Here is a 60,948-nt window from a genome sequence, read left to right as displayed (position 1 = left end):
GCCGCCGGGCACCGCTCTCCGCTGCCGGGCACCGCTCCCCGCCGCCGGGCACCGCTCCCCGCCTTGAGGGCCCTCGGCCCGGCCTTCCCGCCCGTCCGCACAACCTCAGCTCAGGGCTGGGCCCGTGGTGCCCTCCACACCTGCCTGTGGACATGGCTGAGCTGCCCCACATCCTTGGTCTTCAGGGCTGGGTGCTGCGCCTGTGTCGGAGCAGCAGGAGGCGGGAGTGACGGTCTCCTGGGGGAGAGCACAGGATTTCCTCACCCGTGTCCAGGAGGAAGGACCTGCACCGGCATGGCTTCCTTTGCACCCCTGAAGGCTGTTTCGGGACCTGCCATGTCACTCGATGGCGGGGGGCCGAGTGGAGGAGTCTGGTCACCCCCTGAAGAGCCAGCTTACGGACCCGGCTCCCCGGAGGCCACGGTGTCCGGAGCTCCGGGCAGGCCCCCATGGCGCAGACCCGGCGGGGCGGCCCCCAGCGGGAGCCGCGGCTCAGAAGAGGCCGCCCGGGAGCGCCGACAGGAAGCGGGGCGCGGGCGGCGGCGGGATGATGGGGGTGGTGTCGGAGCTGGCCTCCTCCGGCTCCGGCTCGCTGTCCTCGCTGTCCGGGCCGTCGCGGGCGGGGATGATCCTGACCACACGGTCCTCAAAGTGCACCTGCTTCTTCGCGGCCGGCGAGGCGGCCGGCTCCAGGGTCAGCTCGGTGGGGGCCTCGGGGCGTCGGGGGGCGCCGGGCTTCCTGGGCCCCTTCAGCAGGCGCCGCATGTGGGCGAGGAGGGAGCGGGGCCCCCGCCGGAGGGCCCCGGGGAAGGTGTAGGTCTGCTCGGTGTCCCCGGAGCCCGTGGTGCTGCGGGCGCTGCGGCAGGGGTCCGTGTACTGCTCCGGGGCCGGCCCCGCGGGCCCGGCTCTGCTCTTCTTCCTCTTGCTGAGCAGGAAGTAGGCCAGGCCCGTGAGGACCATCATGGAGCCTGGGGAGAGCGGGGTCAGGCTGCGGGAGTGTCCTGGGGAAGCCAGAGGCTGCCCAGCCCACCGTCCCCACAGGCCAGGGCGCACACTGGGTCCACACTCAGTACTGCTCCGGCCCTCACTCCTCACTGCCCACTGCCCGCTGCCCGCTGTCCACTGCCCGCCCCCCGCTGCCCACTGCCCACTGCCCACTGTCAACTGCCCACTGCCCACTCCCCAATCCTCACTCCCCACCCCCACTGCCCGCTGCCCGCTGCCCACTGCGCACTCCCCACCCCCATTGCCCACTGCCCGCTGCCCACTGCCCACTGCCCACTCCCCACTCCTCACTCCCCACCCCCACTGCCCGCTGCCCGCTGCCCACTGCGCACTCCCCACCCCCATTGCCCACTGCCCGCTGCCCACTGCCCACTGCCCACTCCCCACTCCTCACTCCCCACTGCCCATTGCCCACTGCCCACTCCTGACTCCCCACTCCCCACTCCCCACTCCCCACACAGCACAGCAGACCCGGGGCAGCCTGACCCCGTACTAGCACCCGCCCCTGGCCGGGAGCGAGGGGACCCTGTGCCTGAGGCTCGCTTCCTGGTGATAGCCCCCCTGGTGCTGCCTGCACAGCCTCCCTCACCGCACTCAGCCTCTCTCACTGGCTGTTGGAGCTGGACTGTGACCCACCAATGGCCTGGGGTCTATGGCGGATACCGGCCCCACCTGCTGGGACGTCCATCACTCCCTGTCGCCTCCTCAGGGAACAGGGGAGAGTGCAGACCTCCTGGGGGAGGGGGGCCAGCATGCATCGCCCCTCCTGGCCCCTCCGAGGCCTCCAGGCAGAGGACCCTCCGCCCCGGCGGGACCTGCTCTGGCTTCCCTGCGGGGGCTCCTGCCCACCCTGTGCAGAGGGAGAGGGGACCTGCTCTGGCTTCCCTGCCGGGGCTCCTGCCCGCCCTGTGCAGAGGAAGAGGGGCCGGTCCTGTCGCCGGGCCAGAGCCCCCTGGCTCCCTGGCTTTCCCAGGGCGGGCGGAGGCGGGGCGGGAGGCCGGGGCTGGCTCTAGCGCTGTGTGCTGTGTGCTGCTCAGTGGTCTGTGGGGCGGGGGGAGAGGGGGGACAGGGAGGGGTGGTCCTGGGGGCTGAGACAGGGACTGCAGGGAGGAGAGGAGGCTCTCCCAGGGCGGGGCGGTGCTTTCCGCCTTTAGGTGGGTCACAAGGAGGGTGTCGGAGGGAAAGCCAGGACAGGCCCCGGGAGCTGGGAGCGCAGGGTCCTGCCTCTGCGGCCAGGAGCCGCTCGCTCAGGGCTGGGAGCAGGAGGTGCTGTGGCTGCTGAGGGTCCTCGGTCCCTTCCTGCCGGGCTCCCCTTAGGCCCAGGGTGTGGCGCTGAGTAGGGCACGGGAGACGGTGGGTCTGGGCAGGGAAATGACCGGCACCCTCTGAAAGCTCAGGCCACGACAGACTTCGACAGAAAGGGGTTTTTGGGGGTGCAGCCTCTGGTCACCTACACGGAGGATGCACCTCAGGCACATGCCTGCCGGGAAGCAGCGTGGGGGTCTGACAGGCCGCATCCCCACGGCCTGGGCCAAGGGCAATGAGCCCGGGCCCTGCCAGCACATCACCGCGGCTGAGTGAGGGGGACCCAGCCTCGGGCTCAGAGCCGCCCCGTGTGCCCCCCTCCACGCCCCTCCCCCCCCCCCCCCGGAGTCCTACCTGGGATGGTCACGTGCCAGACCAGCACGGGGTGGAGGAAGCAGGCCACGGACAGCAGCAGGTAGGCCAGGAACTTCTGGAAGCAGCCCAGCCAGCATGCCTTCTCCCTCGCTCTGGCGGCCAGGGACCCGGGCGGACACCTGGGAGGAGGGAGTCCGGGTGAGCAGGGAGCAGGCAGCAGCTCACAGGCTGTGGGCACGCTCTCTGCAGGCACCCGGGTGGGAGTCCTCCCTTAGGGGTCTTGCTGTGCTCCTTGCCCCCAGAGGCCCTGAAAGGCAGGAGAAGGGAGCAGGTGCCTCAGGGGGCACTGGGGCCCACAGCAGGGCGGAGCAGGCGTGCAGTGTGAGACGTGGGCGGGCGGTTGTGCGGTTCACGCCTTGCACAAGGGGCCTGGCTGCGTAGGGTCTCGCCTGGGTGTGCGATGACAGGGCTCAGAGGGGCTTACGCAGAGCCCACACCCGCCTGACTCCGTCAGGGCTGCTGCCCCAGGTTCAAAGGGAGAAAGCCTTGTCCTTAGGCCCAGTTCCTTCCCCTCTAGAGCAGGGATCTGCAGGTCTCATCCTGCCAGGCGGGCTCGGAGCAGCAGCGGGCCTGAAGGATGGTGCGTTGGCCCAGACACAGCCTCTTCCACACCCACTGCCACAGCTCTTTGGTTCCCCCTGGTGGTCATTCTTTGTGCCCAGGTCCTAGCTGGGGTGGAGCCGTCCAGAACTGGTAAAATGGGCCTTCAAGCCTAGGGCTCCTCTCACCGGCTCCCTCCCCTCCCCCCTCAGAAGTTGCAAGGATCCCTGGGCAGCGGGAGCTACTCACTGGAAGCAGAGGGCCAGCAGCTGAGCCACGAAGTAGGCCCCTTCGCACACGGCGACGGCGGCTCCCGTGAACCTGCGTGGAGACAGGTGAGTGAGGCGGGGCCTCCTCCGGCGCTCCCTTCCCCTTCCTGCCGGTGGTCTGCTCCCTGCACCCTGGCCTCCCGGCCAGAGCTTCTCAACCTGATCTGTCACCCAGCCAGCGTCCCCCGCGGGTCTTGATGCCAGGGCCTGCAGGAGGTTGGGCTGTGGTGGTGGAGGCGGTGCCGCCTGGACAGACAGGTGAGGAGGGGGCTGCAGGCCCGCAGGAGGGGCCACCTTGACCACAGCATTCCTGTGCGGACACTGGCAGATATCCTTCCTGCTGTCACTGGGACGGATACCCACTGCCCCACTGAGCGGCTTAAAGCTGGACCCCTTCCCAAGCCCCTTCCTTCTCCCGCTTTTCTCATCACGCAAAGGTCACGGGTATGGGCTGACTGTGTCCTGAAATCAGCTCAGAGTCCGTCCCGTTCTCTCTGGCCTCACCCGAGAGCCTGAGTGTGGGCCTGGCTCCCAGACACCGCACCACTCCCCCCTCTTGGTCTCCCTGACTGCCTGGCCCCACCGCCTGTCCCTGCTCCTCTCTCCAGGCGGTCCTTCTGACTCCTGAGACTGACCACACTCTTCCCAGGCTAGGATTCTTTTTTTCTTTCTTTCTTTTATTAAATATATTTTTATTGATATTTTACAGAGAGGAAGAGAGTTAGAAACATGGATGAGAAACATCGATAAACTGCCTCTTGCACACCCCCCTACTGGGGATATGCCCGCAACCAAGGTACATGTCCTTGACTGGAATCGACCCTGGGACCTTTCAGTCCGCAGGCTGATGCTCTATCCACTGAGCCAAACGGTTTCGGCCCAGTCTAGAATTCTTTAAATCCTCCTCCTGCTCCAGGGGTGGTCCGGAGACCCCCCGTCATAATTTCCTGGGAATGTGTAAAATCATCGTCCCTGGGCCCAGCATCACGGTCTTTGGGAATGGGACTCACATTTCCTATTGGAGAGTCTCCTGGCCAATAGGACCGAACTTCCTTAGCACAGCTCAGGTGCCACGGGGCCTCTGCACAGGCCAGCGCCTCTTGCCAGGACCCCTCCTTGGCCCGGCTTGTCTGAGGATACGGAGATGGCAGTGATGCACGGGCAAGTGTGCCCTGCACTCGATGAATGCGCTGAGTGTGAGGGACCACAGCAGCTTGAGCTCAAGATCTGTGTGGGGGAGATTGTGTGTGTGTGTGTGTGTGTGTGTGTGTGTGTATGAGGGGGGGGAGGAAGGAAGGGTGCAAAGAGGGAGGCGGGACATTTGGGTGGCCCCTGAAGAACCAGTGGGCACAGTGCAGGAAGGATGCGCAGGGTGGGCTGGGTGCTAATCCCTTGGGGAGGAGAGCAGGGCATGGGTGGGGAACATCAATTGGTTCGCGATGAGGGGCGGGGGACCAGAGACTCAAAAGAACTCCTTCTAGGACTGGGCCACAGGGGGACCAGGTGAGCACTGCATCCCCTTAAGACAGGCAGAGAGCCAGGAAGAGGCAGGGCTGGGCAGCCACAGGCAGTGTGAACTGGCCACGGACGGGACTGTCAGAGGGTAGTGACCCCCAGTTCCTCCCCAAAGTCATGTCTGTGGATGAACTAGGCGGCTACAGAGAGGAGGAAGCCAGGCTGCTCTGGATTCCAGGGAGACTGTGCAGGGTGGCTGGGACACTCAGTAAGACCTGGGGGACCTTCGGAGCAGGAGGCCACTCCCAGCCGGTGGGGTCTGGCATGGGCAGGGGTCCCAGGGCCCGATGGCAGGGAGGGGCCTGGGAGTCAGGTGAAGTGGGTGGAAAGGCACCCTGGGTACCTGCTTGGACGAGCCAAGGCCCAGAGGGAAGGTGGGCGAGTGTGGGAAGAGCCGCTTGAGGGGGGAGGGGGCGGACGGAGTGACTAGAAATAAGGTGGAGGTCAGGGATGGCAAGGGCATGGCCTGGAGGCTGTGGCGGCCGTGAAAGTCGCCAGAGGGAACCGCGTATCCAGGCGGCTGGCTGTGGCAGTGTGGACGCGCCTGTGGGGTAAGGGTCTGGCTGGGAGATGATGGACGGACCCACCTCTCACACCGGAGAGCTTGTCTGAGGCGGGGAGGCCAGGTGCTGTGTGTGGACGTGGAGGGGAGAGGGGACAGAGGAGGCATCCTGCGGGGCTCCCTCTGGAGGTGGTCAGAGCTGCACAGTGCTCTCCCCTGCCAGGGGCACTTGCAGAGACAGCGGGCAGAGAAGAAAGGACAGGGCTGCTCAGTGGCTTGGTGATGTGGCTGAGCTGCTCACTCCCACTGAATTTCTCCTCTGCAAAACCAGGACACTGGCTACTTCGCCAGGGCTGTCTGAGCTAGAGGACACCGGATAAGGGAAACCTGTAACCCTTGGCAGGAGGATGGCACAAAGTTATGGTCCTCTGAGGTCCCTCTCTAACACAGGAGCTTGGTGAATGTGTGCTCCCTAAGGAGCTCTGGGAGAGGTGGGTGGGCGGATAGGCAGCCATGTTAATAGATGAATGGATGGATGTGGATGGTGGGTGGGTGGGTGGGTGGATGGATGGGTGGGTGGGAAGGTGGATGAATGGCTGGGGGGGGTGGATGGCTGGGTGGGTGGGTGGATAGATGGATGGATGACTGGATGGATGGGTAGGTGGATGAATGGCTGGGGGGTGGGTGGATGGGTGGGTGGATGAATGGCAGGGGGTGGATGGGTGGGTGGATGAATGGCTGGGGGTGGGTGGATGGGTGGGTGGGTGGGTGGATGGATGGATGACTGGATGGATGAATGGCTGGGGGGTGGGAGGGTGGGTGGATGGGTGGGTGGATGAATGGGTGGGTGGGTAGGTGGATGAATGGCTGGGGGGTGGGTGGATGGGTGGGTGGGTGGATGAATGGCAGGGGGGTTGATGGGTGGGTGGATGAATGGGTGGTGGGTGGGGGAGTGGATAGGAGGATGATTGGTTGGGTTATGGGATGGTTTGATTACAGCCCTTTCCAAAGCAGAGGATGCTCTAAGTCGCCCGCTAGCCCTTCCTCCTCTGGGACAGGACGGCGTAGCAGGGGAGGTCTGGCTGCTCCGTGTTAATGGAGGAGAAAGCAGAACACGCCCGGGAGAGCAGTGCGTACTCACAGCAGGTAGAACGCCAGGCTCCTGAAGTGCCCCTGGAGGAAGGTCTCGGTGCCCACGCCGATCAGCACTGGGAGGGAGAGGAGGGGACAGTGGCCCAGAGGCTCCCGCCACCGCCCTGCCCTGAGCGGGCGCCGTGGCCGGGAGCCAGCCTGTCCCGGGGCGGAGAGCCGGGAGGCTCTTCCCAGGCGGCTCAGAGCGGGCGGCTGGGAGGACGGAGAGAGCAGGAGCCTCCTGACTGTCTCGGAAACCAGGGTGGCTCCAGGCAGAGCCCCAGGTGTGCTCAGTGCCGTCTCCCTGAGCACAGACTCCCCCCCACCCCCCTCGAGTGCCCCAGGAACGCCCACACAGGACCCTCCGAGGGTGGCACTGCCTGCTCTGGCACCCATGGCCCGTTTCCCTCGCTGGTTTGGCAGCGGCCTCACACCACGGCTCTGGCCCCAGGGCCCATTAGGCCCTGATAGATGCTGCTCAGCCCGCCGTCCTCTCGCCCTTTCTTGGCAGTTGGGACTCGAACACGTGACCTCCCTTTCCCAGGGTGCCCTCTGCCTTGGAGCCACCTTTGCAGACCTGCTGGCTCACCGCTGTCTCCTCCCGGGCTCCCTGCTCTAACAGCTTCACTGCCCAGCGGCGCCCTGACCCGTCCACTCGCGGATGGAGCCGGGTCACAGGCGGTGCGATGTCCCAGGCCTGCAGGGCCGCGGTGGCCCCGGCCGGACCTCTTTCTGGGCCTAATCGATCATACTCCTCGCTCCTGCATGTCTTTCTGGGCCCAGGTGACATGCCCCGCCGGTGTTTCCACTGTGGTGCTTGCCACCTCGTCCTCCGCCCTCTTCTGAAACTCAGAGACTTGGGCTGTCAACATGGGCTGTAGGACTCACGTCTGCTGCGCACGCGGCTGCTTCTCTGGGCCTGAGGCCGCCCCTCGTCCCTCGTCCCGGGCGGGCAAAGAGATGCTTGTAGGCTCCCGCCCCTGGGGGGTCCCAGCCCTTTGTCTGGGCAGAAGGGCTGCCTCCCGAAATGTAAAATGCGGTGTGGAGCCCCTCGCTTAGGCTGCCAGCACCTCCACCCTCACTTCTGGGGAAGGAGGGAGTGCTGCAGGGAGACAGGAGGGGGTGCCTTGGCCTAGGAAGGGAGGGGGGTACCCAGCCACCCAGGTTGTCTCGCAGATGGAGCCCCGTGCTCAGAGCGGCAGGGCCAGCGTCTCTGCCTCCGCAGAATCAGTCCCGGTGAGGAGCTGGGGATGAGTGTCAGCACCACCTGCAGAGCACTCACTGGCTTACACACGATGGTCACACATGTCCCGACTCCTCCTAGCATCCCTGTGACGCGGTGAGCTCTGCACACCCCGTTTTGCAGGGAGGAAAACGAGGCTGGTGATGTGCTCACAGGACACATGTGCCAGAACGTGAAGGAGCAATCGTGAGGTTTCTGGCTGCAGGTGGTGAGCAGTTTCCTGGTTTCCACTGCCTACTAGTGTACGTGGAGTGTGTGTGTATGTGCACATGTGTGTGTGAGGTATGCAGATGTGTTGGCATGTGTGTTGTGTGTGGTATGTATCATTTATTTAATTTTCACTGTGTATCTTGCCTTGTTCTCAGCACTTAGCATTTATTAACTTATTTAATGATCACAACGTTCCATGTGAAAGTAGCATTCCAACCTCATTTTCCAAGAGAGGAAACTGAGGTACAGGGAGTGAAGGCAGCACAAATAAACCAACTGGCCACGGCTGCCTAGGTTTGATCCTGCATTTCAGCCTCACACTTGCTAGTTGATAGCTGAGTCACTCATCTCTCTAGCCTCAGTTTCCTCATGGTTCCTCTGGAACATATTGATTATGAGGATTTAGTAGGCTAATTGATCCCAAGCACATCACAGTTGCTGAATGAAACAGCTTGTTATTTTATGGTGTGGTTTCATTCTGATCAGTCTTTGTCGATTTCCATGCGCTTGTGGCAAATGGCCAGCAGATGGCAGGAGAGGGCCTTGGGAACAGCTCCGTTCCCTCCCTTGCACCATTAGGCCCGAGGAGAGCTATTTTAATACTTATTGACCGAAACAAAGGGTCAGTGGTCAAAGGGGCGTTGGAGAAGTACCAGAGGCAGAATGGGGTTTGCAATCTAAAAATCAAAGTGGCAACAGAAATAAGCAATTTGGCTTACACTCTCAGTTCTAGATGATGTGACCTTGGTGAAGTGGGTACCTGAGGCCTGGGTGGAGTGGGTACAGGAGGCCTGGGTGGAGTGGGCACAGGAGGCCTGGGTGGAGTGGGTACACGAGGCCTGGGTGAGTGGGTACACGAGGCCTGGGTGGAGTGGGCACAGGAGGCCTGGGTGGAGTGGGTACATGAGGCCTGGGTGAGTGGGTACATGAGGCCTGGGTGGAGTGGGTACAGGAGGCCTGGGTGGAGTGGGTACATGAGGCCTAGGTGGAGTGGGTACACGAGGCCTGGGTGGAGTGGGTACACGAGGCCTGGGTGGAATGGGCACAGAAGGCCTGGGTGGAGTGGGTACACGAGGCCTGGGTGGAATGGGCACATATGACCTGGGTGGAGTGGGTGTGTACTAACTGTGTGCGCTGAGTTCCCTCTGAAAGGGGAGAATGAGTTACACCTCAGAGTTGTTGCTGGGCATGGGGAGACTGACAAAGCTGAGAGGCAGGCTCTGTGTGTGGTGTGGTCAGGGGACCGTGAACACGAGCTCCTTCCTCCCCTATTTGACCTGGGCAGCTTTCCCAGCTCCATCTAGCCATGCAAGGCCGAGACAACATAGCGTCCTTCCTGTGTCCCCTGCATCTGCCTCTGCCTGTGGCCCTCACCCGGGATCCTGTTTCTGCCCTGGAGCTACTTGGCTGCCTCCCTGGGCTCCTGGCAGCTCCTCCCAGACTGCGCTTCACCTGCTCTTCTGGGTGTTCCTGCTGGGTGAGTTGGGGTGAAGCAGTGGGCTGGAGTCAGGCATGTGCTCCTCTCCAGGGCATGCTTGGTCCAGGGGAGACACGTGGTTTGTACGGACTGACAAGGTACTGTGACGCAGCCTGTGAGAGAGGCTCACCTAAGTGCTCAGAGGGCCAGGGAGAGAAGGGCCGTTCCTGAGGGTGTTGAACCAAGAAGGCCTGGCAGGCGGGCAGGAGTCAGAACTGAGAAAGTGGAGGGGCAGGCCCTGCAGTGTAACAGCAAGTCGTTTCCTCTGGGGCCGGGGCACGGGAGGGGCCTGGGCAGTGCCTATGGGCTGGGGCCGGACTGTGGCTCTTTAAATAGTAGGCTCCATGGGCTGGGCAGAGGCTGGGGGCACTCAGGTGCAGGGAGCAGCTGAGTGATGCGTTCAGACTGGCATCTCAGAGAGCTCCCTGCCCTCAGGCAGAGGGTAGAGGCTCTGGTGATACTGGCTAAGACTGCCTGGCGGAGAGAGGTGGTGACGGAGATCCAGGACCTGCTCCGGGTGCTCCTGGCCTCCCCTCCCCAGCACCCCGCCAGCCTCCAGCTCCTCTGTGGGTCTGGCTTGGAGCAAGTTCTGGGCATGGCTCCTGACGGTGTGCTTGGGTGACTCCGTTCACCTGTCTGCAGGCAGGGCACCTGGGCGAGGCGGGCAGGGGAGAAGGGCACGCCCTGCTATGGCATGATGGCCTTTTGCTGGGTGGAGGTGGTCACAGGTGACCACAGACATTGGGGTTGGAGCTCTCTGGGCGCGCCAGCCCAGCTGCCCCACAGGGAAGTCCTGCCACGTGCTGTACACTGAAGCAGTCCCTGCACACATTCTGCTACTGTGCACACCATCCCTCAAAGTGGGATTGCCAGCCCCACGTTATTATGAAAAATCCCAACCAGCGCCTGGGGGTGAACACCTTGGCCCAGCACGCCGGCCAAAATGGGCAGAGGGCGCCAGGATCAGACCGCCTCGCAGGGCTCTGAGGTCGCTGCTGGCAGAGGTCGGGGAAGGGGAGCATGGTTCTTGGGGCCCTTCACAAGCATGGGGGTGTCAAGTGAATGAGACCTTGTCCCCATGGGCAGTGGGCCATTGCATCGCCCCGCCCAGCTGAGCATACGTTTTGCCATGTCGTCATCATAAAGAGGCGGGAACCTGCCCCTGCACTGCCTCCGCGACCAGCTGGTGCCCAAGCTGTGGGTCAGGGTGGCGATCACCCCTCACCCCTCACCCCTCACCCCTCACCCCTCACCCCGGGATGGTTGCAAAGGGCCCACAGCCTGGGCAGAGCTCTCTGCTGAATGTCACAAGCAGTCCCAGCCTGAACCTCACCATGAGGCTGCTGTCCCGGCCACCAAGGGTTGCCCTGGTTGATCAAGGCCCAGGGTCCCCGGGGCGAGTCCACACCCTGCTCACAGCACATCCTCTGAGCCAGGTCTGGGTAAAGTACAAGGTACACAGCAAATGTGTGCCCCAGCCTGGGCAGACAGTCCCAGCCCCAGGAAACGGGAATGCCGAAGGTGGGGACAAGCAACAGCACGAGGAGCAGGAAGAAGGCAGAGGAGACAGGAAGTCCCTGCGGAGGGGACAGGCCAGGTGAGGCCAGGCGGACAGAGCAGTGCGAGTTCAGGGCTTGGCTTTGTGACGCCAAGGCTCTGTGCACAGGCCAGGGGCGGGGCCTGGTCTCTGGGTGCCTCTCTGTGCAGCTCCCAGGGCTGAGCATGTTCACAGGGTTGCCCTGGAGCAGACAGTGTGCTTCCTGGGCCCACACCCTCACCCTTTTCACCTCGTCCTGCCCCTAGGAAGCCATGCTGGCTGAGAAAGCTAAGCCCGTGGTCAGGGAAAACCCTGCCATGGGCGTCTGGGTGCAGCCAAGGGCCCTGGGACCACTGCTTCTGCGAGGACTTACTCTCTTCCCTAACGCCGTCTTCTGGAGGTCTCCCAGGCCTCTCGGGGCTGGGCCAGGTACCCTCTCTCAGGTCAGCGAGCCAGGCAAGATCTCCTGGGAGGACACCCCTGCTGGCCCGGCAGGAACGCATCCAGAGAGCTGGGGAGATTATTGCTGGGTCTGTGACAGACAGTTGCCCCCCACAAACTTAGTCTGTTCCGAGAGGAGAATCCCTGACTGTAACCATGTAAGATGGGGGGCTTCGTTACAGCAGATGTTAGACGGGAGCTGGGAACAGACTTTGCAGCTCTTCCTGTTGAGCGGTGTGTGTGGTCTGTCCCAGGGAAGGAAGGTGTACAAGTAGAGTTTGGGGACTTGCACGGCTAATTCGCAAAGAGCTTCTTCTACTGAGACTTCCAACAATGCTTGTTCTGGAGAAGCTGACCACTATGTGGAAGTCTGACGCTCCTGAAGAGCCCCAAGATAACCATGGAGAGAGAGAGGGAGAGAGAGAAAGAGAGAGAGGGTGCCCCAGCTGGTTTGAGTCCTCTCAGCAGGGCATAGGACATGGGAGGGAAGTTCTTGGCCATCCAGCCCAGAAGGTCCCGGTGGAGGAGAACCGCTGACCCGAGCTCGCAGTCAGGACAGGTGGCCATCACCCTCCCAGGCCCCGCATCCTGGAGAGATGCCGTCCTCGCTGTGCCCTGCCTGCCTTCCTTAGCCACAACGTTCGAGCATAAGAGAAGTTGTAGTCTTAAGCGGCTACCTTTTGAGTGGCTTTAGCTGTAGCCGCCGATAACCGGAAACGCAGCTAGTCCTGTCCTCTGCCTACCTGGGAGTGGGCCGGGGGTTCCTGTGCGGGCCTGTGGGCTCTGACTCTCAGCAGTGACACCCCCAGCCCCGCGGCCTCTGCACCTCTCACCGGGGCCCCCCCTCCAGGCTCCCATATCCCACAGCATCGATCCCCCGCTCCAATGTGTGCACAGCCTCAGGCACAGTCTCCCAGCGACAGACGGGTGTCCGCCTGCATTTGGCCGCGGAGTCCTCTGTGGCCTCAGGCCTGAGGCTCTCCTGGAGGGCCAGGAGGGCCTGCCTTTCCCCAGGCCCCCCCCCCCCCCCCCCAGCAGCTCCATTCGAAGAGACGCTCAGTTGAAAAAGTGAGGAAAGCGAAATTGAGGTCTCCTGTTATGGGGGAGTTTGTGCGCCCAGTGCCCCTGGACAGCCACCCCCAGCTGGGTGCTTGCTGACTCGTGCTGGGGACAAGCTCTCTTTGGGAGGCACCCCTGTTCCCCATGACACAGATATACCACCCCAAAGCTGTTCTCACTGAGAGCCTGGAGCTTCCTAAGTGCTTTGCAGGGACTGGTCTTCAAAACCAGATACTTCAGAAGCCAGAAATCAGACACCGAGTGTAGCCTTAAATTGGGGGTGAAGAGCGGGATGGGTGTGAGAAGATTGGCCGACCTGCCCCCTGAGTGTCCATCTTCCCCCCGAGTGTCCCTCTGCCCCCGAGTGTCCGTCTGCCCCCGAGTGTCCGTCTGTCCCCGACTGTCCATCTTCCCCCTGAGTGTCCATCTTCCCCCCCGAGTGTCCGTCTGTCCCCGAGTGTCCGTCTGCCCCCGAGTGTCCGTCTGTCCCTGAGTGTCCGTCTGCCCCCCGAGTGTCTGTCTGTCCCTGAGTGTCCGTCTGCCCCCGAGTGTCCGTCTGTCCCTGAGTGTCCGTCTGCCCCCGAGTGTCCGTCTGTCCCCGAGTGTCCCTCTGCCCCCCGAGTGTCCGTCTGTCCCTGAGTGTCCGTCTGCCCCCGAGTGTCCGTCTGTCCCTGAGTGTCCGTCTGCCCCCGAGTGTCCGTCTGCCCAGGCTATGAGGCACCTGCTCGCTAAGAGGCTCAGGACCATGGGAATGAGGAGGGCGCAGTCCTCGCTTTGTGGCACGGGCTGAGGAACTGCCGTTCTCAGCTGCAGGCAGGGCTGTCCGGACAGCAGGGGAGTTACCCAGCGGAGCGGGACTAGGGAGAGCCGAGCCAGGCACTTATATCCTAACGGAAGGAGGCATTCACTCCCAGGCCGGCCGCGAGCCCTGGCGGCCAGCGCTGTACACGCCGTGGTGTGAGGGCTTCTGGCTCTCACGGAGGCTGGCCTCACGCTGTCCTGACTGGGATGTCTGAAGCTACACCCATGGGGCTCAGTTCAGTACAAAATGGGCGACTTTCAACCCACCCACCCAGTAACCCTGAGACTTTGTCCCGAAGTCAGCAGAGCTGACAGTGTGACATGCAGACAGGAGAGAAGTGCCATGAACCAGGCTTCAGGTAAGAAAGATTTGCCCCCAGAACTGCCTTGATGCGGCTGCATGGTTCTGCCCGCTGTCGGTGGGTGGGGTGCTTTCAAAGGGCTGTTTGGGGCCCGTCCTTCTATCCCTCCCTGTTACCTGTTCCTCAGGATCCTGTTATCCCTCATCCCAGTTCAACAGACAATTGCCACTCGTCCCACTGCCCTGCACAGTCCCCAGCGAGGACCCCTGGTGGTGCCAGCTGGAGCCAGCTCTTCCTCCTCAAGCCCCCGCACCCCACTGCATCCCACCTCCACCTCTAGCCTCCGCCCCGTCCCTCCTGTCCGGGCTGAGTCCACACCCCCACGGCGTGCTCTTCTCCACAGAGTGTTCTTCTGTGCTGTCTTCCTTCGCTGCTTAGCAGTGGTCAGATTCTGGACCCCGAGGCTGCGGTGCAGCCTGGGCCGTGGATACCGTCTGAGCACCTTGCGGGCATCCTGGCGCTCGGGTCCAGAGTGTGGGGGCAGAGGAAGGAGGTGCTGAGCTGCAGTAGACAGGAGGGAGGCACCTTAGGAAGGCGGATGCCAGCTCCTCCAACAAGTCATCCTCTCTCACCTGCTTCCTCTTCTGGAAAATGCTGAGAATAAAGGGTGCGCATTGGCTGTGAGCACTGAGAGTTCGGCCTCAGCGTGATGGATGCTCTGCAGACGTAGCTGATGGCCAGAGTGTTGTTAGGAGAGAAACAGTGATGTCAGGAGAGGAGGTGCTCCCGTTAGTGCTCTCAGGGGAGAAGAGGGCTGACTTCCAGCCTCCCTCCACCAGTGACACGCCTGCTGGACTGAGAGCCCTTCGCTGTGCCCGAGGCTGCTCACTGACTTTCTGGCCTCAGCTTCTTTCTGCAGCCCGGCTAGGACATACGTGGTCCAGAGCCCCATCCACCGCACATCTCGTTTGGAACAGGCTCCGTGTGGGCCAGCGTGTGTGAGGATGGGGCCTGGTGTGGCGCTGGCTGCCCAGGGCCCGGCTCCCCGGCTTTGGCCTGTGCTTCTGCCTCAGGACCGGCTTCGCCGCTGACGATGGTTTGTCTGTTCGGACTCTGTTGCTGGGTTGAGTTCTGACGCTTGCCTTGCATTTGGTGCAGTGCCCTGGTGGCAACACAGGACACTTCACAGCCGTCACCAGAGGCCACACTAACTGGCCTTTTTGTTGTTGTTTGTTAATCCTTATCTGAGGATATTTTTTCCATTAATTTTTAGAGAGAGTGGAAGGGAGGGGGGTAAACCCAGAGAGAGAAACAGTGATGTGAGAGAGACACACCGATTTGGTTGCCTCTCACAAGCACCCCAACCAGAGCTGGGGATCGAGCCTGCAAACCAGGCCCTTGACTGGAATTGAACCCAGGACCCTTCAGTCCACGAGCAGATGCTCTAACCATTGACTCACACGGGCCAGGGCATAACCGGCTTTTCATGCCAGGCAGTGATCTGGGCCCGGGCTGTCCGGGTAGCTGCATGAGAATGTCATTGTCGCTGCTGCCGAGGGCAGCCTGGTAACTCCGGGTCTTAGTGACGGCTCCTCTTCCTCAGGGGCTGTCTCCTCCAGGTCTTCGGCCTGTGAAGACCCCTTAGGAGCGGATGCGCTGGGTTGATGTCGATGGCTGGAGCGGGCTTCAGATCAGAAGAGGGCACAGCTGGTGGCAGAGGTGAAAGCTAGCTGTCCGCTACTGCTGAGGACCTGGGGATATCGGAACTAGTTGCTAAGAAGCCTCTGAGATGGAAGGTAGTGGTTGCAGGCTGCTTACTCAGGAGAAGTTCTGGCAGATTCTAACACGGCAGGGACATTGACCTGGGTACGGAGAGCTGTTCAGCGGACACCTATGAGCCAGGGGTCAGAGGCACTGTGATGAAAGGCTGAGGTTTTATAGGAGAAAGTTTCCGATGTTCAGTTAGAAGAGCTGTTAGAGCACAGCCTGGCACTCAGTACCCGATCACTCTCACCAGTCTGTTCAGGTAGAATTCCCCAGAGGCAAGAGTCCACTGGTTCTCTGCTGGATTCTTCAAACACGAGCCACACACTGAAGCTGACCAGCCAAGAGGCCGATTATGCATGTGCAAAACCCCTCTCTGCATCCACACGCTGCTAAGTGACTTTGCCGTGACCTTGCATCTGGACTCAGCAACGTGGCCTGCTTTGGGCACCATGCAAGCACAGGTGTGAAATGCACATGCATGTTCTCTCCTGGCGCATGCCAGAGTCAGCCTGCGGGAGCAGCAGGGACACAGACAGCAGAGTGGCCCATTTCACCCCAGCCATGGCCAGTCTAGATGGGTCAACAGCCCCAGCAAGGGAAGCACACCCAGCAACACTAGCAGGGCTGCCCAGCCCAAAATCGACATCAATCCAGTGCACCCGCTCCTCAGTGGGCACATGTGTGAATAACAAAAGCTTGTTGCTCTATCCCACTGAGGGTTTGCAGATGTTACACAGCATTATTTTGGCAATAGATAACAGGCACATCTACTTTTAGAAACAGTTTTATTGAAATACTAGAGGCCTGGTGCATGAAATTTGTGCGCTGGGGGTGGGGGTGGAGGGTGGGGGAGTAGTGTCCCTCAGCCCAGCCTGCACTCTCTTCAATCCAAGACCCCTTGGGGGATGTTCAACTGCCAGGTTAGGCCTGATCCCCACGGGATCAGGCCCATCGGACATCCCTCTTACAATCAGAGACTGCTGTCTCCCAACCACTCTTCTGTCTACCTGCCTGATTGCCCCTAACCACTTCCCTGCCAGCCTGATCAATGCCTAACTGCTCCCTTGCTGGCCCAAATGCTCCCAATTGGCCTCCCCTGCTGACCTGGTTGCCCCCAACTGCCCTCTCCTATAAGCCTGGTTGCCCCCCCACCTCCCCCAACTTTCCTCCTTTGCTGGCCTAGTCTCCCTTAACTGCCCTCCCCTGAAGGCCGGTCACCCCAAACTGCCCTCTCTTGGTGGCCATTTTGTGACCACATGGGGGTGGTCATCTTTGTGTGAGGGTGTGATGGTCAATTTGCATATTACCTCTTTATTATTAGGATAATTGATATATAACAATTGCACTTTAGAGTGTTCAGTTTGATAAGTATTGACATATATATATATATATATATATATATATATATATACCCAGAAACCATCACTACAATCAGGATAACGAATATATCTCTCCTCATATCCTTGTAAACATACCGTCTTACCCACCCATCCACCCTCGACAACCACTAATCTATGTTCTGTTATAGAGATTAGTTTTCATTTTCTAAAATGTATTTAAATGTACTCTTTTTCATATGTTTACTTTCATTCAGGGTGATTATTGAGATTCATCTATGTTGTAGCATGTGCTTTTTATTTTTTTTAAAAAATATTTTAAATAGTTTTTAGAGAGAGTAGAAGGGAGAGGGATTGGCTACCTCTTGCACTCCCACTAGGAGATCAAGCCCACAATCGAGGAATGTGTCCTGACCAAAATCCAACCAGCAACCTTTCGGTGCCTGGGACGAGGCCCAGCTGAGCCACACCTGCCAGGCAGCATGTGCTCTTCTGTTGCGGAGTAGAATGGATAGAATCCACCTGTTGCTGGGGACTTGGATTGTTTCTAGTTTTGGCTACTTACAACATTTTCATAAACATATGCTTTCTTATTCCTTGGGTAAGTACCTAGGAGTGGGTCATTTTTAAGAAACTGCCAAACCATTTCCAAATTGAGTGTACCATTTTACCTCTCCGTCAGCAGTTTTTGAGAGTTCCACACTCTTGCCGACACTTCAGCACGTGGCATGGTGAGTCTTTCTTCCTAAAGGCAGGGAGTCGTACCTCATGGTAGTTTTGGTGTGCATTTCCTTAGTGACTAATGTCATGGAACATTTTTTCATGTGCGTTTTGCTGTTGCATCTCTTTGTTAACTTTTTTTTTTCTTCATTCTCTTACAATTATATTTCGAAGAGTAAAGTGTTAAATTTTGATGGGGTGCAATTTATTAATTTGTTTTGTGGATTGAAATTTGGTATTTTATCTCAGAAACCTCTGCCTAACTCATTACTGAAGTTTATCCTATTTTCTAGGAATTTCATAGTTGTAGGTTTTACCTTTAGGTCCATAATCTATTTTATTTTGAGTCTTTTTTCTTTTTTTTGGTATATGGTACAAATATATATAAAATTAATGAATATTCAAGTGTTAGTGAGTTAAAAAGTTAAGTTATTCTTTCTATACTAAATTATCTTTGTACTTGTCAAAATTCTGTTGTACATGGTATATGGCTAGTTCTATTTCTGAATGCTCCTGTGTTCCATTAATCAATTTGTCTTTTTTTGTATAAAAACTGCAGTCTTGACTTCTGTACTTTATAAGTCTTAAAATCAGGTAGTGTTAAAGTTCTTATTTTGCTCTTTGTGTACAAAGTTGCTTTGGTTATATTAGGACCTTTACATTTCCAGGTACATTTTAGAAACAGCCTGTCTACACTTAGGACACACACACACACACACACACATGCAAATACACAAAACAAACCTGCTAGGATTTTGGCTGAGATTGCAGTTAGTCTATAGAACAATTTTTTGGAGAACTGACATTTTAATGATACCGAGTCTTCCCACCCATGAACAAAATATCTCTCTCATATACTAGGTCTTCTTTCCTGTTCCTCAGCAGTATATTTTAGTTTCCAATGTATAAATTTTTGTCAGATCTATCCTATAGTGTTTTGTAGTTTGATGCTATCATTTTTACATATTTTTATTTGATTTGCTAAAACTTGGTTAAGAATTTTTACATCCGTGTTGATGGGGGAAGTTAATCTGTAGCTTTCTTGTGACGTCTTTGTCTACTATTGGAGTAATGCTAGTTTTATAAAATGAGTTGAGACGTATTCCCATCTTTTCAAATTTCTGGAAGGGTTGTGTAGAATGGGACTATTTCTTCCTCGAATGCGGTGGAATTCCCCCGTGAAGCCACGTGGGCAGCTCCCCCAGCTTCTGGTGATGGCGTTGTTCACACGGAGGACTCTTGCAGGACTCACCGGTAGATACTATGGAGGCTCTTGCTCCACCACAGAGTGGCATCTCCCTGATAACCCATGGGGGAAATTTCTTCTAGGACTTGACTTCAGGTCAAGGCATTTGTCCTAGACACTTGATTCTTATCCTGTCTTGCATTTGAAGAGAACACATCGGATCGCTCTTCCACACGGCAGCTTTCCAGGTGCCAGAAAGCAATGGTGATGCCTCTCGTGTTTCCTGCCCCTGACACAAATGCCACGTTTCTTTCTCTGACCGTTACCTGGCCCCTGGGAAGCTGGGAAGGCCCAGGGGGAAGCCCCAGGAGAGCTCCCTCATGCCAGCATCAGCCTCTATGTATGACTACATTTCCTTCTGATAATAACGCCTATTCAGATGGCTGCACAGACTAAGGACAAACTTAAAAGAACTGGCATCCTAAGGAAAATAAAAAAGGCTACCATCTTCCTTCTGGTTGGATCACCATGAGGGGATCAAGTGTACAGTGATGGAAACTTGACTTTGGTAGTGGGCACACAGTGGGCAATATACAGGTGATGTGTCATAGCATTGTACACTTGAAACCTACCCAATGTCACCCCAATAAATTTAATAATAATAAAAAACAACCATGCCCTGCTGGTGTGGCTCGTTTGGTTGGGCAACCTCCCGTGCACCAAGAGGTGGCTGGTTTGACTCTCAGTTGGGGCACATGTTAGGTTGCAGGCTCCATCCCCAGTGTATATGCTACGGGGGGGGGGGGGGGGGGGAAGGAGGGGTGAAGGAGGTGGCTGAATGATGTTGAGTTCTCACATTGATGTTTCTCTATCTTCCTCTCCCTTCCTCTCTCTCTAAAAATCAACATATATATGAAATAACCAAGTTCTTGTGAGCCGATATTAATAACCCAAGCTCAAAATGTGAAGGAAAATGTTAGTCAGTGTAAGATCTCTCACAGTCTAGCCCCTTTCTCCCTCTCCAGGTTCAAGGGTCATATGTTGCCTTGTTCTTTTCCTCTGATCTCCCTTTCCCCCCTCCACACTGCAGGAAGAGCTCATCAGTCATGCTGCACAGCCCCTGTGTTCTGCAGATGCCTCTGAAATTAACCAGCACTGTTAACCAGCGCTGCGTGAGAATCCGTGTGCCAGGCATTTCCCTGGTTTGGTCATTGTCTCATCGAATGCTCACAACCCCAAAGGTGGATGCATTTGTTATCCCCATTTCATAGATGAGAAAACTGATTTTTTAAGTCGAATTTGTTGGAGTGACATTGTTTTATAGTTTTATAAAATGAGTTGAGATGTATTTCCATCTTTTCAAATTTTGTTAATAAAAATTGTACAGGCTTCAGGTATACAATTCTATAATACATGTTGTATCATGTGTTCAGGCCTCCTTCCACCGCATTAACCTGCTGGGTACCAGGCCTGGAGGCACATGCCTAGTCCGTGGTAGAGAAGGACATGCTTTACCTCCCAAGCCTTGGGCTGCAGTGTTTGGGGCCAGGACATGCGTTTTCCAGCTCGTCTCCTTGGTCATCGTATGCTTCTCTAGAGGGAGGTCGTGCCATTGTAACGTGTGTGTCTTCATGGCACCGGGTGGGAGTTCTGCAAATGTTTGCTGAGCAAATGAATCTTAAGTGGAGTTCTGGGTTTCTCGTTCTAAATCCAAGAAAAGGGGCACAAGGATATAAAATAAGGAAAGACATGCATGAGCCAAATCACATTATCTTCCAGGTGGAGCTGAGGTGGGGGAATTTCTTTTACTTGTTGAAGCAATCAGATCAGGGAAAATCCAGCCAACATCCGCTTGGAGGATCTGAAAACAGTGTGGCTAGCAAAGCCACTGTGGATGTGTTGGGGTGCCGGAAGCTTCCTTCCGTGGCAGGAAGTGGCCGCGGGGATAATGTTTCAGAAGGGTGGAAATTAGCACGGAGGGCCCGGGATGGCTGCCGCAGAGGCATTAGTTTGTTTCGGAAGGCTCTGAAAAGGGCTGAGGTCAAACTGTGCATTTGCGGTGCCCTTTAAAAAATAACGAGAACATCTGGGCTTAAGTGCTCCTTGCGCCCTAGTCCGCATTAATAAGTCACCATTTCAAACGGAGAGTGGCAGGAGGGCGCTGCTGAAAGCCAGGCTCTGCCCTTGGTGTGGAGGGAGGTTAATGGGTCAAACCCTGGAATCAAACAAAGCCCTAAGCGATCCCAGCTTGGCCCTCCCAGACGCAGGCGGGGCTGCAGCGAGATGATGACTTTATAGCACGTTGTCTTCCTGCAGCGCTGGGCTGTCCATAGACGGCCGCTGCGACAGCCCCTCCGGAAAGCTGTGCAGATCAGGCTGAGGTCCAGGAGCGGGTCCGAGAGGGGTCCAAGCACATAACCATGCAGAGGGCATGTGCGGCCGTGTCAAATATCAGTGTCTTTATGTGTCGGAAGTGTGGGTCATTCCTGACTATACGCCACGGTAACTGTCCACACTCGCCGTGACCACCGACCTGACAGGCTGACTGGGGTGGGGCGCCAGGTGGATGGTGGTGGCTTTAGTCTGGCCTCCTTGGTACCCTCTGTGTGTTTGCATCCTGCATCCTGGGACACTCACGGCATGGAAAGACTTAGGTGCAGGGCACTCTAAGAGTGGGGCCTCGGGAGCGAGCCACCGCCCATTCACATCTTCCGCCCTGCTTTCTGGTTGTGAGGGCCCGAGCAAACGGCCTCTTGCACTAGGCCTCAGTTTTCCCTGCGCAGAATGAGGAGGAGGATGAGCACAGCGGTGCTCCGAAGGGTAGTTATAAGGATAAAACGAGGCACTACATGAAATACATGCAGCAGTGTCCGGCTCTCAGCAGACTCACAGTGATGCCCATTGCCAGTGTGACTCCGGAGCCGAGGCTGGAAGAGGAAAACCTGCCCCTGAGTGCTGGCTGCAAGGAGCCTCAGGCCGAGCCCTGTGCGCTGAGGAGTGCGAGGCGGCCTCACCACGGGCTCAGAGACAGTGGCAGCTCCTCTTCTGGGGAGACTCACAGGCAAGGATGTGGCTGCCGAAAGAGGGCTTTCCCCAGTGGTCATGGCTGAGGGGCATTAGTCTCCCCCCTTTCCTCTGCACTCCACCAGGTCTGGGACCCCCGAGGTGCAACATCCACTGGCACGGGGAACTCTCCCCTCCCGTTTCCGGCGGGGCTGGGCAGGGCGCAGCGCAGTGAGGAAATCCATGGAGTCACCCTCGGAGGTGGGGAGGAGGAGGAGTGCAAAGTCCACAGGAAATTGATCCGTCCTCCCCAGAGCAGGCATGGGGCCAGCCCACGCCCAGGCTCTGTTCTCACTTCATGGAGGAGCAAGGCCCTTGGTTGCCGTGCTCCATCTCAGTTACAGTCCCTCCCAGGCGCCCTGCCGACGGGTGGTCTGCAGTGAAAACTCCACACGGCGAGGCCCCTGGGCTCTCCTCCCAGCACACCCAGCGGGCCTCTCTGGCAGCAGGCAGCTGCGGACATCTGTGCAGGGAGGGCGAGGGCTCCCAGTCTGTGCGCTGGTCCCGTTAGTGTGCTTCCCTGGGTGGCTGCTGTGGACACATGTCCATAACAGGCACCGAGAGGTCACACATGGACACACATACATAACACACACACACACACACACACACACACACACACACACTGCCTTCCCCACCAGGGAGGTCACTTAGCAGCCAGCTAAGTGTGAGACTAGTGGGGAGGCGAGGGTTTGTGCTGACCTAGAAACCTTACAATTGACTCAAAGGAAGAGAATTTTCTAGTTTTCGAACACGTCTGGCTGGGCGCAGTCTGCCCATGGCCTGTCTCCTCCTGTTTGGTGGTAGCAGGACTCTGTCTGTGCCCAGTGTGTGGTGTGGGGCTGGCCATGGGGTGGGGCAGCATGGCCCGGGACCACTGGGCGTCTAAAGCAGCTTCACCCACAGGGCCTGGGTGAAGCGGGAGGGTGAGCTCGGCCAGCCCCTGTGCAGTGTGCAGGGCACGCCGTGGCCAGGCTGCTGGGCCCTGTCATCGGGGGAGACCCCTGAGGCCTGTGCCTTCGGAGCCTCTGGCAGTCACAGGTCCTGTCTGCCGAGCGGAAGGAGGTCCAGGGCCAGGCCAGTTGGTAGGTGCTGCCTGGTTCCTGCAGGTGTCTGTCTGATGGCCTTGGGTCACCTGATGCTTCCTCCAGCTGCTGGGGAACCACACTCCTCCCCACAGGGGGGCCAGGGTCTCCCCAAGTTTCTGCAAACTGACAGCCTCTCTCTCAAGCCGTATTTCCCCTCCAGCAGCGGTGCCCCTGTACGTGAGGCCTGGCTTCTCAGCAGGAATTCCACCAAAAAGGAGGCCGAAGGGAATAAAGAATTTGCAAACCTGACACTGGAACAGGCCAAGAGTTCCCGGGGACTGCAACTGGAGATACGCCGAGAGACGGAGCCTCCCTCTAGCTGCCCTGCTCCCAACAAGACGCCTGAAAAGCAGGGCCAGCAAAAGGCAGTCTGTGGCCTACTTTCAGCCTGGAGCCTTTTCAAAGCCCAGCGGGAGGCCTGCCTCAGCGTCAGCAGCGCCCTCTGTGCGGGGTGTGTGTGTGTGTCTGTGTGTGTGTGTGAGGAATGTGGCCAGGGGGGGAAGTGGTGTGCGTGACGGCTGCAGCCCCTTCCTCTGGCTGAGGTAAGTCGGATTTAAATGGTCTCAAGCTAACCCATTAGGGTAGATACAGATCAACACGGATTCCTGACAGGAGGCGGGTGGGGCTCTGGGCAGGGTGTGGCGGGGACATCTGCGAGCAGCGGAAAGGGGTGTGCTTCCGCTTTATGGAACAGGGCTTAGAGGAGGCAGGCGGAGTCTAGATCAACAGATGTAGACCAGACCTTGAACCCAGACATGGAAACCTGTTTAGGGTTCCCTGAGCCTCCCCGAGGGAGGGGACAGGTGGCCCCGACAGCTTCCGGAGCTAGCTCCCCACCGGCTCCTCTGCTCGGGCCTCAGCAGAGCAGGTCCCGACCTTCCTGGTGCCTGCGGGCGGGCTTCCTACCCTGGAAGGCAGAGTGAGCTTTGGCAAGAGCCCAGCCTTTTCAGAAGCTGAGGGACCAGGGCTCCAGGCCGCCATGTGACCTTGGTAAGGTCCCTGCCCCTATTTGAGCTCAGATGCTACATCTATGTCAGGATGTGTGGGATTAGGTCATCTCAGACGGCGGGTTCTGTGCTAACTCAGGGCCTCCATGCTGTAGACTCCACTGGCCAGTCTACTAGTGAGCCTGGCCGGCGCCTGGGAGTGACATGGGTCCCCTGAGGGCGGAAGTATGCCATGGCTTCTCCCAAAAGGCTTTATCCCCAGTCCAGCTATCTGATCAGCTCACGCATCTTTGATCCTTCAAAAATCTGGCCAGCAGGGCCGGTTAGCTCCATCGCAGAGACCAGAAAGCTTGGTCCCAGAGGGCCCGTGCTCTCCAAGGTCACAGGGCGCAGGTGGGCCAAGGCTGGTGGCAGCACTGCTGGAGTCTGAGCTGCGGGCATTTCCCATTCACCGAGATCCATGCCCGTGATTCGGTCCAGTGATGGAGAAGGACTCCATGAGCTGAGGGCGTCTCCTCCTTGTCCCCAGGGACAGGGAGGCCCAGTGCTCAGAGCTCAGAACACTGCAGCTCACTTATCCTGGCCCTGTGTGTGTGTGTGTGTGTTTGGGGGGGGGGGAGAAGGCTGGGCCAGGGTAGGGTTTGCCCTAGGGAAGTGAGAAGGCAGCACTCAGGGCCGTGGTCCCACTGGTTCTGCTCTGTCTGTCCTCCCAGCAAGTCGAGCAGCCACGGGATTAGGCAGGTGAGGGAGAGGAGCCAGCCCAGGAACCACTTCCCTGGAACTCTGCAGAGCATCAAGGAAGCCCGAGGCCTCCATGACCAGCCCTCCAGCTCAGCTGGGAATTCTCTCTCTATGACGATGTGTGTGTGTGTGTGTGTGTGTGGCTGTGGTATGAATAAAGCCAGATGTGCTCTGCTAACTCTACAGCGAGGCATCAGCTTTTCCACCTTCACCTTCAGCCACCACCCCCTCGCAGCAGCCTCGCAGGAGGTGGGGCTGACCCTCCACTCATTTCCAAGATGAGGAGGCTGAGGGCTCCGGAGGCCCTTGGTTCCCAGTCCGTAGCTGACCCCGCTGCACCCGCTGTGCCCTGGGGGTTTTGGGGAGGAAAGTGAAGGGCAGATGTGGTCAGAGGCGTCTGCCCATCCCAGCCAGCTGGCTTCCACGGCTGGGCCAGCCCATCTGCTCTGCCAGTGTGCAGAGGACTCCAGCAGGGAGGTGGGGTCCTACCTGCAGCCGTGGTGATGCCCAGGAGCCGGCAGGTGTATTCCAGCCCCGTCCAGAACGCCTGCAGCTTCATGGCGCTGGGGTGAGGGCAGCCGCCCGCAGGCCGGGCAGCAGAGGCTCAGGCCCGAGATGCTCTCAGACGTCCCGTGTCCAGGGAGGCTGTGGCTGCCAGCTCGGGGCCCTCGTGCCCCGGGGCCCTGCTGTCCCAAACCAGTTCCAGCCACTGCAGCCTGGTCGAGGTGTGAATAGGACTCACCTTCCTGCCGGCTGCCTGTGCCTTTGCCAGGCACTCAGCTTAATCATTACCCTGGAGAAAGGTCCCCTCTGCTTTCAGCAGCTGCCATGGCCCCAGTGGCAGCCTGAGATCAGGTCGATTAGGGCTGGGCTAGAGGCAGGCAGCCTGGAGCTGGCAATCAGCTGCTTCTGACTGGGAGGAGGGAGCCGGCCGAGGAGCCAGCCCAGGCTCTTTCGTCCTGGGCAGCTCAGAGCCAGTCCCACCTGGACCTCAGGCCGCGGGGCTGGAGAGGCGGTGTCGGAGGTGGCCAGTGTGCAGGGCGAGAGATGTGTCTCTGGATCAACAGCGCGAACACCCTTTGAGAGAGTTCTAAGCTCCCATTTTTTGGGGTGTAGGTGGCTTAGAAAGCTCTGGGTCTGTGGCAGGTTTGGATTCCGGCCAGGAACACTAAGCTCAGGCCCGCGTCACATGGGACCGTCCATTATTCCTGACACGTCTCTGGACGTGTGATGTGGGAAATCACCACGATTCTTTGGGAGGGGAGTTGCTATGACAATAATTAACTGGTGACCTTGGAGAAACACAAAAGTATTTGTGAGCCTCAGAAACTTGCAGAAAATAAGCGAGAGGGTTTGACTGGATTGGTGGTTCTTAAAGTAAGCCCCGAGGGCTGCGCCAAGAAGCCTGGCTTCTGAACGTTGGCAATTGTGGGCTCTCACTAATTCTTAATTTACTAAATTATGTAACAGATTGAACCATGCCAAGTGTTAGCTTTCCTCCCATGCTTTTCCTGAAATCACTACCCCCTTAAAATAAAGCTTGTATTGATTGTTTTAGAAAGGAAGGGAGAAGGAGAACACACACACACACACACACACACACACACACATTGATCAGATGCCTCCCACAAGCATCCCAACTGGGGATCGAACCCATATCCTAGGTATATGCCAGGACCGGGAATCAAACCCACCACCCTTTGGTACATGGGATGATGCTCCCACCAACCGGCCAGCGCTCATGTGACCTTCAAGAGCAAGGCTTAAAATGTATGATTTGACATAATCTTATTTCTTGGGTTAGCTGAATGTGTTTTACAGCAGACTTCCCGTTTCCCACAGATCTCGGCACCTGACTCCCCTCCCCAAACATTGCTTCCTGGGTCTCTGTGGCGCCCGGCACCTCGCAGACGCAGAGGGAGCTGCTGGGGCGGGGGCAGCCGAGGCTCCGGGGCCCGGAGGCCCTTTCCCGCTGGCTGCCCGCAGCATCCCCCTTCATCCCCGGGTGGACACAATGCTGTTGTTCTGACACTTTGGCCCTGGAGACAGGGAGCCCCTCAGGACTTTGGGGGGCGGGTCTGGCCTCAGCCTCACCTCCCAGTGGCTTCGGTTCAGGAATGAGACAATGGCCTGCTTCTGTCAAATGGTCTGGGAGGAGCATGTGCTGGCCCCTGGAAAAGTGATCCCTGATTTTTACAGGGCGCAGGACAGGCTTTGCTCCTCCCTGTGGGTCCGCCTGTGCTGGAGGGCAGCCAGCTCCTGATGGGAGGGCGAGGGGCTCAGGCAGAGGCCTGGGCAGCGCCTGGAGCCTGCCCGGGAGATGGGGGGACCCTGGCATGTGGGCTCGGAGCTGCTGGACTTGCTGTGCCGTGTTGGTCAGAGGCCTTCCTCAGGCTTCATCGCGGCTGGAAGCATCTCTCCTGCACAGCCGTTTCCTGCGCACCGGGCCCAGGTGGAGGACTGGAGGCTGGGGGTTGGGGTGCTCTTCCATCCCTGCGGGTGGCCCAGCCTGGGCAGGGCTGCCCCTAAGTGGAAGGAAGAGGGGGTGTGGGGCTGGTGATGGAAGGAGAGGAGGGCGTATTGCAAAGGCAAATGTGGTGAACTCCAGAGAGGCCCATCTTGAAGAAACTGCAGACTCTGACGGAGGTCATGACCCCTCCTCCCCATCAGACTACTGTGGAGCTCTGCGGGGCGAGGAGGCGCCTGGCTGGGCACAGGAGTTGCTTTGACCTCTCAGAATCCCGAGGGAAGGTTGCCAAGAGCCAAGGGCCAGAAGCCCTGCAATAGAGGCTGACGGAGGAGGTGGTGAAGCGCCCGGTACCCACGTCTGACCTGCACCTGCTGCTGGGCCGGGGAAGAAGAGGAACATTTCCTAGAGGAACCTGAGGACGCCCAGGGAGCTGGTGAGGAGCTGAGAGGGGAGGGCAGAGGAAGAAGAGGGCGCTGAGGGCGGCTGTGTGAAACCTTCGCAGAGTGGGAGCGCGCAGAGGGCACCAAGGGAGCTGGGAGCACAGCAGCCCGGAAGCTCTGCACACGGGCCACGTGCACGCTACACGGAGCAAGTGCCCTTTCAATGCTCATGTGTCCTGATGAGTTCAAACCTGCACTGGCGGGTGGAAGTGATGGGGAACTTAGCTCTGAGCAGGGGAAGGTGACCTAACACCCATTCCCCACCGGAAGGACGGGCTGTGATGGGTGGCCATGATTCGAGGGAGCCCTATGAACATGGGGGTGAGGGGCTGTGGGCAGGCTCCAGCACTGATTGGGTGGTTCAGACCTGGTTCTGGATTCCAGATGGGTGTGATTCCTGAAAGAATCCAGGTAAATGCTCTGAGAAGGGCAGGGACACCCCTGGGAGAGGTAGGCTGGGGCTGGGGCTTTCTCACTGGCCTGGCTCCTCTTCTGGTCCCCGAGGTGCCGGCCAGGGCAGAGAAGTGGGGAGAGGAGGGAGGGGCAGGCTCACTAGGCAGGTCACACGTGTTGCCTGAGGCATTCCTATTCTCCCTCCAGCCTCGTTTCCTCTTGTAAGATGGGTCTAAGGGAGTCTTCCTGGAAGTGGGAACTGATGTTACACGTGAACAAAGAAAAGTGACTTCTCTGTGGCCAGCCTAGGTAGCTGTAGTTGCCCCAGGATCCACTCACGGCCACCAGCATGCGGACTGGGCACAGCCGGCCCTGCCTCAGGGAGAACGGGGCGGAGGGAAAGTGCTCTTCAGAAGGACGGCTCCCCCAGAGCTTTCTTCTCTGTGTGGTTCCATTTCTCAGCGCACCAGCCAGCCTGTCTGTGTGCTGCGGCCAAAGAAGGCAGGGCCATTCCATACACCTGCAGGAGCCCAGGCCGCTTGGTAATAAATGTCCTGTTTCCAGGGCTGTGACAACCAGTGCTGATGTCACTGACAGTCACAATAACCAGTGTTTGCTCAGCATTGATTGCAGTGCAGGTGCTGTGTGAAGTGCGACATCTACACCCTATTGCTCACAGCACCCATATGCTCAGAGGAGAGGAGGGCGCAGTCAGGGCAGGTTAGGTGCATTCGCTCAGGCTCACACAAAGCAGGGATGAGGGGGCCAGCAGCCTTAGCCCTACTCCTCTGCTGCGCCCTCTGGTGTTCAGGTGCGTCCATCATAGAGCTGCCCCGTGACGGAGACAGCTCTGTGGCTCTGGCGCACAGCATGGGGGAGGGAGGGAGACAGGGGTGCTCAGGTAGGACTGGGCATTGCTTTCCTCACAGCTCCGGGATCAGAGAGGCAGTGGTGATGTGAGGGAGCTCTCCCCTGTCTGCTCCGGGAGGTGACCTGTGGAATGCAGGCCTGAGCCAGGCGGCCTCTCTCCCCTGGCCTTGCCTGGAGCTTCGGTGTGAAGCTGCGAATAGGTGGGTGTGTCACAGGTACTGGCTGCCCCAGGCCTGGCCACACCTGGTGGGCCAGTAGCAGTAGCACACACATTCCAGAAACCAGGGGGCTCCGGGAGCTTGGGAAGTCAGGGAAGGCTGAAGTGTGGGTGTGGGCCAGTCTTCATCTGCTGGCCGTGAGGAAACTTGCACAAGCTCATGGGCGTCACTCAAAGCAAATCCCTGGAGCCGGTCTAAGTCTTTGGCCTCTTCAGATCTCCCGCCCCTCATCCCTCATCTCAGTGTCTGCGGAATAAAATGGAAACCTCAGACCTGCGCCATGCAAACCCCATGTGTTCCTCTTAGCTGCACCCTGCCCTTTCCTCCCAGCGGGGGCACAGGGGTTACCCTCACACACGCTTTCTTGCCTGTCCCCTGGGACCTGGGACCGCTGTCTTCCCCGGTCCCCTCCCCCTCTCCCCTGTGCTCACCTGCAGCACAGCAAAGCTTTCCTGCAGGACCTGCTTTCCCTGCAAACCACACGTGGTCGCTCCTCCCTTCCCACCTCAGGCTTCTGAAAATGGTCTAGCTGTCCACTCCCTTTCATTATTTCTTTATTTTCTGTTCACTTGTCTATTTACTGACACGTGGTTTCTACCTGTGCCCATGTCAGGGTGGTCATGCCGGCCTGGCCGCTGACCCCCAGACCCGGCAGCCTAATCTCTGTGCTCACTCCGTCACTCCGCTCCATCTCTTGGACTTGGTAGCACTTGAGACCATTAACTGCTCCCTCCTCCTGACACTCTCCCTGTGACATTGTCCTCTTGTTAGTGGTCCTGCAGGCTGCGGGGCGCGCACTCTCTCTTCTAGGTGTCCTTTACCGAGTCCCCTCTCTGTGCTGCTTCCCTGTGATGCCCTGTGGCTGGCAGCCTCCAGGTGTTCCCGTGATGCCCCTCCTGGCATGCACACACTGCGCAGCGTGGTCTGTGTGGCTGCACTCAGCAGAAGTGGGAGTGGCCACCCCCAGAGTAGCCCATCAGACACTGCCTTGGTCACTTTCTCTTGGGCACAGACACAGAACACTGGCCTTTCTTTCTGGGCTCGGGCTCCCTGTGTCCTCCACAACGAGGCTGCCTGATGGCCGAGAGGTGACCTTCATGCTTCAAGCAGGAGAGTGGCCTCGGAACAGCTGTGCGCTGGGCAATGGGAGCCCCTATTGGTGGCTGGGAGGCTCCCCCTGAAAGTCACCGTTTTCCTGGCTGGGACACTTTCTGACCTCCAGGAGGCTTACCCTGCCTGCCCCTGTGCCAGCACACTCCAGCCCCAGCCAGCTGTGCCCTCTTCTCTACCTCACCCCTGGCGGCCCCAGGCTGTGCTGCTCTTTAGTCCTGGGCCAGGGGGAAGGTCGTGCGGTCCCTCAGGGAGGCCGAGGCCCATGTGAGAAGGATGTGAAAGCTGAGTCCAGGCTCGGCCACAGCTGCCCTTGCAGGAGATGTGGCCACCTTTATTGCTCCCCCCTCACCCTCCCAGAGCCCCAGGGCTTACCTGCACGCCTCACCCGTCTTCAGCAGACTCCCCTGTCAGTGTCAGGCAAAAATTAATAAGTTGCCCCTGCTGAGGGGCAAGCTGCTCCTAACAGACTGTCTCCACCTGTTTACTAGGTATCAGGGTTGCGGGGCCAGGCCCATAAGCCCCTGGCTGGGATCTGTACAATGAGGTGAGCGGGGCTGGGGGTCACAAGCACTCTCCCAGCTCTGACACCGGAGAGGGTGAAACAAGGTGCAAACTTGAGCAGGGGGATGGCCTGCTAGCCAACGGCACACACACCTGGCCTCTAACCCGCACTGAGCCGCCACTCTGGACCCAGGGTCCTGGCACCACCGGCTACTGCTGCTTCGAAACAGCTCAGAGGGACCCTGCTTTCTCACTGCTGGGCATCAGCTTCCTTCTGTGACTTCTAACTTGGCAGGTGACACCAGATCTACCAATCACACAGGCTGGGAACCTCAGAGCCGACTTTTGCTTCTAGTTTCCTCTCAGCCTCAGCCCCAGGGTTTCTACCTCTCTGGTCCTGCGCTCCTCACCTGCCTCCTCCTTTCCACCCGTGGCTGTGGCCACCCCGGGGCCTGCTGCTTGTACTCTCACTTGTGCTATCGACTGCTAAGCTGGCCTCCTTGCCTTTTGTGCCCCCTCTGACCATCCCAGACGCCACAGTAGAGCAGAGGGTGTTGAGACAGAATGAGCCATGGCACTGCCCACAAAGGTTACCAGTGCCTGCAGGGGAGGACACAACCCTCGCCAGGCTCCGGACAGGACTGTGCTGGCTGGCAGGCCATCAATTGCTGTCCAGGAGCAACGCCCTGACTTGTAGCATTTGCTGTTTTGTGCTATAAACTCCCCACCGCGGCTGATCTTAAGCTTCCACAAAGTCACTGGGGGCAGAGCTTGGGAGACGCCCAGGAGCCACCATGATGCGGGCTTCCCTCGTGCAGACCCAGCGGGTGCTAATGACATCAAGAACGGAGTAAGAGTAAAGTGCGATAGATTGATAACAGTCCGATGAGCTTTGAGAATTACACTTTACTATGTAATTTATTTACTTGGATAGAATTTAAATTTTTAAAAATATATTTTATTGTTTTTTTTACAGAGAGGAAGAGAGAGGGATAGAGATTTAGAAATATCGATGAGAGAGAGTCATCGATTAGCTGCCTCTTGCACACACCCTACTGGGGATGTGCCAGCAACCAAGGTACATGCTCTTGACAGGAATCGAACCTGGGACCTTTCAGTCCACGGGCTGACACTCTATCCACTGAGTGAAACCGGTTTCGGTGGAATTTAATTTTTAATGATGGTTTTGCCCAGCAACTGGCTCTTAAAATACCTGAAGTTTAACCATCAGCTCTTACTGGACAACATGAGTGGACCCCTCACCAAACTACCTGTCACCCGGGGGAGTCTGTGCTGACTGACGTTGTGACAAAGGACCTCGTCAGTATGCACACGGTTTCTTCCTGGGTTCTGACAAGCAGTTTCCGCCTAGTAGCTCTCCTACTGTGGTTTCCCGTTGAGAACCTCGGGTCTCCCCAGCGTGGTCCTGCCTCGCAGTTGTCTAGCGCCTTCCCACTCCAACGGCCCCTCCCGGTGGAGCCGTGATGGACGCACAGCAGCCAGGGCAGCGCCCACTGTGGCCCTTGTGGACACGCAGTCCAGGGAGCTCTCTGTGGGTTCGGAGTTGCCTGACCACCAGCGCCCTCCGCAGCCTCCTTGCAGAGCACAAGGCAGGCAGCCTGCTCTGGACCTGCGTGCTGGAGTGGCTGGGCGGCCCGGGGCCTGGGCTCTGTCTGAGCCCTCTGGCTGCACAGGGGATACATCATCTGACGTCACTGATTGCTTTTCAGGAACAAAGGAAGTCCTGAGCACATCGGGGTGACATGCACGCCAGGCTGCGTGTGTTTTGCGAGTGTGGGAAGTGGAAGAGGCAGGGAGGTTACCTAGCAGAGGGAGAGGGGATAGAGAGAGGTCTGTTCCTCCTCCCGCCCCTCCTCTTTAAAGCAGCCTTCAGGAGGATGACTGTGCTGCTCATAGCATCAAAACGGGCCCCAGAGACCTTCAGGCCACCTAAGGAGCTGGGTGGAGTGGACCTAAAATAGAAACCACTTCCTTATCTCACAGGCAGGAGCGTGTGCACGTGGGAAAGCTGCTCTCTGGTTTAGATCCAGATGGAAGGAGGTGCTAGAGGCGTATTCCAGAGTCTGAGAACCTGAGGGAGGCTCCACCCCCGAACCCCAGGGAGGAAAAAGCTACCCATGGAATTGGGATACAAAACAGCACACACTCAATATTCAGTCTTCAACCCACGGTCCTTTCCATGTAGGCGAAGCAAAGCACAGCTAGCTTTGGAAAGACCCTGGGAGCCAGTGAAATGCCACTGGAAACCACTCTGTGGTTTTCCGTTACGAGAAATCCAAGGGCTGGTAGGGTTTATGGCTGGCATGGCACAGATCACTGCGGAAGAAGTTCTCTTTGCAATCAGTGTCCTTTCCTCTGATATTCATCTCAAATACAGGAATTGAAAGGGGAAGGAGCCCCTTCCTGGGAGGAGAAAACCAAACAAACAACGCAGGCTTTCTTGAAGTCTGCTCACCGCAGTAACTCTGGGGCAAGCTCCAACGTGCACTGCCTGGTCCTTGGACCAACATTCTGGGCCCTCGGTCCATCCCACAACTCCCTGGGAGAGCCTCTGAACGCCCTGCATCCTCAGAAGCCCTTTGCTTCCCGCCCAGACCTTTTCCTGGCCCTCTGTGTCTTGTCTCTTTCTCTGCCGCCAAGCCTGAGCAGCCTTCATTCAACGGGCTCTTCCCTGACCACCTGGATTTTATTCCTTCCTTTTTTTTAAATTATTATTATTATTATTATTATTATTATTATTATTATTATTTTAATCATGAATGGGTCTTGGATTCTGTCAAATGCTTTTTCTATACCTATTAATCTGATCATGTGATTTTTTTGTTTTTATTCTGTTGATGTAATGGATAACATTAACTGATTTTTTAAAGATCCTTACTCAATGAGTGAGGAGATTATATATATATATATATATATATATATATATATATATATATATATATATATAATTTTTTTCCCCCTCCCAGAGAGTGAAAGGGAGGGAGGAGAGGGAGAGAAAGAGAGATAAACATTGATATCAGAGAGACACACCCACTGGTTGCCTCCCACACATGTCCCAATTGGGGAAGGGGATCAAACCCATAATCCAGGCTTTGAATCAAACCCATGATGCAGGTCAACACTCCAACTACTGAGCCACACTGGCCAGAGTAATCACTCATTTTCTATGCTGCCAGAAAACCTCATTTGTACCTCTAAGGTTGCCCTTACCTCTCTGCTACCATCATCATCAGAGCTACTACATTTCTGTATACTTACAAGGGGCTAGGCATAGGGCTGAACAGTCTGAGCTATTTATGTTTCTCTGTCCTCTACCCTTGTTCTCTGAGCTTCATGTTTAATATGCCTTAGTCCCCTTGGTCTAGTGGCTAACACAATGCTGGATTTATAGTAGGCATCCTATATATATTTGTTAAAAGACATTGTAAGAATCAATTTGTAACCAGGTCCTTTAAAAATCAAAGGAATTTCTACTGAATGAAATGGTTTTGTCATCTGTCTTTTACAAGAAGGTTCCTTTCTCTTCTAAGGTCCAAGTTCCTGTAACTAATAAATGTAATTCATTTGTAGGACACAAGTTCAGCTCAACTTCTCCTCTTTTCCCACTGGGGCTGAGATGGGAGGACTCTGTGGCTGGAACCAGAAGCGATTTCTTGCTCAGCACAGTCATGCTGATCATGTTCCTGCTGCTGTGAAGTGTGGCCCCTTACTGGGTCGCCCTCACGTGGCTGAAGGGTTGAATATGGACCATCAGAGGCAACGTTTGCCCACATGTAAGTGAATGTCTCGGAGTGTCTTTAATAGGCTCCAAGTGCAGAGCTCCAACTTCAACATGAGACTTATAAGCAGTTGCTTCTGTGCATCCTCATACCCTTTGTGGATGGTATGACCTCTTATTTCTTAACTAGAATCAACCCTTGCTCACTCCTTTTTAAGCCCCAAGTAACTGTCTTAAAAAAAATCTAGTTCACGCTACACTAGCAGTTTCCATTATTTCCTGGAGGCAGATTGGTTTCCACAGCGATACTGGGCCGGGTGCAGGCAATTCAATCTGACCTCACTAAGGGGTGTGTCTGGGAGTCTAACTTAAATCTCAAGCAGGAATTGTGTTCCCCACCCCCTTTCATCTCCCATGTGCTTCAATGCAGAAGAAAGCTGAGAAAGCAGGAATGGATGAGGTGGATGGAGTGAAGAAACTCAAGTGGTTCTTCCTCTCATATAGATCTTTTCACAAAATACACGTGATTATCCATCAATATGGGAAGAGAGAGAGAGAGAGAGAGAGAGAGAGAGAGAGAGAGAGAGAGAGAGAAAGATATTGCCCTATTTCTCTGCTCCCTTTAGAACACAGCTGCTAAGTGAGTGGTCTGCATTTGCTGTTTCTTTGGTATGTGAGATGAAGAGAATGCTCTCCCACCCCTACCACTGTTGGGTTGTAGAAACTCCATTATTTTATGGTTAATACAGTCAATGCATTGGATACTATGGCATCAACTGTTGGGTTTTCTGAGTTGTCCATAGCCAACCTTGGTATTTATCAACTTAGTACACTTTAGAATTTATAGAGCACCTCTGGCCTTCTCACCCTGCTATGCATGGAGGATCAGAGATGATTGACACACTTGCTGTGTCTTGGGAGTTTCTGGGTTGGGACCTCAGAACTGAGGGAGGCAGGCAAAGGCTGGGACTCAGGAAATTCACGTTACAGAATCCTCGGTAGGATTCAGGGAGAGGTAAGTTTAGATCTGTGTTCACATAGACATAAAAACTCTTCCTTAGCAAGTCCCAGGAACTAATTCAACTCCGGAATTCAGGGTTGGCCTGTAGGATGAGATGGGATTTGTGCTTTCAGCCAGGGGTCCCCTTTCCTAGCCAGAGACCTCCATGCAGTTCCTGAGGCCATGATCCTCCCTAAGAGGCTTTTAAAAATTGTTTAAATTGTGGTACAATCAGCATACAGTAACATGAAATATTTGAAGCTTTCAGTTTGGAGAATTTTGATAATTATATGTGCTGTGTAACCACCACTGGAAACAAAATATAGATCATTTTCGGTCTCCAAGAGAAGTTCCTCATGCCTCTCTCCAATTATTCACCTAACAACGGTGTGTTTTGTCTGTCTAGAATAGTTTAACTGGTCTAGATTAAAAACAAAACAAAACAAAACAAAACAAAACAAAAAAACCCCATGAAGTATGTACCTTGTGTCTAGCTTCTTAAAATTTTAAGATTTATCCATGTGGATTTTTATATCAGTATGGCAACTGTTGGTAATTGGTGTTAATAAGACACCAACAGGAATCCCCAATATGGGGTGTGGTGAAGAAGCAAACTTTATTCAGTACAAACAGCTCAACTGTGATACAGCATGGCTGTTAGGAGGCCCTGGGGCCAGGTTCCTCTCTAGCTGGACAGCTCTGTTCTGCTCTTTGATGGTCTGGCCTGTCTGCTCCGCCCTGCACTGGTCTGCTGTGCTCTGGTCTGGCCTGCTCTGCTCCAGAGAGAGATATCTTTAGTGTTTCAGTCCCAGCCTTCCAGCCAGAGAAATGCAGTTTGTAGTCTTCAATGGAAAGAGAGTGAATACCTGAGTCAGAGGGGAACTGACTTATGACACAGTTCTCCACCCTTTGTCTCTGATTGGTTTATTCTCTTGTAAATGAGGATTCCAAATCCTTGCAGTTTGATTGGTCCAAAAGGCACTGTACTGATTGGTCACAATGTAGCTGCTCTGATTGGTTGATGAAGAAGTTGAGGGGATGTAGCTGTAACAGGCAGTTAGAGAGAGAGGAGCAGAGCAAGGACTGTGGGCCAGGTACAGAAGGTCACCAGGGCAGAAAGCCCCAGATGCCTACCAAGGGGCAAATCTGGGAAAATAAGGGCCTTGCCCCAGGGTAATCTCTCCTCCCTTAGCACGTCACTGGTTCTGTGGGTTGGACCCCATATTGATGCTCAGGTGTTTAGACCCCCTGACCTTTTTCCTTCCTAAAGATAACATCGAGGCCTCAGCTGTATTTCAGCTCCAGGCCCAGAAGAGCAGCAACCCCAAACAAGCGATGCTGTGGCTGCCTCAGCACCAGCTCCACTGACTACAACCTGGTGCTGACCAATCAGTGGAGACCAAGACCCTGAAAGGACACACCTGAAAAGCTGATGAACATACTATTGAGATCCTCCCCTGAGAGCTCCCCTAAGATTCCCAACCTGCAAGAGAGAGAGAGAGAAACACCATCAAAGCAAAGGACCTAGTGAGAGCTCTTTCTGGGGAGCACAGCCTTGCTGTTCCCTTCCCTCACAGGCATGCTTCTCCTAAACTCCAAGGAACCCCAGAGACTTGCAGCCAGGGGAGCCCTGAGCAGCAGCAGCTTGTCCCAGACTAACCCCCTGAACCTCCAAGGCTCTTTTCCCTGACTTCCCAGTGAACCAAAGCTGCCCAGCCCAGGCTCTCCTGTTGCTTCTTCTGTGCCCTTCCTTGTTTCACTGTCCCGACTGTGCATTTGCTGCGACCAATAAGTTCTTGCTTTCTTTGCTGCCCGCTGTCTCTTAACTGAACTCTTTCCTTCAAGAAGACAAGAACCAATGTCTATTCATCTCACCAGTAACATGGCTGCACAGCTCTGACTGCGTGAGAAAAAGCTCAGTCCTATTTTTGAGGTAGGAGTCCAGGAACTCCCTTATAAGGGCTGGCTCAGTGCAGGCAGCTCTGTGAAGTGCAGTTTGCTTGAGAGCCCCCAGTGTAGAAATGCCTGCGAGGCGCTGCTTTTTAAAAGTATTTATTTATTTATTTATTTATTTATTTATTTATTTATTTATTTTAAATCCTCACTGAACATATGTTTATTTTACTTTATTTTTAACATTGTTGATAGTATTACATATGTCCCCATTTGCTCCAGGACCCCTTTCTAAGTAGGCATCTTATTTCTCAGGGACCTCAAGTAGTTCATTTCTTTTTATTACATCACAATTTCTTTACCTAGTCATTGTTTCCAGGTGTTTTTTTTTTTTTTTTTTTTTTTTTTTTTGAGAAAAAGGAGGAGGAGAAAGCTGCTCTGAACACTCAGGTACAATTCTTTGTGGACGTAGGTTTTTATTTCTTGTGGTAAATACCTATGAGTGGATTGCTGGGTCATAGGTTAGATGAATGTTTAACTTCATAGAAACTAACAAACAATTCTTTTTAGTGTGTTTGCCAATCGACACTCCCATCAGCTGTGAGTGAGAGTTCTGGCTGGCCCTGACTTTTAGCAACACTGGTGGGTATGAAATAGCATCTAATGTGTGTGGAGAGTTTTAAACTCACACTTGTTTGCCACTTTCACACTCTCCTGGATGCATGCAGCCTACCTGCGAGGTAGGTGGGGAGGTCTTGGGATGTATATGGACCAGGAACCCAATGCTCGAGGAGCGTGAGTGCCTCACTCAGCCAGTCACGTGATGTATGGCGGTGCCAGCATTTCAGCCTGGCTCTGGCTGTGGTATAATAAAGAATAGATTGTTGGTCTTTGTCCCTGGTAACTGGCAGAGTGGTCCTAAAACCTGTGGAATTTCCTGAGTGATGGGAGTGTGTTTTATTACCCATACGGAGTCCCTTTACCAGGGATGGATGGGAAATGTCCAGCCAAAGGCCTGAGAAACCATTGGGTCTGGCCCTGCCATGGCATTAGGGATGAGTTAATTAAATGCTTTACCAACTAGAGCAGGCTAATTTTTAAGTTGATAATTTTGTATGGCCTGTGAGGGATGTTATAAATATCCAAATAGCCCTTGGCAGAAAAAAGGTTCTCCACCCCTGACTTAGACCATAGCTGAGTTTATGCTAATGGGTAGTTCTTGGTAGGCCCCTGGGTAGCTTCAGGGTGGAGAGCTGGGTGCTGGAGGAACCAACCACAGGATCAGAGGATTAGGACTTTCAGCCACACCCCTTGACCTCCTGGGAGGAGAGAGGGACTTGAGATTGACTTCAATCACCAATGACCATGATTTCATGTCATGTCTACCTTAAAAACAACACTTGTGTAAAAACTCTGAAACAACAAGGCTATCTTCCGGTTGGTGAACATGTCCAGGAGCCCGAAGGTGCCAGAAGAGGGCGTGGAAGCTCTGCACATCCCACCCTATACCTTGCCTTACGCACTTCTTCCATTTGGCTATTTATTTATGGTCTTTATACTAAAACTGTGCTTCTTATTAGAGTTGCTTTTCTGAGTTCTATGAATCTTTTTAGCAAATTATCTAACCTGAGGGGGAATGATGGGTACCCTAAATTTTTGGCCGGATGGACAGCAGTGAAGGTTGTTTGGGGGCTCTATTTGCAGCTGCTATCTGAATTGGGTCAGAGCCCTTAATCTCTCAGGTCTGCTTTAGCTCCAGGTAGAGCTAAATGAATTGTGCTGTTGGACTCCTAGTTGGTGTTGAAGAATTAGAAAGCTTGAGATGGAAGTAGGCATGTGATGCCAGTAAAAATTACAAATGCTGATTCTTAGCTACGCTCTCCCACTCTCCCTCTCTTTTCTGTGGGCACATACTTCTCAGTTGACCTTTAAATGGCAGGACCTGCCAGGGTTAGGACTGAAGAATGACAAGAGAGCTCTCCTCTGAGCCGTGGGAAATGTGCTGGTGCCTGTCTTAAAACGGCAGCTCATTTGTTTGTTTCCCTTGGCGTAGGAGACATATAAAAAATATTGCTAAGAGTGATGTCAGAGTTTACTCCTGTGTTTTCTTCTAGTTTTATGGCATCAGGTCTTACATTTAAACCTTTGATCCATTTTGAGTTTATTTTTTGTATATGGTGCAAGAAAGTGGGTCTAGTTTTTTTTTTTTTTTTTTTTAATGTATCTGTCCAGTTTACCCAACACCATTTGTTGAGAGACTGTTTTTAGCCCATTGCATATTCTTCCTTCTTTGTCATAGATTAATTGAACAGATAGGCATGGGTTCAGTTCTGGGCTCTCTATTACATTGATCTATGTATCTGCATTATGCTTGTACTAGTATGATGTTTTTTTATTATTATAGCCTTGTAGTGTAGTTTGATATTAGATAATATGATACTTCAAACTTTGTTCTTCTTAAGATTGTTGTGGCTATTTGGAGTCTTTTGTGGTTCCATATAGATTTTAGGATTATTTGTTCTATGCACTTCTTCCATTTGGCTATTTATTTATAGTCTTTATATTAAAATTATACTTTTTAGTAGAGCTGTTTTCCCGAGTCCTGTGAATCTTTTTAGCAAATTATCAAACATGAGGGGGAATTATGGGTACCCTAAATTTTTGATCAGATGGATAGCAGTGAAGGATGTTTGGGGGCTCTATTTGCAGCTAGTTCTGTGGAAAATTCCATTGGTATTTTAATAGGGATTACATTAAATCTGTAGATTGTTTTGGATAGTGTGGACATAGTGAAAAAGATTCAGGAAATAAGAAATACAAATTGACAGTTATAAAAATAATCATAGGGACATAAAGTACAGCATAGGGCATATATTATAGTAATATTGCAACAACTATGTATGATGTCAGACGGGTACTAGACTTATTGGGGCGATCACCTCATAAGTTGTAGACAATCACGATATGTTGTACATCTGAAACTAATATAATATTGTATGTCAACTGCAATTGAAAAATACATTTTAAAAACAGTAAAACAAAAGACTCCCCACCCCAGCCGTCTCATGACGTGAGTGTCCGTCTCCAGGGACTTGGCAGACGCTATTTATCAAGCTTCTAGAGACAGACTCTTACAAAGACTGGATTCTAGAATGTGGCACAAAGCAAGGGGGGCGGCAGACAACATAAACTGTCCCTGTGCACTGAGGGAGAGGACACGGAGAAGTCTTGCAAGAAGACCTCAATGGAGACGGGAAGAACGTGGGAGACGGGAATGCTACTAATGAGCAAAACTAAATGGCCCTGAAGAGATAATGTCGGAATATTTTATGAGTTTTTATTTTCTATTTTATGCATTTTAAAGTACTAACAACAGGAAGGAGGGACATTTATGCATTATCTTCATTATTATTTATACATAATAAAATATTCATTAATATTTTCAGAACTGATGTTTTCCCAGAGTGTCCAGGACTTTCTCTCTCGGACTGAGTCTGGAGTCTATTGCCCTTTCGACTGTGAAGCTGACTCTGTTGTGAGAGCATCTGGGCCATAAGCCGAATGGCTGAGGTGGCCCTTCCCATGCTCTGCCCACAAAAGCGGCTGCATTGCGACTACACAGGTGCATGAGCATCTATGAGAATCGTGAACTTCCAGTTCCATTGATTTTGCAAGAAGCGACCCTCCTCCTCTTCTGTTTGCACCACTTGCTGGCAGATGAGGCGTTGACCCCTGGATTGGGAAAGTGTGTGCGTAAGTCCTGCTGGTGGCTGAGAGCAGTAGGAGGAGAACTCCATCTATTTGGTCTTTTGCTGCTTTGCGGGATGCAGGTTGTGGGGCCTTAGGGAAATAAAAGCTTCAATTTATTGAGCATTTACCACATGTCAGTGCTTTCTCAATGTTTTATGTGCATCCCAGCCCTTAGGACAAAAATGACACGGAGCCTGGGAAAGGCAAAGTCAATTTTCCGAAGTCCAAGGTCTCGCAAGTGGGCACTGGCCATGCGGACTGGGTGTGGACGGTACAGCAGCCCAGTGTAGGGAACACCGCCCTCCGGTTCCGGTGGTCTCACTTTCCTTGTCGTTCTATGATGCCTTGATTTGGGGTCTTCCCAGCCTCAGTATTCCAGAACCCATTGGCAGCTCCTAGGCTGTTCATGCTCCTGAGGCTGGTCCCTGCTCACCCAAGGACCACGTCCCCATTGTCCTTGTGGAGGATGCTCAAGCTGCGTCCTGAATTACATTCATCCATTTTTTCAGGGTTTCCCTATAGTTCTGAAAAACGAGAAACAACAGCAGAACACTACAGTTCTCGGGGTGACAACACTCAATTAAGCCTTTTATTCACCTCGAGTGTCTGCATCTTTACTTTGGTCTACTTCATGGTTCTGTTCCCCAGTGGCTGAGGAAGAGGTGCCATCTGTTCTGTTGCTTGCTCTGTGACTTCCACAGAGCCTCCTTGCCATGCATGGCCCTGGGAAGTTTCCGAGTCTCAGAACACCCGTGGCCACTATGAACCCTGTGGCTGTCCTGAACCCTTTCCATTCACAGTTTCATTCCAGGGACCAGCACAGCTTGGATTTAAATCTGAGAATCTGGAGAGGAAAATATTGAACCCACAAGGGCTTGGAAGCAAAAGTAAGCATTTGGTGAGGCTTTCGCATTTGGTTATGAGGATGAAGTAGTCTCTGCTAGGTGGCTCAAAGTAGGCCACACCCAATGAAATGCACCTGTGTCAGGGTCTTCGACTTCCTTCTCTTCATCTCTGCAGCCTTGATTCTGATCTAAAGTGGCCCAACCTCACCCATGGCCTGCCTTGCCTGCAGTATTAGTCTGTATGCTGAGGAGCAGCCAGCAAGCCCTGTCTCTCTCATGATTCCCCGTGATGCAGGAATGAGGAAGCCGTTCTCTCCCCATTCTGCAGATGGGCAGACTGACGCTTAGAAATAGTAAGTGGCTTGCCTCTGAGGACACAGGATAGTGGGGAGCCTGCCTGAGGCTAGGTCTTCAGACTTCCCCATGAGGGTTTCTGCCTCTGTTCCCCGCTGGGGACTTGCTCTCCAGAAGACCAGGCAGGAGCATCTCCTTACAGTCTTTGGGGAATAATCTGTTTTTGGAGTGATTTCCAGAAGCTGCTGCCTCCTGGATGACCTTCCCTGGGTGTTCCACAGGTATATCAGCCCTTCTGTGCCCAGTACCGGTCATGTCATCTCGCTCTCCCACACCTGCTCCTTGGCAAGGGCCCCATCTTCTGGAGGCCCGGTGGTGGGCTTATCTGCCACATTTGACCCTAGTGTCTTTGCTTTCTCATTAGATCACTAATCCATCTCCTTCTCTGCACCCTCACTGCTCCTGCCTTGGCTTAGGAACTAGTCAGTTCTCACCATAATGACTGGGATAGTCTCAGGCAGCATTCCCTGGGGCCAGTGTCCCCACTCTCTGTTTACAGGGTGCCTTGTCCTCTTTAGCTCGTGCAGTTCTTTGGTTGGAAGCAACAGGGGCTAATCTGGTAACTTAAATAGGAGAAGATGCATTGGAGGGATGTGAACTGGCCCATGGGATTGAGGGGAGGGCTGAAGAACAAGGACCAGAGTGGGCAGGTGTCTAGGGTCTCACTAAGAGAGCAAGCTCACCTCTACTATGTTAATTTTGTAAATCAAATGGAGGAGGGCCTGTTGAGGGCGAGACTTCCCAGGGTTCTGTGAAGAATTTGGGAGTAAGGGAATTAGGTGAGGGGCAGTGTCTGGGAGTAAAATGAAATCAAAGCTTGGAAGGCCATAGAAACAGCCATCAAAGGAAGAAACAAGGCAAGGACAGAGAGGAAGGGAGAAAGGGAGAGAAGAGGCAAAAAAGGAAGAGAGGAAAATAAATACAAAAAGAAGGAAAGAAGGAGAAAGAGGAGATTTGAGATCTGAGGTAGTGGCAGTGGCTAGAATCTAGGCAGTCCAGACAGGAGTTAGCCAGGAGGTTTGGAGCAGAGGGTGGGAGGTGGCTCCTGGGGAAATTCCTGAGCCGTGCTAGTGGCCTCTGGAGCTTTGGGCGAAAGCTTTGTGGCCAGTGTGAGCAGAGAGTGATCCTCTACGAACACCCCTCACAGGCCTGTCCTCAGTGTCTGTAGGTGGCAGGGGCCTGAGACAGGCCAGGGGCTTGGAGACAACCAGGAACAGGAGGGGATGCAGACAGCTAAGGCTAGTGGGTGCCAGGCTGCTCCCGGTCCTCTGCAAGGTGGAAGTCACTGTGCCCCTCACTGATTCAGACTCAGAGAAGTTGAGAGGCTTTATCAATATCATAGCTATTGTAGAAAGTAACCTGGCTGGAAAGAGGCAGCACTGGGATCTGAACACAGGTCTGTCTGCTTCCAGAGACCCCATGTTTTTCCCTGGCCCGTGTGGCTCAGTTGGTTGGGCATCATCCTGTGCCCTGAAAGGTTGATGTTTCCATTCCTGACCAAGGTACATGCCCAGATTGTGAGCTCAATCCCCAGTAAGGGGCATGTAGGAGGCAGCTGATTGATGTTTGGCTCTCACATTGATGTTTCTCTCTCTAGCTCTCTTTTCCCCTCTCTCTAATACTCAATAAAATTAAAACAAACAAACAAACAAACAAACAAACTAAATAAAACAAAGCACATGTGTTTTGTCCACACTACATATGTGGACTCTGTATATGGATCCCAGATTTAAGGTTCCGGGGGGTTGGGGAGGGCTGAGGGCTTGGAGCTGCTTGGGTGAGGAGGCGTTTGTGGTGGTGGAGGTGCTGCTGCCTCAAGGCACCCCACCTGGGCAGGTGCACCCAGTCTACCCCTCCTAGGACAGCTCATCACTCAGCTGGGTGGAGGGCGCAGGGCCCTTCCCCTCCCCCCACAGCCTTTCAATGTCACCATGTGCTCCCTCCCAGCTGCCAGCACCTCCCCGCTCATTGCTCCAGGGCCTGGGGAATAGGTCCTGTGACCTGGCTGTTTTCTCAACTTGGTCACAAGGGGCTGCTTTTTGTTTTCCATCACTGCTATTAACCCACACCTTGCCACGCAGCATTGGATTTTGGCCTTCAAACACCCTTGTTTAATTTAATTTGCAGGCCTGCCTCTCCGCGCCGTTCTCCACCCTGGATGCTGCAGAGCAGGGTTCATGAGACGAGCCGCTCTCCAGCAGGCAGGGCTTTAGCTGCAATACGTGGGTGTGCATACACCCGTGTGTAAGGATAACATGTGCTTATGTCTGTGTGGGGACCTGTCGCCCACACACGTGACCATGGTGCAGGCGTGAAAGTCCGTGTTATTCTCATCTCGCTTAGGCAGGTGGCCCAGTGCTTTCCCGGCAGCGAAACGGCTCCCAGATCACCCGTCTGCTCTCACAGGACACGGGATCCTCAGAGTTACTCTGTGTAGGCAGTGGCCTCTGTTCAGTAGTGAACTCTGAGAGGGCCCCAGTCTCCACGGTGCTTACTGACAGGTGACCATGTTGGAAATGATACAGTGCACAGCAACGCCAAGGACGGTTTATATGCCAATGCCGTGCCTGCATGTATGTGCATGGGAGTCCTGCTTTCACTCTAAAGCACACTGATCACCAAGCATTGCCTGGGCTGCTTGGTTAAGGTCAGTCTCAGGGCTGTGATGAGTCAATATAAACGCAGCTCCAACCCCAGAAGCATTTCTATTGGCACAGACTCTAGGTCTTGGCGGGCCAGCAGGTGCGAAACAACCCACAACGGAGGCCCCACAGGATTGCTTCACTGCCCTTGGCCTCCGTGGCATTCCTCACTCCTTTTCACAGGCTGCAGCCTGCCCTCTGGCCTTTCCTCCAAAGCGGCACCCAGATTCCCTTCAGGACCCTCCTTGACCCTTGGAGCTGTCCGTGGTCCCAGGCTGTATACCGGCTCCCTCAGAAGCCTGCTTCCCCTCACACTCTCAAGGCGAGCAGGGCAGGTTAAGAACACTGCATGCCGTTTTTATCTCCTGGTGATGTGCACCAGGAGACCGTTCAGGTTGGACCCGAAGCTTTCTCTGGGCTGCACGTCCTATCGTACGGCACAGTGTGGGAGTTGCACCTTAATCACCACTCCAAAGGGTCCCTGCGGGATGTACAGGAACTGGGATTGTGGCCTCATTTACACAGAAGGGAACAAAGGTTCAGAGGGCTATCTGACTTGCCCAGTCACAGAGCCTCAAAGGGCTTGGTCCGACACCCTGTCTTCTGGCGCCTCATGGAAGACTCTGGCCGCTAGCTGCCCGGAAGCGGGACTGAGCCTCAGTGATGACCTGTGGGTGGTGTGTGGGACAGTGGGAGTCACAGCGCACAGGGAATACACGGAGTTGGTTTTGCAGCACAAGCTGGTGGTGTTTCCAGCAGGAATGCTCACTGAGGGATGGTGAAGGTGGCTAAGAGAGTGAGGAGGGGGAGGAGCTGCCTCTGGGACTCAGACTGGTGACCCTGTCTCACTGTGCTCCCTGAGCCCACCCAGATGCACTGTTGTCCAGCCCCCCAGGGGGCCTCCCTAGGGCTTCTGGCCCCTCAGCCCCCAAAGCTGCTTTTCTAATGGAATGCAAACCATTTCCTGCCTGGGGTCTGGCCAAGGCCTGGCAGGATTACACGTGACATTCAGTTCCAGATTAATCCCCGTTGGAGCAGCTCTGCTGAAGGCGCAGGACCTATTCCTTCCTCACTTATTTATTTTCTGAAACCCAGGAACAGCTTTAAGGACATGGTTTTGGATTTCTGCACATAAGATACATGAGCAAGATACCGTGTTTCCCCGAAAATAAGACATCCTCCAAAAATAAGACCTAGCACATGGAAAGATAAGACATCCCCTGAAAATAAGACCTAGTGTAACTTTGGGAGAAAAAATTAATATAAGACACTGTCTTATTTTCGGGGAAACAGGGTAAGTTTCATTTTTACAATGCATATCCTTAATAATGACAATAAAATGGCATCTTAGCCGAGGCCGGTTTGGCTCAGTGGATAGAGCGTCAGCCTGCGAACTGAAAGGTCCCAGGTTCGATTCCGGTCAAGGGCATGTACCTTGGTTGCGGGCAGATCCCCAGTAGGGGTGGTACAAGAGGCAGCTGATTGATGACTCTCTCTCATTGATGTTTCTAACTCTCTATGCCTCTCTCTTCCTCTCTGTGAAAAATCAATAAAATATATTTTAAAAAATGGCATCTTACATTTAATGTTTATTTAGCCATTTAGGCTTTATCCCGGAAGCTGGGCTGGAATTTAGGGTTCAGTGTGAGAGGGAGGACGTGACTCACCTCTCCGAGTCCTCGCTACGAAATTCCCGCTGAGGGTCCTCAGCTTGGACTCCCTGCTCCTAAGAGCTTCCCACCTCACAGAGCAGCGTGTTCCCCGCAATAGTACAGTCTGCATGTCTGTCCTGAACAGAAGCAAGACACACAAAACCTGTGGAAGAGTTACAGGCCGGAGGAACTGAGCCAGCTCTCTCTTTCTTTGGATCTGAAACAGCTCAGCTTTGATCAGTTCCACAAACTGTGATCCTTGACCTTTCCCAGCCTGGGCCTCCCAACTCCAAGTGCCCGCCCCCTGTGCTTGAGCCCAGTCCAGGCTGACCAGTAGTGACATGCCCCTATCGCTTTGAAATGTTAATTAAATCAATTTAAGAGGATTACATTATTAATTGATACAGGTATGTGATTACAACTTGTTGATGTAATATTATGGGGACCGGGGGCTGAGTGAACATTTTTTCAAGGGGTTAAAAGAAACTCCTTCTTATTAAAAACTAAAATGTTGGAACAAATTTTAAATGATCACACAGAGAATGCAGATCAGAAATGAATTCCGGGATGGTTGCTCATGATGCTTCTGTGTCGTCACTGAGAGCCGAGGAGCCAGCCGGTGAGCACAGGGGTCCTCCCTCTGCGGGGCCTAGACCAGCGTCAGCTTCACCGGCGATTGTTCCAGAGGCGGCCATGCTCTGCTGACTCCGCACTCAGGGGTGGCCCGCAACCTGTGCTTCTGCAGCCCTCAGGGGCCCTGTCCACGCTTCAGTGTGAGCCTCACTGTTGGACATTGTCTTCCGGCTCCCTGGGACGTGTGTGGGTGACTTTGTCCACCTGGCTAGCCCTGTGCCCCGTGGATGGGTCAGTCTAGATGTCACTGCAAAGGCAGTTTATTTCAGATGTAAGTAAGCAGTCTTTGGGTAAAGCAGATTACTCTTCCTATGCAAAGCCCTCATCCAGTCAGCTCAGGGGTTTAAGAAAAGAGACTGGTTTCCCCGGGGAGAAAGGAAGTCTGCCTCCAGGCTGTCCTGCAAGTCAAGACCAAGACATCAGCTCCCTCCGGGATTGCCAGCCTGCAGCCTGCCCTGCACACTTCAGACGTGCCCACTCCAAACAGCATTAGAATCCTATCTCTCTACTCCTTCTCACTTAGCCCACACTCACCCACACTTACAATCTTTCTTAGTACAAGGCAGCTACTTGCAACATGCAGAAGTTAAAACAGGACTTAAAGTATTAACTAGGAGCCTAACATTTTATAGGTTTACCTGATTTACTGCTTCTATGTATAAGTCTTTTTATAGACATGAACTTCCAGTTCTCTGGAGTAAAATACCTAGAAACAGAACGGCTGGGTCATATAATAGGCAAATGTTTAACTTTTTAAGAAACTACCACAATGTTTCCAATGTGATTGCGTCCTTTCACTTTCCCTCTGGCGGTGTAAGTGCCAGTGTTTCCACTCACTCCCCACAGTCAGAGTGAGTAGCTTTTCTATTTCTGGGGTTCAGACAGGTGCATAGTGATGTTTCATTATGGCCTTAATTTGCATTCCCATAGTGACTACTGGTGCTGAACACGTTTTTATGTGCTTATTCATCACTGTATATTGTATGGTGATGTGCCTTACAAATCTTTTTTTTTTTTTTAAATTCTTTATTGACTAAGGTATCACATATTTGTCCTCATCCCCCCATTCCCATCCCAAACCCCTCCCCACGTATGCCCCCACCTCCCTGTTGTCCGTGACCACTGGCAAATCCTTTGCCCACTTAAAAAATTGGCTTGTTTGCTTTCTCATTAAGTTTTGAGAGTTCTTTATCAATTCTGTTTACAAGCCCTTATTAGATACATAATTTGAAAATATTTCCTCCCACCCTGAGGCTTGCCTTGTTGTTCTCATTGTAGTGTTTGAGAAAGAGCAGCTTTAATTTGGATGAAGTCTAATTTGTCATTTTGCTCTTTGGGTGAGGCATGCTTTTGGTATCACGGCTAAGAATTTTTTGCCAAAATGGTTTCCCCTATGTTTTCTTCCAGAAGTTTTTAGTTTTTCTTTGAGTTAATTTTGGCAGCTAGTGCAGAGTGTGTGTTAGAAATTCTTGCTCATAAGAATACAGAATGGCTTTGTGTCATCTGTGAACGGACTGCTTTTCTGACATTGACTTGCCTGTTTCTTCCCCTTTGTCAAACTTTGGCTTTTCAGTGCAGGTTTGTCTTTGGGTGCTTCATTCTCTTCCATTCACCTATTTATATATTTCCCCCCAAATACTACATTATTTTGATCACTGTAGTTTCATAATAATTCTTGAAATCATATAGTGTTAATTCTTTAAATCTGTTCTTCCTTTTCAAATCTTTATTTAGATGGATCTGAATTTTAGAAACAGTGTCTCAGTTTTGACAAAAATGAAAATCCTACCTTTTGGGTTTACATTGGAATTGTGATTATAATGAATATAGAGAAGAATTTGTAGAGAACTGACATCTTAGTGGCATTATATTCTGACTTATGAATGCAATATATATCTCTATTTTTTGAGGTCTTTTAAAACTTTTCTCAGTGATATTTTATGGTTTTTATTGTATATAGGTCTTGAACATATATTGTTAGGTTAATACCTAAGTATTTCATATTTTTGATACTATTGTAAATGGCATTGCGTTTAAATTTCTGATCGTCAATTGCTAGAATATATGAAACAATCTAATTTCATATATTGATTCTCTAGCCTAAAACCTTTCAAAACTTGCTTATTATTTCTAGCTTATTTATTTACTAGATGCCCAGTGCATGAAATTCATGCACAGAGGGGGAGTTCCCTCAGCCCAGCCTGTACCCTCTCCAATTGGGGACCCCTTGAGGGATGTCTGACAGCTGGTTTAGGCCTGATCCCTATGCACTGGATTTTTTACATAGATTATCAGATCATCCTATCTAATAAAGAGGGGATATGCTAATTGACCATCACTCTGTCACAAAGATGGCTGCACCCATAGCTGAGGCCAAGTTCCCATAAAGAGCCTTAAGGAGCAATCAGCGCGAACCTGAGACTATGCCCGCTCCTGCCCCTGTGGGCTTGACAGGGGACCTCAGGCCACACCCCTGCCCTGGCATCAGGCTGGGGACCTCAGGCCATGCCCCCTGCCAGGCGGGCCTTGACGAGGAACCTCAAGGTGTGCTTCCGGGCCTGGTGCTGGACTAGGGGACCTCAGGCTGCTTCCCCTACCAGGTGGGGCTTGACAGAGGATTTCAGGCAGCACCCCCCACACTGACACCAGGCCAGGGGACCTCAAACCGCAACCCCCACCTGGTGGGGCTTGAGAGAGGTCTTCAGGCCATGCCCCTCGCCCCAGCACCGGGCCAGGGGACCTGAGGCTGCACCCCTGCCTGGCTGGGATTGACAGGGCACCTCAGGCCATACCCTCCTCCCCCCCACCCAGAGGGGCTTAACAGGAGACCTCAAGGTGCACCCTCATGCTGGGTCTGGGGAACTTAGGCCACATGCCCCTTCACAGAGGGGCTTGATGAGGGATCTGAGGTTGTGTCCTCCTGCCAACGGGGCTTGATAGGGAACCTGAGGCTGCACCCACCCCCACCCCGGTTCTGAGCCTCAGGCCATGCCTCCCACCCAGCAGGTCTTAACAGGGAACCTCAAGGCATGCCCCACCTCAGTCTGGGCTGGGGGACCCAGGCCATGCCTCTCAGTTTGATGCTGGGCCAGGGGACCTGAGGCTATACCCCATGCCTGATGGGGCTGGATCTAACCCAATGTGGGGGGGGGGGTCAAGTCTCGGTCTCACATGATTTTGAGGCACATGTGGGTGGGTGGGGACTTGACTCTGGGTCCCCAGACTCTGACAGGAAGAAGGTTTTCATGTACATTTTACTAATTTTCTTTCATCTCCGACACTTCTATTATAGACAATGGGCAAATAGAAATATTAAATTATTTCCTCTAATTAATCTTCTTTTAATGTGTACAAATTTTGTGCACTGGGCCACTAGTCTGTAAATAAAGATAGCTTTACCTTTCCTTCCATTTTCACTGTCTTTAATTTCTTTCTCTTGCCTTTTTGTGTTTGCCAGAACCTCCAGCAAAATGTTGAGTAGAAGTTGTAAGAATGGACATCCTTGGTTTGATCTTGATCTTAGGGGGAAAACATTTAGTCTTTCACTATTAATTGCAACCTTTATCGGGTTGAGAATGTTCCTCATATTTCTAGTTTTCTGAGAGTTTTTATCTGGAATGAATGTTGGATTTTCAAAAATCTTTTTTTTTTTCTATTCTACTATGTCTATTGGGATGCCTATATGGTTTTTCTTTTTTAATTTACAAACATGGCGAATTACAGTGAATGGCTTTCCAATCATAAACCAATCCTGCATGCCTGGGGTATACCTCATTGGCCATGATGTATTATCTTTTCATATTGTTGGATTTGATTTGCTAAAATTTTGTTCGGCTTTTGTCTGGATTTGGTATGCAGGTTCTACTGACCTCCTGAAATGGGTTGAGAAGAATTTATTTCTCTACAATTTTCTGAAACAGTTTATGTGGAATTGGCATTCCATTTTCCTTAAATGTTAGTAATAAAGTCACCCGGGTCTGGAGTTTTTTTAGGGGGAAGATTTTAAAGTAAAACTTCAATTAAGAAATAATAGATCCAGGTTCGAGATTCAGGTTATCTGCTTACTCCTGAGTGAACCTCAATAATGTCTTTCAAGGAATATGCCTTTTTTGTCTAACTTGTTGAATATATTGTCCTCAAGTTGTTGTGATATACACTTATTTTATTTTTAACATTTGTAGAATCTATAATTATGTCATAACTGGTATTAGTTATCATTCCTAATATTAGTAATTTGAGTCTTTCTGTTTTTTGGTGATCAATCTGATCAGGGGTTTATCAATTTTATTGCTCTTTTAAAAAATATCTTCAGCTTTTAATTTTATTGATTTTTCCTTTTTGTTTCTCTGTTTTCTACTCATTGATTTGCCATATTATTTCATTTCTTTTGTTTACTTTGGTTTTAACTTGTCCTTCTTGTCATGTTTAAGGTGGAGCTGAGATTATAGACTTGAGCTTTTTCTCCCTTTCTAACCTGGTTTAGTCTATCCATTCCATCCAGCATTGCTTCATCCACACCACACCTCTGTGGGGGTGTCACTATTTTGTTTTCACCACCAGCCATTCTCCTGCCTTTGCGTGCGCATCATTTTTATTGGATGCCATGCACCATTACTTTGTTCTTGTTCTGTGGTGGACACTCTCGTGTCCCTGTGTGTATCCTGAGTTTTGTTTAGGACGCAGTTAAGTTACTTAGGGACGGTTTGTCTTTCAGGCCGAGCCTTTAAACTTTCTTAGGTGGATGAAGCGGAGTTCACTCGGGAGGTACTTGTTCCTCAGCCTGAAGCAAGACTGCCCGCTGCCTGGTGCCGTGTGAGTGTTGGGTCTGGCTGGGAAGGAGCCAGTGCTAACTAAGGCCCGTGGAAGCCGGTGTTGTTTCTGGGCTCCGGGGTCCCCGCACGTGTGGGCTGGCCCGCTGCTCACACCGAGGCTTTCTGGGGAGGCCTCTGTGCAGCCCTCTGCCTCCAGGTGCTGCCGCTCTGATGTCTGTGGCCGCTCCGGTGTCCGTGGCCTCTCTGCTTGTCTCCCCCACGTGTGGATCGGTCAGCGCTGCCAGGGCCCCTCGATCGCTGCAGCCTGGACGCTCGGGCAGCGACGTGGGAAATGACAGGGACGGCTTGTCTCCTGACTCTCAGAGGTCACTGCCTTTGAGTCCTGAAAAACTGCCATCTCAGATATTCTGTCAGCTCCCCTGGTTCTGTCAGGTGCGAGGCTGACAGGTACCTGCCACTGAGCTTGGCCATGCAAGCCTCTTACTGCTACAGGTTAGGATGATTATCCCCCACTTTACAAGTGAGGAAATGAAGGGCACCCACAGGAAAGTGGCAGTGTCCGAGGGGACCCCAGCTCCAGGTGCTCCCTGTTCTGCGCCCCCTCCTCCCCCTTTTCACCGCCCCCTCCCTGCAACAGGAGGAGGGGGGATGCAGTGTCTGCTAGAGGGCAGCAGTGGTCCAGGCCCAGTTTGTCTGGATAAACCTGGTTCCCCCCCCTCCCCCTGCAGCTTCTTTCACTTGGTTCTTGTTCTTGTTCTCGGCTCCTGTCCTGCCACAGCCCCGGGCCACACCAAGCTTTGCTGCCCCACAGCGTTGCTTCTTGGATGGTGGCTGAACAAGGCCCTGAATCACTCTCCTGCGGCCCGGCTCTGCTGACTCCGCACTCAGGGGTGGTCTCGCAACCTGTGCTTCTGCAAGCCCTCCCGGGGCCCCATCCATACTTCAGTGTGAGCCTCACTGCTGGACAGAACGTTGTCTTCCAGCTCCTGGGACGTGTGCGGGTAATTTTGTCCACCTGGCTAGCCCTGGTGCCAAGTTGGTGGAACAGACTCTTCAAGGATTTGCAAGGACTCAGTGTGACCACCAGGCTGTTTGTTCTGTGTCCCTTTTCCTGGTCCACTGGCCATCTCTCTGCGGCTGGTGGAAGCCGTCAGGAGAAGACAGCTCCCTTTCTTCCCTCCTCTCCACCCCAGACCCCAGTCCCGTGGTGGAGTCCTTACCTGCAGCACTCCCGCAGATGGGAAGAAAGACAGGTGGGCCCAGCTGTCCAATCACACAGGGGCTGCCAGGAGGTGGGCCTGCCATTCTTTGCTCCTTCAGTGTCTCCTTCCCTGGACTCCCAACTTCTAGCACTCCTTCTAATTTTCCTTTCCCAGGATAACCCAGTCCAGTGCATGAACAGGCATCCTTTCCCCATTCCGGAGTGCTTCACACCTTCTGCTATCTCTTATCAGCAGCACGTCTGTCCCAAGGAAAGACCTGCATTTATAGCCTTATTTCAGAATGCTGCCAAGGGCATCTGAGAAGATGAACAAGGGGATATAGGACAGCCATGACCTCCTCTCCATCGCAGCCACAGAGAAGAGATGGCTCAGAGAGAAGTGCCAGGCTAGGCAGACTCACTACCTCTCCCGATGCCAGAAGTCTGGCACTGGAACTTGAGTTTCTGGGACATGACTGAGGCCCCTGACCCCTTCAAGGACTGTGGACAGACAGTTTTCCTTGGACTGTCCACGCGGTAGGAACTGGACCACTGGAGCTAAAAACGACACAGTTTGATCACTGGCGTCTTACAGTGGGACACACTGGGACCGAATCTTTTTGACTTCCACTCTGCTGTGTAGCAGGCAGAATGGCACCATGAGGGACAGGGAGATGAAGATCACCGCTGTCCGGTCCCACCTATTTCAGCGGCTGGAGGATTTCCATTGCATGCACTTCCCCCTGGGGTCAGTCTCAGCTTCTGAGGGTTGGAAAAGTCCAGATGAGAATCTGTGAAGCCTCCACGTGTTGGCAGAAATCATCTGTCATGTACTTGTATGTGTGGCCTGCACACAGCTGCCATGGGATGGACCTCATCAACAGGAGCAGAAACAGCCATCACCTGGCCTTTCAACAAAGTGTGGCCAGCCACTGGGAGATGACCGTCAGCCAGCGGCTGCTGGTGCTGCATGGGGTTCCTTCAGTGCTGACCCTTTCTCTCTCAGGGGTGTGGTCCTCAGGCCCCCCGTTCCTTTCCTCTCCAAGTCCAGGTCCCAATGCTGACCCATGGCCCGGGCCAGGCCCACCTCTTTTCTCTCCAATCTGCTGCTATGGAAAGAAGTCACCCCTGTTTCCAGGGGTGGTGGTGGTGGGGGCTTTAGAGTCCAAAATTGTCTCACAACTTGGCTATTGCAAAGCAAACACTGTGGCTTTTCTCACTGGTGTCTAATACACGAGTTTTGAGACCTATTTTGAGAGTTCAAGACAACTGAATGCTGAGTATTTTATCCAGTTGCCTTGCTCCTGATTTTCTCCCCAAGAGATGGCCTGAAGGAAGGGTGTTGGAAACAAACACTCAGAAATGACATTTCTATCATCTCATAGACAGAGGTGGCCGTGTCTGCTAGCTGGGTGGGCGGACACTGTGGAAGGTGGGCTGTAGCCTTCCCCACAGACAGTGCTGGAGCCAGTGCAATTGCCAAGACCCCACAGCTCATCTGACTTTCCCATTGTCTCCAGGGGTGTTTACAAACCAGCTTAGACCAGAAAGAGCTTTTATTTGTTTTTATTAGAGGCCTGGTGCACAGATTTGTGCACTGGTGGAGTCTCTCAGCCTGGCCTGCAATCTTTCACAATCTGGGACCCCTTGGGGGATGTTGAACTGCCAGTTTCAGCTTGGTCCCTACAGGCCAGGCTGAGGGACCCCACCGGTGCATGAATCTGAGCACCAGGCCTCTAGTATGCATATAAGATCTTTGGTTAATCTCTTCCCTCCCCACTTCCCTCTGAGATTCATTAGTCTGTTCCATGTTTTCATGCCTATGTGTTGAGCATTTGCTCCTGGTGGTCAGTGTGTGTCATAGCTACTGGTCAAAAGGTCAAATGGTCGCATGCAGTCTCCTGGTGATTGCTCATTGTGTTGTGAGGGTGTCATGGAGTGAGGGCATGACTACTATATAAACTTTTATTAATAGGATAGATTATTATTTTTAAAATTCTTTATTTTTAAAGTATTACATATATCCAAGTCCAGGATAACTTAAAAACAAAAACAAAAAACAACTATCTGTAAGCTCAACTGCAGTGTTAATAATGTCCCCAGAAAGCAGTGTGGTGAAGTAGGGATTGCACTGCCAGCCCCTGGCCTCCTCTACCCCTCTCTCCACCCTCTTTCCGACTCAGCATCTTTCTGTGTAAAGAAGTGATAGTTGCTGGGTTCACAGTGCTGTTTTAATAATCCAGCCATTGTAGACGAAGTCCTTTGTAAGCGGAACCATGCTGGCTCAGTGCCCTTTTTACTCAGGATTTCCGCAGCTAACTCTCCTGACCACAGCGGGAGCATCCCCTGCCCAGAAGCCGTGGGTGCCCTGAGCCAGTGCACTGGGCTGAGCTGAGTGCAGAATGCAGCCCAATTAGCTGAGCAATTTGCAGTCCTTGGCAAAGAAACCCATGGAGGAGTGAGAGCGTGACTCATCCTCTGCTTCCTGCTGAAGGAGAATGTTTTGAGAGTCATTCTCCCGCTGTAGCCCGGAGGCACATGGTCCAGACACTGGCTTCTCTTCCTTCCCCGCATTCCTCAAGACCTTTCTTCTTATCCCCTCTTGCCCCCAGCGCACCGAAGGGCCAAGTCAGAGCGAGGGATCAAGAGTTGGCCAGAATAAAGACTCTTCTGTGTCCATGCAGCCCAGTGGCCGGCCTGGCCAGACCCAGGGTCTTCCTTACACACATGGAAACATCAGAATCAAAAGGCCCCAGGCAGAACACCCAGTGCAAGGGGCCCTGTTTGTAAATGGGTGAACTGTGCCTGAGGAAGGAAAGGGTGGGAGGGGAATGGACATTTCTTGGTAACCTCCTGGATGCAAGGTCTGCAGAGGCTCACGTAATCTCCCAAGCCATCCAAGGGAAGGAAGCATCATCCATTTCACAGACGAGGAAATGGATGGCAGAGAGAACAAATGGCTGTCCAAGACCACATGGTTGGCTTCAAGATGAGCTGAGATCTGCTCACTCATAGATTCATTCTTTGGGCCAATACTGAGCAACAGCCAGGTACGCAGCAGAAGTGAACCCTGCTTGGCTTCAGAGACTGTGTCTGTCTGTCTGTCTGGGCCTTCTGTCAGTGAGGAGAAGTTGGTGCCCTCCCAGGAATACAGCCCTTACCTCCCACAAGGGAAGTGCTCAGGGAAGGTCTTATTGCCTCTCTGCTCTCCTCCCCTCCCCTCATGCTTGGTTCCTCTGTTCCGGCCTGGAACCCAGCTCTTCAATCCCGAGCTAGTGCTGGCGTTGCCCCCATAGCCTCAGACAATTTCACCACAGATTGTGCAGTTTGAGGGCCACTCAAGAACTGGCTGTCCCCTGGGGCCACAAAAGAACTGGCTGCTTCCAGTTGGTGCAGGCTCAGGAAGGAGGCCTCTCGCAGACCCACGCACCTACAGGTAGGAGCCATCCTGACCTCTCCAGACATCTGTGCTGCTGGCAGTCTTCTTGGTCCGAGCAACTTCCTTGCCTGCCTTTTCCAGGGGAATCTGTGGCCCTTGTAACTTAGTTATCTCAGGGCAGAAAGACATGCAGGTCCAAGGTTTCTCAGGAGGCTCCTGGCCAGTGCAGGTCATTACAATGACTGGAATGAGCAGGGCTTTGCCTAATTTCACATGTCTGAACTGGAGCATGGACTTGTCCAGGAGCTCTGCCCCAAACATAGGGGGCTTTTCATGAGCGGGTCATACATGTCTTGTAAACCTACATTGGATGTCTTGAAACAGAGATCTGAGACAGTTGGAAGGGACCAGAGAGGGATCTAGTCCAGCTCCTGGCGGTGCTTCAGGCATCAGACTAACGGGGCATGCTCTGGGCTTAGACAACTCACCTCTTTTTCTCCCAGCGACACAGTTGCTTCCTGTGATCATGTACTCATTTGGTCACTCATCTGTTTACTTATATTACTGGTTGAGCCTGAATAAAGTGACAAGATGGAAATAAAGAGCAAAACAAGACATGGCCCTGGCCTTGGGAACTTTATTTTCTGAAGGGAGACAGACAGCAGGGAAGTGAAGAGGGTGATAGAAGGCGGACACATGTTACTAGACCATTCAAGGCCTTGTGGGCCATGCCCCTGGGATTTGGGTCTTCAACTCAAAGGCAATGGGACGTTTGTGCAGGGATTTTAGAGGGTGACTGATACAATCAGGTTTGCATTTTTCTAAGTGAATGAATTGGAGGAGGTTGAAAAGAGAGGCCTGGAGAATATTTCGGTGGTCCAGCGCGCAGGCTGGCAGCTGGGATTAAGGTGAAGGTGGAGATGGAAAGAGTGGACAGATTTTAGGGATGTTTAGGTTAAAAACACAAACCTGCCCCTACCAGAGGATCTGTTCAACCAAATGCTGATAATCAACTAAACAAAGTCAATGCCAGTCCAGGGTCTACCGATTCCAGCCTCCTCAGTGCTCACCACACAGATGTGCATGTCTGAGGGTGAGGGGACTCACGTGACGCACACAGTAAGTTAGATGCTGAGCCAGGTGTAAGCTCATGGAAGCCACACTGGGCCTCACCAAACCAGCCATGATCCAGGCACCACCTCAGGGGCTACTGGACTTGCTCTAGGGTGAGGATCCCAGGCTCCAGGACCATTGAAGACCTGGGTCTCTGATTATGAAGGGTCAGGGGAGGTGAGAAAGAGAAGAGAAAAGCGACAGGCCATGGCTGGGGGAGAGAGGGGTCTCCATTCAGGCTCTTTCCCACCGTCCTGTGCCTATAACACATGTTTTAGCCAAGCAGCAGGGTAGAGAATCTGAGAACAAGAGTCATTTGATGCCTCTGGGGGCAGGGCTGATAATGAGATGCAGGAATGAGCTCAGGGGGGCTGTTTGCAGTCCATCCTGCCCCCTTTCTGGCAGGGAGAGCAGACTTAAAGGTCAGGAGGCTCCTTCCCCCAGAGCTTGTCTTCACAGCTGCTCCGATGCTGGACCTTCTCATGTGAGGCTCTCCTGAAAGCCCTTCCCTCTCCGCTCTTCCTCCCTGCTTCTGCCCACTGCAGCCTCAATGCCTCCATTGTGGCAGCAGCTGCACCAAGGGGCCTGCCTCACGTTCTCCCCTCTTCCTCTCTTTCTGGGCCCTGGGGAGAAGCTTGGCCTGTGCACAGAGAGCTGGGCTGCCTCTTCCTGTGTTCTGTGCCCCCAGGTCCCGATTGCAATTTCTGGTTCTCCTTCCCATTCTGGGCAGGGGCCTGCTTTTGGCCTTGTTCCCTGTCTTGCCTTTTTGAGAGGATGCTGGGAGACAGGAAATGATTCCTCCAGCAGGTGGACACTGGGGCCACTAGGATCTACCTTCTTTCCCTCGGGAGAGGCCTTTTGCCTGTGCAGATCTTGGCTTTTTTTGAAGCATCCACATTGGAAGACAAGTCCCTGAAGAAGAGTGCTGTGCTTTTGATTACAGCCTTTGGGATCAAGATAGAGATGGGGGTGTGGGGGAAGGAGAGAGAGAGAGAGAGAGAGAGAGAGAGAGAGAGAGAGAGAGAGAGAGAGAGAGGGAGAGAGAGAGAGGGAGAGAGAGAGAGAGTTATTTAAAAAAAAATTCTCCAGGTGATCCACACCAGTCTTGATAAAATATAATGTGGAGTCATCTGGTTTGAATGGATAAGCCATTCACTTTGGACTTAAAATAAATCCTCTATTCTCTGGCCTTGATTTTCTTATCTTCTAACAGCTCAGATGGCTAAGACCTCTGTGGGATGAGAATTTTAGAAGAGCTGGGAATGAGTTCCAGAATGAATGACAGGGCCCACACAGGGCATATTCAGTGGAGGCCTCTCCACCCTGAACCCCCTGCCTTTCACTATAATAGCTTTAAGCATAAGCTCATGTGACAGGTGACACAGCAGGATTGTAAAGCTAAAAAGTGACAATTTTATAAAGAACTGGGTACTTGAGCTGGATGAGGTTTACCTCAAGCACTGGTAGCCCTATAAGCCCACTTTGCTGGCCACCAAGACAGGCTGAACCGGTGCCTGGCTCACCTAGCTGGGCAGAGGGTCTGCTATTTGTTCCTGGGAACTCTCTGAGGCAGTGGGCATGGAGAGGAGGGTTGGGTCTCACTGGGGAGTCCAGAGCCCCAGGCCTCAGTGTCCACCAGAACAAGGCTGTGCTCCCCCAAGCCTTCTCCCGCTGGGCATGAGGATGAGTTCCTGCAGAGGCATACCACAGGGGCGTGAGTTGGCCAAGTCCAGCTCTTATACACCTCCCACCCCCACACGGCTGCCCCTCACCACTTGGTGACTGGGTGCTTCCTTGTGAGCAGACACTCCCGGGGAAGACACTGCCATGATGAGACATTAGAGATGCTTGCCCCCTGGTTCATTGGGATGACACTCCTACTGAGTCACCTGGCCAGGGTGGTATCGCCTCTCAAAGGAGATCCTACAAAAAGCCATTCCCTTCTCCTTGCTTGTTAACTGACTATGCTTTTTTTCTCTCCAGGCATAGGACCTCAGACCTAATGTGCATGAGGGATGCTGGGCTCCTTCAAAGCTCAAGGACTGACTCTAGCCTAATAATCATGTTAATTCCATTTTCGTGGCTCATGGTTGATTGGTTTACTAATGAGTGGGAATAAAACCCAGCCATTGGGATGTGACAAAAAGGTGACTCAGAGTACTCTCTGAAGGGTGAGAACTCCCATTTCTGCTTGTGTCTGCAGGTGATGCCTAAGACAGTAGCAACTGTTTTGTGACCATGAGGCAACAATATTAAGAACTAAGGTTATAGGCTGGGAAGGTAGATATAACCTGAATTGTTCAGGACACCTTTGAATGAATTTTGCAGCCTCTATATTCAGACTTCTTGTTATATAAAGTAAGAAGTGCTCACTTTATTTAACCACTGTGGTTAGGTTTTGTGTTTTGGGCCACTGAAAACAGCCACACAATCTCTTTTCAGGTGTGTAGCAGATACTCTTGATGCACAGCCTAGAATTCCTCAGGCTTCTACTATTGCTTCTCTTGCACCCACCCGCACCCTCACTGTAATGTGACTGCAGCACTGAGGGCTCTTCCTCAGAGGCTCTGGGACAACTGGAGCTGCCTCACACTGGAGAGCAGAAATCTCCCTGAGAGTCTGTGTCCCAGTCTTTATGGGAGGCAGCACTATTACTATGACATTCTACCCTGACTCCTCGGCTTCCCTGGAGCACATCCTTGGTAACTCACATGTCTGTGGGATCCTCCTCTTGGGGTCTGCTTCTGAGGAGCCCAACAGGACAAGGAGCAGCTCATCCTAGGAGAGTCAGCCTCCCCAGGCTGGCCAGCACACACAGCACAGCAGGCCTGGTTCAGGGCCACACACACAAAGTTGTTGAGGCCCCAACTTTGGGCCTTACATCCACATCACCCACTGGCCCCGTCTCTCCTCTCTACCTCTACAAAGCTCATCCCTCTGTGAGCTCTGGCCCCATTGCCCTGCCTCTGTGAACAGCATGAACTCAGCCCTCCTCACACTGCATGTGCCTTTAGCTTTCCTTTGGGGCACCTGCTGGGGTGGGACTGTAGCTCCTTAAGGACAGGACCTTACCCAACCTCTTGTACTCTAGCCTGCCCACGGGTATCCTGGGCTCATAGTCATTATTCAGCATAGTTTTGTTGACTGCGAGGCCAATGCCAGGACTGCCAGTCAACAAGAGGCTAATTAAAGAACACATACAAACAAACAAACAAACAAACAAAAACAAGTGCTGTCATGTCACATGGTCTGGAGGCTTTTCGTCTGGCTCCTAATGGTCCCACCTCTTTGCTTTGTGATGTTCCTTTGCCATTGACCTCACCCATTTCTAAAAGCCAGTGAATCCCATCTGTACCCACTAAGGAACACAGCACTTTTCTCCCTCCTGATGACAAGCTCTTTGGAAGAT

At 53.5% G+C, this 60,948-nt stretch overlaps 1 protein-coding gene across 2 annotated transcripts; it reads right to left on the bottom strand.

The window, feature by feature from the left end:
• Positions 1–479: 479 nt before the first annotated feature.
• TMEM72 (transmembrane protein 72) lies at positions 480–25,550 on the bottom strand. Of its 2 annotated transcripts, XM_045570650.1 has the most exons (6): positions 25,051–25,319; positions 13,494–13,621; positions 6,653–6,719; positions 3,475–3,546; positions 2,665–2,804; positions 480–968 (listed from the first exon to the last, which is right to left on the bottom strand). In XM_045570650.1, the coding sequence occupies exon 6, from the start codon at positions 961–963 to the stop codon at positions 493–495; it is 471 nt and encodes a 156-aa protein (XP_045426606.1). In that variant the 5' UTR covers positions 964–968; positions 2,665–2,804; positions 3,475–3,546; positions 6,653–6,719; positions 13,494–13,621; positions 25,051–25,319; the 3' UTR covers positions 480–492. The 2 variants fall into 2 exon arrangements, with proteins under 2 accessions (XP_045426606.1, XP_036317166.1); XM_036461273.2 differs by lacking the exon at positions 13,494–13,621 and having other exon boundaries at positions 25,051–25,550.
• Positions 25,551–60,948: the final 35,398 nt, after the last annotated feature.

Source organism: Pipistrellus kuhlii, unplaced genomic scaffold (genome assembly GCF_014108245.1).
Source record: "Pipistrellus kuhlii isolate mPipKuh1 unplaced genomic scaffold, mPipKuh1.p scaffold_m20_p_35, whole genome shotgun sequence".
In the NCBI taxonomy this organism is placed as follows: Eukaryota; Metazoa; Chordata; class Mammalia; order Chiroptera; family Vespertilionidae; genus Pipistrellus; species Pipistrellus kuhlii.
The sequence above is the reverse complement of the archived record's forward strand: the minus strand, read 5'-3'. Positions and strand labels throughout refer to the sequence as shown.

Coding starts and splice junctions, on each gene's coding strand:
- TMEM72 (XM_036461273.2), bottom strand. CDS start 25,120: ATGAAGCTGCAGGCGTTCTGGACGGGGCTGGAATACACCTGCCGGCTC. Junction 6,720..25,050: donor GGGCATCACCACGGCTGCAG/GTAGGACCCCAC, acceptor TCTCCCTCCCAG/TGCTGATCGGCGTGGGCACC. Junction 969..2,664: donor CTGGCACGTGACCATCCCAG/GTAGGACTCCGG, acceptor CGCTCTCCCCAG/GCTCCATGATGGTCCTCACG.